Source organism: Gymnoscopelus microlampas (assembly GCF_963454915.1).
Source record: "Gymnoscopelus microlampas genome assembly, chromosome: 10".
Taxonomy (NCBI): Eukaryota; Metazoa; Chordata; class Actinopteri; order Myctophiformes; family Myctophidae; genus Gymnoscopelus; species Gymnoscopelus microlampas.
In genome coordinates this window covers 19,473,656-19,530,518 of record NC_139947.1, presented here as the reverse complement: position 1 = coordinate 19,530,518, position 56,863 = coordinate 19,473,656, and the positions used below count along the sequence as shown (strand labels likewise).

General features: G+C 40.5%; 1 protein-coding gene across 2 annotated transcripts; it reads left to right on the top strand.

The window, feature by feature from the left end:
• The first annotated feature begins 36,397 nt into the window (after positions 1-36,397).
• Positions 36,398-50,766, top strand: LOC311053052 (SRSF protein kinase 3). Of its 2 annotated transcripts, XM_084068428.1 has the most exons (14): positions 36,428-36,518; positions 36,667-36,793; positions 37,789-37,880; positions 40,723-40,829; positions 43,643-43,751; positions 44,147-44,234; positions 44,884-44,971; positions 45,536-45,642; positions 46,132-46,288; positions 47,150-47,226; positions 47,736-47,843; positions 48,444-48,513; positions 48,700-48,792; positions 49,424-50,766. In XM_084068428.1, the coding sequence occupies exons 3-14, from the start codon at positions 37,822-37,824 to the stop codon at positions 49,606-49,608; spliced, it is 1,248 nt and encodes a 415-aa protein (XP_083924554.1). In that variant the 5' UTR covers positions 36,428-36,518; positions 36,667-36,793; positions 37,789-37,821; the 3' UTR covers positions 49,609-50,766. The 2 variants fall into 2 exon arrangements, with proteins under 2 accessions (XP_083924553.1, XP_083924554.1); XM_084068427.1 differs by having other exon boundaries at positions 36,398-36,793.
• The last annotated feature ends 6,097 nt before the right edge of the window (positions 50,767-56,863 follow it).

Here is a 56,863-nt window from a genome sequence, read left to right as displayed (position 1 = left end):
TATCTGTAATATAGTGTGTGTCCGATGATGAATTTGTTGATGAGAAAGAAAATAAATCAATCAATCAAAAAAAATGTTTTTTTTTTTTTTTTTTTAATGAAAATAAAATAAAATTACAAAAATGTTAAAGTTATAATTAAAATATTTAAAATTAAAATATAACAATGAAAAATAAGGAATTAACATCTTTGTTCTGAAGAGTAAATTAGAGTTAGATAAAGTATACCAAAATAAATCGAAATTAAAAATTTCGAAAAAGTAGCAGATCTACAAGCTCAAAAACATCTTACGTTAAAATGATAAAATATTTTCAAAACTTTTAAAAGAAATCAAAATGACTTTATAATATTCTTAATATTATAGTTAATGTTTTCCAATATTGATATTAGAACATATTGAATCTTATTAGGGTTAATTTAACCGATCTATGTTTTAAATGGAATTCACTTGAGACTCAGTAGCTAACACTTCCTGCTGAAGGAATTATGGGTCTAAGAGACCAGATAAGAGGTAATTTTGGAATGAGTGGCTATAGCAACGTGGCTGTTACAGAAACTGAAATCTCCACAAGGGATTGTGGACATTGAAGTTTGCCCAACAGTTAAAGTTACTAAATTAGACGGAGTGGTCAAAATAAAACTATGATAAATTAGAACAAACAACATTTGGACCAATATGTGTCCGATATTAATAATCAAATATGGTATCTAAATAGGGTAATATCTAACCTCTGTCCTTTGTGACCCATGACCTGCAGCTCATGAGTCAGAAACAGAGTTTGGCTAGTATTAGTGACTTTGGATTGATGTAAAAAAAAAAAAAATTGAATGAAAGTCTTAAGATGACAGTTGATGAAGTCACCTAGAAAAGTGTACAGCACATGTTTCTCTAACCATTTTTTTGTTAGGACTGACAGTAATAAAGCTGTATTATATATATATGTAGATAGATAGATAGATAGATAGAGATATACATATTATTATAAGGAACTCACACTGTTATAATTGGAAGGAATGGGTTAAAGTTATTTTGAGCAACTGAACGGGCCATTTTCCTACAGTAGCTAGTTTGATAGTGAGTGTTCTACTATGGAATGTAAGCAGATAAGGGGAAGGCTGCATCTGGGAGAGAGAGACTACTCTGAGAACCTAGCAAAATATTTTAAGACAGTTAAATACCGATTATAAAAATAAAATGAAATGAATTTCCTTTTTAGGTAAATGGATATGAATTATTCAAAAAGAATGAGAAAATTGTACCAGGATTCATATTAATGTGTAAATCTTTTCTTTGGAATTTCAGAGGCGCACAGGAGGCGTAAGATGTTAAAATGTACACCTTACCTCTGTTGTGACCCCTCTGAAATCCACTGACCTCTGATCCCATAGGTCTTGGGTCAGCAAAAAATCTTTACATCAGTAATTTGGATCTGAATGGATCTCGGCTGCCTTCTTTCGGGGTACAGTGATGCTTTTGTCTGTCAATGGTGAAACTTTTCAAAAATATCAGATCTACATGGTCAAAAAAAAAAATATAGTAATATTTTCCACAACTGTAACACTGCATGGTCTATAATCTCGACGTGGAGCTTGACTTGTATTTTGTGAGCCCTGTGTAGAGAGACCAGGGGTGCTCTGGGTGTGGTGTGTTGTATTACCTTGATTTGGTTCTGAATGGCTCTGCTGTCGGCGTGCCCCGGCTCCCCAGGTGTGATGTAGATTCTTGTTATGTTGTGCAGTAAGTGATTGTGTATGGTGGGTTTTAGTGTAAACCCGACGTTCAGGTAAAGATTTTGATTTCTTACTAGTGCTTGTGTCAGATGGAGGAACGTCGGGCCGGGGTGAAAGTCCTGGAGGCTCGCCGATAACAGGTCCAAGCAGGCCCGCATCTTGAGAACGTGGAGAAAGAGTACATTTTGTTAGGTCCAACAACACCTCCTCATCATCCTTACTTTCAAGAATGTATGTATCAAATGAAGTTTGTATGCCAGGGTGAGTGGTGTGCTGTGTTTGGGTGTGTGGTGTTTTTTTTTACCACTGGTGGGTCCCTGTCTGAACCTGGGCTGTCCAGGTTCCTGTGACGGGGAGAGGATATTTCCCATAACGGCAAAAAATAATTATTCAGACTAAAACTTAAGAGACTGTGTAAGGGGTAGAAAGTGAACAGAAATGAGAAATACAATAAATCAGAACCAATGGGACAGATATCAGATAATTTCAAAGAGGGTACTCATAAATACTACACAGTATGTTGACCTCTATTTTGAATTTCAAGAAGTGAGTGGGCTTGTGTAGGCAATTGACCTGTTTTACTATAATTATTATTACCCCTCTATTTGACACACACTGAATGTATCTGTGTGTCAAGGATTAAATGACTTGTAGGGAGAGAGAGAGTGAGAGAAATGTCAGCCCTACCCAAGGTTAAATATTTCTGTCTGTGGCAAAGTAGAAGGGGGAAATGGTGTGTACCTGGGTGTGTTTAAATGGAAAAAAAATCAAAAATGAAATGAAAATAACTAAATGAAATGATATGAAAATCAAATGAAATCAAACAAATCAGAGTGTACTTCACAGCAGGTATGTCTAAGTGGATCTTTAAAAAATAGTATTTCTATTCAGCACCAAAAATGAAAAGTAGTGATGGGGAATTAACACCAGAGGAGTAGAGATGAGAAGTGAGTCTGGCTGTGGGGGTGTTTCAAGTAGGGCTAGTGGAAGTTTTCCAAGGTCAGCTACACTACAGTGATGAGGCCAGAAGGAATGTGGGGGAGACAGAGAGAGAGAGAGAGAGAGAGAGTGAGAGAGAGATGATTACAGATTAAAATAAAATGAAATTCCACTACATGTTCTAAGTTGGCATACTGTGACAATGTGAATGACAAAAAAACTAAAAACAAAACAATAACAACCAACAAAATGAATAGTAATACAAAGTGATAAACTATGAAGAGTTGCGAGACGTCTCAATATATATTTCCTTGGGCAGAACCACAGGCAATATATACATTTATTTCGAGAACTGCACACGGGCAGAACACAGTCGACTTAGTCTGATTATCAGACAAATGAGGCTCTAGTGATTGATCCTGGTCAATAGTCTACGAGAACATAGTTTAAAAAATTACCCTGAGCATGTCAGTCAACAACTTGTCAACACATTAACAGCACAAAAGCAACCAGTGAAAATGACAGATTGATCGACCTACGTTCACATAGCTAGACTCTTTGTGAGTAATAGCATATACATGGGAACGCAGCACAAAAGCAACTATTTAGCATCTATACATACCCATACATGGCGAAACATCACATGGGTATATATACAAACAACAGTTAACCTGTTCATTAGCCTATGTAATCATAGCACTAGATTAGCTGCCGGGCAGCATGAATTGAACCGCGGAGAAGGAAGATAAAAAGAGAGAGTATACTGATAAGCAGTGAAATATGGTACCATGGGAATGCACTTTAGAATTCAGTGATGGCAATTAAACATGTGTCCTGACAGACTATAGCCAGCTAGAGTCAGCAGGGCACATCCAAACTACCAATAAATTCTAGTTCCACCTTGCTGTGCAAATAATGTAAGAAAAAAAATGCGTACTAACCCAAGCTGGTTTCTGGAAACGTCTCGAATCCGGGTTCCGGGGAGGAGGACAGGTTTGCGCGGACCGATATCCTCTCCCGAGGCGGAACCGGACCGATTGTTTCTTAGGCTCGTGGGACCACTGATAACTTAGGAAAACCAGGTTTGGTACGCTTTCAAAAAGGATTACCGTAAAAAGAAGTAACACGGAGTCAGTCTCAAATAATAATCAGGTTTACTTATTATTTGCACAGGAGAGACAAGGTGGTACAGTGACAAAAATATTCTCTACTGGTAATACAAAATGTTCAGCATTATAACAGACAGTTTATCTCTTATTAAGCCCACCCCACAATATAATATCAACATGAACAGGGGCAAAGGCTCATTTTGGGGGCAAGGTAACCTGTTCTAAGGCATCATAGATAAACTGTAGCCACATCTTTCATGGGTAAGAAAGAGTAGGACAGGGAGCAAGGACATCTTATCTTAGCAGTTACAGTACTGTCCCTTCTGAGCAAATACATCATACTTTATGCAATTATCCAAAGTGATACAATACAATAATCATACAATAATTATAATCTAATAAACTATTGATTAGAAATTATCTATCAGCAGTGTTATCAGGAAGTGCACGACGGAGTGTTCCAGCAGAGGCGCTACATAAAAACCCCCAGGATCCCTGCTCAGTCGGTCGAGGTGTGTGTTTGTTGTTCTCTCCACTCAGCACCTAAACAGCTGGAGGCTTGTAATTCTAATACACAAGTGGACTAAATGACTTACATAGTTATAAAGAACAACAACAAAGTGACATAAATCCCCATATCCAAGTTATTAATATGCATATCTATCATGTGGTGTTCACAATCAACAAATAAAAATACATTTTGAAGACGAATATAAGTTTTTATACTGTGAGCATATCTAAACGCATAGGCCATATATATATATATATTTTTTTTAACCTAATCTCTTCTATGCAGCGACTCCAAATATAACTAGAAAAAGTGCTCCTCGGAGCACAACTCTCCGCTGTTGGGAATGTTGGGAATGTTCTATCTGTATAAGTGTCCTATCCGTCCTGTCTGTATAAGTGTCCTATCCCTCCTGTCTGTATAAGTGTCCTATCCGTCCTGTCTATGTAAGTGTCCTATCCGTCCTGTCTGTGTAAGTGTCCTATCCAATTGTTACAGTATCCGCCATTTCTCAACCATTTCGTGATTGTTCCTGTCTTACCTCACTCTTACCAGACTTGTGTTGGGAATGTTGGGAATGTTCTAATTCTTATGTTCTAACTGTCCTATCCATCCTGTCTGTATAAGTGTCCGATCCGTCCTGTCTGTATAAGTGTCCTATCCGTCTGTATAAGTGTCCTATCCGTCTTGTCTGTATAAGTGTCCTATCCGTCCTGTCTATGTAAGTGTCAAGAATAAATATCCCTCCTGTCTGTGTAAGTGTCCTATCCCTCCTGTCTGTATAAGTGTCCTATCCGTCCTGTCTGTATACTGTAAGTGTCCTATCCGTCCTGTCTGTATACTGTAAGTGTCCTATCCGTCCTGTCTGTGTAAGTGTCATATCCCTCCTGTCTATGTAAGTGTCCTATCCGTCCTGTCTGTGTAAGTGTCCTATCCGTCCTGTCTGTGTAAGTGTTCTATCCGTCCTGTCTGTATAAGTGTCCTATCCGTCCTGTCTGTATAAGTGTCCTATCCGTCCTGTCTGTGTACTGTAAGTGTCCTATCCGTCTGTGTAAGTGTCATATCCCTCCTGTCTATATAAGTGTCCTATCTGTCCTATCTGCCAATTATGTATCAGCCATGCAGCCATTTCGTGATGGTTCATGTCTTACCTCACTGACAGTGACAAAGGCACTGTCAAAGTGATGCCATGTATTTATACAGTATTTCACCGTATTTTTTTTTTTTTTTTTTTTTTTTTGTTCTTTATTTACCCAGGGTAGTAGCTGAGCACAAGTGCTCATTTTCAGCAACGCCCTGCACATACTGTAGAAACACACAGACAGACAGACACATTAAAACCTGGGAGCTGACTAGTACAACCACAGTCTTATACTGTTGGCCACTACGCAGCTCCACTGGAGCAGTTGGGGTTCAGTGCCTTGCTCAAGGGCACTTCAGTGGTGTTGGGGAAGTGGTGAACATTCACTTCCCCAGCCAGATTTTTTCCTGCCGGTCCGGGGATTCGAACCGGCAACCTTCCGGCAACGAGGGCGCTCCTCTAACCTTCAGGCCAAGGGCAGTGGTGTATTGTCACGTGTCACGTGAGGCTTGACCAATCGGTGTGTCATATTTAGAAAGTGAAAACAATACTCTCCTGCGGAGAGTAATAATATGTGTCTTAATATGTGGGCTACAAATCCAATAAAGTAGCCTACACTAGTTGCCATACTCTGTATGTAGTTCCAAATGCAATTTTGGAGCAATAACATTTTCCTATTTAAAAGTATTTCTATTTATGTGTATGGTCATGGTTATTGTGTAATTAAAAACAATGCTGTTTATTACCACACTACAGCACATCTGAATCTCGAGCACTTCAATTTGCACAAAATACCTGACAGTAAAGCATCAGTAGATGAGAATTTTAATGATTTCTATAACTTTGGGCTAATATTCATTCAGTGATATGCCACACAATTGTGCCTATTATGGCACTAAATAGGCCTACTTGTTTTGGCCATATTAACATTTAATTTCAGCAAATAAAGATCTTCAGCAGGTCTCCGTGGCTACTGAAGTGACACAAAACAAACACTACCGTTTAAGGGTCACACGCTGCCATCTACTGAGCCTTTTTGTATGTTCAGGCAGGATTTTACTGCGCATGTGCAATACCCTACTACGCTGGGACACGCCCCTGTAATCCATCCTTCTTTTTTATTCTAGACACTCCCTAGGAAGCAGGGGGGGGGGAGGGGCGGGGCTATATAAACCACAAATTATCGGACCCGCCCCCTCTCTCACAAATACACCGACCGACAAACACACTCATAGACACTCAGCTCTGCAATGTTTCGAAGTAAAAAGAGTGAACTAAACAACTCATAATGTTTACCAGGGTGGTAAAAAAAAGCTGCTAAAACCAGACCGTGGAAACACAATGAATTATCTCCAACCGACAAAAAATGAGGTGAGTTTCTACAGTAGCCCTGAAACATGACTCGAGTCATACCATGACAGTCATGGAACCACTTGTTCCTGGTTTGCGATTTTTTTTTTTTACATTTACAACAATCACATCTACATTAACGTTCCGATTTAAAATATAAAGTGCTGACCCTCAAGCTACTGATGTAACAAGTTGGGGCGCACTGTACTCGTATCTTCCGTATTGTTCAATAAAACGCATTTTTAATCCGATCGGCGGCCATTTTATTTTTTATTTGTAATATATCAGAGTGCAATACACCTCCCAGCCGATAGGGGCGCGTAGTTGAAAGCATTGGAGAAAATGGCTGGTGATCGGATTAAAAAGCTTTTTATTGAACAATACGGACGATACGGATACTTAGACCAGTGCACTTTAACTGGTTACATCCATGGCTTGGGGGTCAGCACTTTATATTTGAAATGTGAACGTTTATGTAGATGTACGGCTTGTAAATGTCAAAAATTCGCAAACCAGGAACAAGTTGTTCCATGACGCTTGTGACAGACGAGCGTCATGTGAAACATGGCCATTCTACAGGTGTGATAGCTTAGCTAATTAGCTGTTCAGCATTAAGGAATTGATGGAATTGTGTGTAATTTCACTTTGATGTTCCTTTGGAAAAGCAACAACTAGTAAGGATGAAGAGCTATGTTGTGTGATGTTTGTGAAGGGAATATGTTGTATTATTGAGCTGTGTTTGTTTGTGATGCTGAGACACTGAGTGCCGCGCTATGAGCTTGTAGATCTGCTATTTTTGAAAATTTGTGAAAACCTCTGAATATATGTATTTTTTCATATCTCATATGAAAAAATATACTCATATACTCATATCTTTGCTTCTGGAGGTACAAAACATTTTCATATCGGGGTCCGTGGCCAAATATATATCAAATTTGGGGTCCTTGACATGAAAAAGTTTGAGAACTACTGGTGTAGTTTGTAATGTTTAGAGGTAGTATGTTTGTAGGTTAGTGGTGTAGTTTGTAGGTTAGTGTTGTAGTTTGTAATGTTTAGAGGTAGTGAGTTTGTAGGTTAGTGGTGTAGTTTGTAGGTTAGTGGTGTAGTTTGTAGTGTTTAGAGGTAGTGAGGAAGACGTGTGCTGGCAGTGATGATGAGATACATTATGGATGTTTCAATGGGCTCTATGAACAGAAGCCATACTGGAAATAAATTGGGCCTCTTCCTTACTTCCTTTTACAGGTGTTACCAATGATACTAATTAAGGCTCTTTTCCATTCTGGTCAAACAGAGTCAGGGTGCTGATAGTGTGTTTGATGGCTCACTGGAGACACTCTGCTACACCATTGGGTCTCAAAGTGTTCTTGAGGGGGGTTCCAGATGGCCCCTTATATATCTGTAACTCTGAGAGTGTACACATACAACCAAATGGACCCTCACTGGTTCATTTGAACACTCAGAGTTAGGGGTGTGCCGATATATCGTCCCGCGATATATCGCGATACGTTTTCGCGATTTTTTTTACACCAATCAAAATAATCAGGCATGCAAACAGCCCCGAGGTGAAAAGGGTGACAACATGTTGTTTTTTTTCGGGTCAGGCGTCACACTATTGCCCTATTTGGATTAAAAACGGCTGAAAAGCTACAAGTTTGCATGTCTGAATAATGCAAAAACAGAATTATTTGTTTGCATTTCCTTTTTTTCTCCCCCATTTATTTTCATAATAAAAAAAGTGCGTATCGAAGTTGTGAGCCAAATATCGTATCGTTTCGTGAAATTAGTGTATCGGCACACCCCTACTCAGAGTTATGGGAGTCCTTGAAATTAAAAGAACCACTGTGCTACACTGAATGAAACAGAGCCTTCATTAGAATCATTGGTAACACCTGTGAAGAAAGTCAGGGGCCCAATTAATGTGGATACTATGCCGTGGTGGAAAAAGTACTCAATGTGTTTACTTAAGTAAAAGTCTCTATACTGAAATGTAGAACTACTCTTGTTACAAGTAAAAGTCTGGAATTCAAAATGTATTTGAGTAAATGCACTTAGTTACTTTACACCACTGCTACTGTGCATAGAGCCTATTTGTATCCAGGTGGACTGTTCAGCGTTGTTTTGTTGATGCCGCCAGTATGTCATGTTTCTAATGTAATGTAGTTGTGTATTTGGTAGTGCAAGACTGCCAAGGTTCTTTGATCTCTAAGAATGCTTTACATCATTGGTTCTCAAAGTGGGGTCCGGGGACCCCCAGGGGTACTTGAGGGGATACCAGGGGGTCCCCAGCTAAATAATTTATAGGAACCAAATGGACCCTTATGGGTCTGTAACTCTGAGACCCTAACGGGTCCATTTGGTTCCATTTGTACACTCTCAGAGTTACATTAACATTGATTTTACAATATAAATTGGGGTCCCAGAGATAGAAATACCATTAATTGGGGGTCCGTAGCCTAATGCATGTCAAACGGGGGGGTCCTTAAATTACAATGATTGAGAATCACTGCTAGAGCCGTAAAAATCTTCTCTTATGGGGGTCCCTGGCTTATCTTTTCAAATGTGGGTCCGTGGGCTAATAAGTGTCAATTTGGGGGTCCTTGACAGGAAAAAGTTTGAGAACCACTGCTTTACATAACCGTGGGGACTTTTATTTTGTTCCAAATAAAATAAGTAATAAATTGATCTAGCATATTGAAATAGGATTTTGGTATGCAAACTGGAATAGACTGGAATAAGTGAATGCATTTTGTGTGTATGTGTATATATATATATATATATATATATATATATATATATATATATATATATATATATATATATATATATATATAAATAAATAAATTGTGTCGCAGATTAAAGGTAGGGTAAGTGATATTTTTTGGTTAAAAGAAAAAGTATTTTGTTAAAAGGTTAAAGCACTATATTCTGATAGTAATCATTGCTATAGAGTGTTTGTTCAGTAACAGGAGTCTCCCCGTCTCTCCAGCTCTTTAATAAACAGAAAATACATTTTCCGGTAGTAGTCCTTGGGCCAGACGAGATATCGCTACCACTAAGTTGGCAAAACCTTACCTATACTAAATTGTTTTTTGGGCCAATATAAGTAAATCAAAATATGATAGACTTTCCATAGGAGCAGCTTTTTATATTTTTTGACATGATGTTATTTTTCTCTATAGGCGGATTTTCATTCATAGCCAACAACATATTAAAAGTTATATAACACACTTTTTGGACATCACACTGCTCCTTTTTTTTAATAAATTAAACAAACCTGTGTCCAATTAAAGTAGTTGATGAAGTGGGTGTGGCCTATTTGGTGGTGGAGCAGTTTTTTCAGGAATCAAAGTAGTAGAGGCCCTACTAGAAGGGGTCCACGCGCGACTGCTTTTTTTTTTTTCTAGTTTTGATTTTTGGCATCCATAGGACCTCTAATATTGGGATTTTGATGATCCCAAGAAAAAAAGTGGTCCCAAGTGTGTTTTTTTTCAATGTTTTATTAACCCTATGAGACCTGCGGGATGGCTGGCTGGAACGCCGGCGAGACTGTCTTTCGGAGACTGTGGAACACTCAAATTTAGACATAGCCCAAAGATAGAGATACCATTTGATTCCAGACAACCTCAGGTTTCCAATGGGACCAACCTTGTCATGCTACCTTGTCGGGAAGGGGGCTAAATACCTAATGATTCAAAGTTAAGACAACATTTTGGCGAGGGAAAAACGACCATCACCATTTTCCAAATGGTCCCTTGAGCTGTCACCTCAATATATGTGAATGAAAATGGGTTAAATAGATACCTACAAGCCTCTCCTGTACAGACATGCCAAATGTATGCCTATCTCATGCAGTTCTGGGCAAGAACCATGCAGTGTTTTAAATGCAGTACAAATATGTAATTTCTGCCTATTGTAAAAAGGAGACCACTTCTAGGAGAGGAGACTGCATCTATAGCTGTTAGAAACCACTGTACTGTATCTAGACCACCACACTGTATCTATTGCTATATGAGACCACTTTAATGTATCTAGAGACCACTGTATTGTATATATACCACCGCACTGTATCTATTGCTATATGAGACCACTTTACTGTATCTAGAGACCACTGTATTGCATCTAGACCACTGTGCTGCATCTATATCCCACTGTACTGAATCTATAAACCACTGTGCTGCATCCAATCCCACTGTACTGAATCTATAAACTACTCAGGGATTAAAGTTCTCAGTCCTGGGGACTGATTTCAGTCTTGAGGATTCCATGTGCCATGTTTAAAAATCAAAAATCACATATTGGGACATGGTCTGAAAATAATTTTCAGTCTTGGGATTCTTTTTTGCTTTAACCCCTGACTACTGTACTGCATGTATAGACCATTGTACTGCATCTATAGACCACATACATTGACCACTGTACTGTATAGACCACTATACTGCATCTCAACTCAACACAGCTTTAAACATGTATATATAAAGCACATTTAACATGACTATGTCGCCACCAAGGCTCGGTAGATGCAGTACAGTGATCTACAGATGCAGTAGAGTGGTCTACAGATGCACTAGAGTGGTCTACAGATGCACTAGAGTGATCTACAGATGCAGTAGAGTGGTCTACAGATGCAGTAGAGTGGTCTACAGATGCAGTAGAGTGGTCTACAGATGCAGTAGAGGGGTCTACAGATGCACTAGAGTGGTCTACAGATGCAGTAGAGTGGTCTACAGATGCAGTAGAGTGGTCTACAGATGCAGTAGAGTGGTCTACAGATGCACTAGAGTGGTCTACAGATGCACTAGAGTGGTCTACAGATGCAGTAGAGTGGTCTACAGATGCAGTAGAGTGGTCTACAGATGCAGTATAGGGGTCTACAGATGCACTAGAGTGATCTACAGATGCAGTAGAGTGGTCTACAGATGCAGTAGAGTGGTCTACAGATGCACTAGAGTGATCTACAGATGCAGTAGAGGGGTCTACAGATGCACTAGAGTGGTCTACAGATGCAGTAGAGTGGTCTACAGATGCAGTAGAGAGGTCTACAGATGCACTAGAGTGGTCTACAGATGCACTAGAGTGGTCTACAGATGCAGTAGAGGGGTCTACAGATGCACTAGAGTGGTCTACAGATGCACTAGAGTGGTCTACAGATGCAGTAGAGTGGTCTACAGATGCAGTAGAGTGGTCTACAGATGCACTAGAGTGGTCTACAGATGCACTAGAGGGGTCTACAGATGCAGTAGAGGGGTCTACAGATGCACTAGAGTGGTCTACAGATGCAGTAGAGTGGTCTACAGATGCACTAGAGTGGTCTACAGATGCAGTAGAGGGGTCTACAGATGCAGTAGAGGGGTCTACAGATGCACTAGAGTGGTCTACAGATGCACTAGAGTGGTCTACAGATGCACTAGAGTGGTCTACAGATGCACTAGAGTGGTCTACAGATGCAGTAGAGGGGTCTACAGATGCAGTAGAGGGGTCTACAGATGCACTAGAGTGGTCTACAGATCACGACAGTAGTCTACAGACATACTAGAGGGGTCTACAGACACACTAGAGGGGTCTACAGATCACGACAGGGGTCTACAGATGCACTACATGGTCTACAGATGCACTACAGTGGTCTATCGATACAGTACAGCAGTCTATAGATACAGTAGCTAGTCTATAGATGCAGTACAGTGGTCTTTAGATGCAGTACAATGGTCTATATATGCAGTACAGTGGTTTATAGATTCAGTACAGTGGGATATAGATGCAGCACAGTGGTCTAGATGCAATACAGTGGTCTCATATAGCTATAGATGCAGTACAGTGGTCTCATATAGCAATAGATGCAGTACAGTGGTATATATACACAATACAGTGGTCTCTAGATACAGTAAAGTGGTCTCAGATAGCAATAGATACAGTGTGGTGGTCTAGATACAGTACAGTGGTTTCTAGATACAGTACAGTGGTCTCATACAGCTACAGATGCAGTCTCCTCTCCTAGAAGTGGTCTCCTTTTTACAATAGGCAGAAATTACATATTTGTACTGCATGCAAAACACTGCATGGTTCTTGCCCAGAACTGCATGACCATCTTGGATGGCATCTTGAAAATTATGCCTTTCTGCTAAGTATATTTTCCTGGATATTTGGGATGTTCTCAAGCATGCCTAAAGGTACCAGAATCAATTGAAAACCCTTTTGTATCAATGTTTAGGGAGGTTTAGTGGTACTCTTTCTTATATGCCTATTGACCGGTCTATTTCTCATAAAAAGTGCTTGTTTAAGATAAGGCTGAAAATGACCACCCCAGAATGAAATACTATGGGTAAATTATACATTTCCTGAATCCTTAGGGTCATGTCAGTATTCCAGTTGTTGTGTTTTGTGTCTCTGATGTTTCTTGATGCCACAGAACTAAAAGAAAATATATGGTTTAGGCGGAAATTGTGAGAAAAAAAAGGTTATTAAAGGTTTGAAGAGCTCCAGTGACCACTGTACTTATCATACATAGTCACCAAAGGGCTCGAATGAAAGCTCAAAGTGTCCCCTTAAAAATGATACCAAACATAAAATATAAAACATTGTAATATGCCCTGAACGTGAGCCAATACCAAGATATGCACATGTGTCTAAAATGCCATTTTTCAATGGGGGGTGGTAACTTTAGCAGCTGATAACCCCAATTTAGCTGGGCCTCAGGAAGGTCTATCATACAAAAATAATATCTAGGGATGTATAGGAATAAAAAAATCCCAACTAGAATTTGCCATCCCAGGTGGTAGCGATATGTGAGATTTTGGGGTTTGGCCCAAGGACTATAGGTGTCATAATCTCAGCCAATCAGGAGAAAGTGCCCATTTTTAAGATTCATTTTTATAGTGTTCGGGTTCCAATTTTGCCTGCTCATTTCCTAGTGTCATCACTTCCAATTTCACTTGTTTAATCTATATCCTATTCCTGATTGAGTTCTCCATCCTGATTGGATAAAATTGGAACTGAAACTGAAACAAAAATGCATTTTCTGTTTTATAAAGAGCTGGAGAGACAAGGAGACTCCTTTTACTGAACAAACACTCTTTAGCAATGAGTACTATCAGAATATAGAGCTATTTAACACTTATTTTAACCAAAGAAAATCACTTACCCTACCTTTAAAGTTTTTCCATGGGTTTCATCGATAGATTCATTGACTATCAGTGTTGTGTGAATGAATGGTAGACATTTAACCACTTAAACCGTCAACACTTTGTAAACTTGACCTTTGGCTCTGTACTTGATTTGCTCCTTTTTCCCAAAACCACTTTGCCATCTGCTATTTTCGACTAATGTTCCCCTCAGCATTGGGATGCTATATAAGTTTGATTAGATAAACTATGCTGTGTACAGGATACAGTATATGTATATATCTGGTATTTATCTGGCTCTCGGTCACTTGAATTAATGTTTGTTTGTTTGTTTGTTTGTTTCTCAGAGTGGAGACGGACTGTGCCGAGGTTGCGCCATAAATGCCCAGAAGACTGAGGTTCTCACCTGCAGTATAACACCCTCCCAGAACATCCACCTCTAATGACGACGCAGAGGTGATCTGGTGAAGCTAGCCAGATGTACGTAGTCCTGTCACAATTCTTACATAATCGTCTGATTGCAATTATTTGAGATAATCGCAATTATTTTGCATAATCGTTGAAGTATTATTATTTGTATGACAATTAATCGTCAACTTAAATTTGTAATCATGACAGCCCTGGACGGACGGACGGAGGATGGAGATGATGGGATACGCCGCTGGAAGGCTCAACCCGAGGATGCCCTAGAGATCGAGAGCTTGGAGATCTCTCTCTATCCACGGATTTGTCTGCATGGGGCGGGGGGATTCCTCTGCGGCGCTGGCCCTGGTCTGCCTGCGGTGGTCTCCATCCGGTGTATCGATCGCTGATTTATCACATAATTCCACTTCAGTGTGTTTTGTGCACACGACAGTGTGTCACGACAGTGTGTATGTGTCTTCGTTGATGCATAAATCCACGACAGTGCGTTCTGTGCTTTTGTATCCACCTCGATGTTAAACACCGGTTGGTTTCCGCCGCCGAAAGACCCAGGTCGGCCGGGGGTTTCCTCTGAAGACGGCTCAAAGTAAGGAACCTCTTTAGGGCTGTCACCATTATGACGTTGAACTTGGCGATAAATTGTCGCTCAAATAATTGCGATTTAACTATTTAATTGCGTCTTACTGACATTTTGAGTAAAACTTTGTCTGGCTTTTTTTAGGCTTCGTAAACAAAAGGCGAGCTACACGCTCAAAACGCATCACGTCGTGATGCGTTTTGAGCGTGTAGTTCGGCTATTTCCACAATTTTTTGAAAATGTTTAAAAAATATATGAACATTTTTCAACATGGAAACGATTATGACTATGATCCCCAAAAAAGTATTGCGGTTATCTCAAATACTTGCGATTATGTAATAATAATTGTGACAGTCCTACCTGGTCATTTTTCCTTTTCCTTTGCTGGATGCTGCAGTTGCTTTATGCTGCAGTTTGTTGGATGATGCTTGTGATGAATACAGCTATGCTGTTCGTGTTGGATGCCGTTTGGGTCGTACGTGTGATGATGTGGTTAAAGATTTTTGCTCTTTTTTTCAGGTTTGAAGGCCGACGTTGAATCTATGACTATGTTGGTAGTGTAGTTTTTGTTTTCATCTGCCTCTGCAAATCCAGGCTGTACCTGGTCATTTTGAAAAGGTCCATAAGACCTTGTTCATTTGTAAGGTCACTGTTTGGTAGGTACCAAAAGGACACTGTTTGGTAGGTCCCAAAAGTCACTTTTTGGTAGGTACCAAAGGTCACTTTTTTCTGGCTGGGTTGGGGGGAACTGTGTAAATCCAGGCCTGGACCTGGTCATCTTAAAGGTGTGTGTGGGGGGGGGGGTCACACGATCATCAATTTCAAACCAATGGAGCAACTATTTTTTGTTTCTCGCCCACCTGAGTTACATCACGGCAAGGTAACTATACAATGCAAACATCTAGCAAAGTTATTTCATGATATTTTATGAACAATCTAATAATGAGCATTTTTCTTTTTTTTGTTTGGTAGCTTTATTTTTTTCAGAAGGAGAAGCCATTCCGGTACACTTTGGTGAAAAAGAGAAGGCACGTCCCCCGATGTATTCGCTATGGGGTCGGGTGAAGGCCAACAGGAAGCCCGACCCCAGATGACCCCGATCTTCAACGCGGAGCAGCTCTGTTGTGCACAGCGGCCACTCGATCCTGTAGGTTTGCACTCTATAACACTCGAAGGATCAGACCCTTCCTCACCCAGGAGTCAGCCCAGCTCCTTATCCAGCCATCAGTCATATCAAAACTTGACTATTGTAACTCTCTCCTTGCTGGCCTCCTGGCATGTGCACTTAAGCCTATCCAAATGATCCAGAATGGAACTTTTGGTCTTCAACCAGCCAAAAAGGGTCACATGTCTTCATCTTCTCCGCTCCCTCTATTGGCTCCCAGTTACTGCCTCGCACAGAGTACAAAACACTGACATTGGCCTACAAAGCAACCAAAGGTATGGCACCCCATATCTTCAAAGCCTGATCCAACAACCCTACACCCCCCCCCCCCCCCCCGCTCTCTCAGATCAGCTAACACAGGGAAGCGGTCAGAACCTTCGCTAAAACATCCAGGACAACGCTCCACACGTCCCATACTCTTCTCCCTTCTGGCTCCCAAACTATGGAATGAACTCCCCATTGCAATTAGAACTGCAGACTCACTCTCAACCTTCTGCCATAATCTGAAGACTCACCTCTTCAGACTCCACCTAAGCCTGTAGCACTTGCCCTAGCCTTGACGACCTTGCAGGCTTATGCAAAGGCTAAAATGTAACTTCGATAGGATGTTATGTAATCAGATGGTAATTGTTGACCTGGCATCCTATAGAGTGTATAGTTTCAATGTACATGCTGATGATAGGTCCTTGGTTTACGTATGTATTAATTACGTTTATGTATTAATCGCTCTGGATTAAGCATCTGCAAAATGCCTACATTTTAAAGCTCCTTCCTCCACCACCACCACCTTTTACCACCCTCCTTCCACCACCTCCTTCCACCACCTTCTACCACAATTTACAATCTAGACATTTAGCAGACGCTCTTAATCCAGAGTGATTTACAGTAAGCAAGGACAACACAAGATAATGCATCAAATGCATCGAAATGGTAATCTAATAATAAAGTAATAAATAAGTAAACTAATAATAAAGTAATACAGAAGTAAACCAAGAACCTATCATCAGCCTGTACATTGAACCTATACACACTATAGGATGCCAGGTCAACAATGACCTGGCATCAGTCTACATAACATGCTATCTAACATTTTAGCCTTTGCATAATCCTGCAAGGTTGTCAAGGCTAGGGCAAGTGCTACGGGCTGAGGTGGAGTCTGAAGATGTGAGTCTTCAGATTAGGGCAGAAGATTGGGAGTGAGTCTTCAGTTCTAACTGCAATGGGGATTTCATTCCATAGGTTGGGAGCCAGAAGGGAGAAGAGTCTGGGACGTGTGGAGTGTTGTCCTGGATGTTTTAGAGAAGGTTCTGACAGCTTCCCTGTGTTAGCTGATCTGACAGAGTGGGAGGGGTTGTAGGGTTGGATCAGGCTTTGAAGATATGGGGGTGCCATACCTTTGGTTGCTTTGTAGGCCAGTGTTTTGTACTCTGTGCGGGCAGTAACTGGGAGCCAATGCAGGGAGCAGAGAAGGGGGAGACATGTGCTAAGTTTGGCTGGTTGAAGACCAAGCGTGCTGTGGCATTCTGGATCATTTGGAGAGACTAAAGTGCACATGCCAGGAGGCCGGTAAGGACAGAGTTACCGTAGTCCAGTTTTTTTGTAATTCATGTTTGTTTGTAATACATGTTTCATGTTTGTTGTTTGTAATGCATGTTTCATGTTTGTTTGTAATGCATGTTTCATGTTTGTTTGTAATACATGTTTCATATCTGTTTGTAAGTCATGTTTGTTTGTAATACATGTTTCATGTTTGTTTGTAATACATGTTTCTTGTTTGTAATGCATGTTTCATGTTTGTTTGTAATGCATGTTTCATGTTTGTTTGTAATACATGTTTCATATCTGTTTGTAATTCATGTTTGTTTGTAATATATGTTTCATGTTTGTTTGTTTGTAATGTATGTTTCATGTTGTCTCGTCAGAGTTAGTCTTGTCCTGTCCCCACTCTCGGCCTGCACCTTGTCGTGGTGAGTGGGCTTTGAACCAAGACAGGCCATTTAACCCATTAAAACCTAGTGGTGTAAAGTAAGTACAAATCTGAGGAATTCTTACTTTACCGGAGTATTTTCAATACTTCTACTCCACTACATCTCAGAGGCAAATATTATACTTTTACTCCATTACATTTATTTGAAGACTCGAGTTACTAGTTGTAGCCCTATGTATACATTTCGGCCATTTGAAAATCGATTTACGAGCTACGAGCTTGTAGATTTGCTATTTTCAAGTTATTTTTTTACATTTGAAAAATTGTGAAATGGAACATTCTACATAATGAGTACTTGGTACTTTAGGTAAATGTGTATACCAATACTTTTGTACTTTTACTCAAGTAAATTCTGAATTTCTGACTTTTACTTAACAGAGTATATCTACATTGCAGTATTGGTACTTTTACTTAAAGGGATATTTCACTTTCAAAAAAACTTTTGGTCATTTTATCGTCTACTCAGGCCTTTGTGAGTCCCCCAGACAGTTTTTAAGTTGCTCGATTCAGTATTTAGATATTTGATATTCATTTTATCAGACATGCCCCCCTTCCTATACAAACCCATTGTAACTTCAAACTCCATTTTAACCATGTTAGATTCATCGAAAACACCCGTCCTTGGTTCTGGGGTCTCACCCTGCCCTCCTAATGCATGAGGGGGCCGTGTTTTTACAATTACTTTTTTCATTTATTTAAAAAAAAAAAAATTGGAAAATGAAAAAAATAAAATAAAAAAATTATAAAATAAATGAAAAAAATTATCGGAAAAACACGGCCCCCTCATGCATTAGGAGGGCAGGGTGAGACCCCAGAACCAAGGACGGGTGTTTTCGAGGAAGGGGGCATGTCTGATAAAATTTATATCAAATATCTAAATACTGAATAGAGCAACGTAAAAACTGTCTGGGGGGTTCACAAAGGCCTGAGTAGACGATAAAATGACCAAAGGTTTTTTTGAAAGTGAAATAGCCCTTTAAGTAAAAAAGAGTACTTTGTCCACATTTTAGATTTTAGCTATATACTGAATGTATATAAAGGCCCAAATTTTTCAGAAACTATTAGGATTTAGAACAGTGGTTTAGAAACATATAGTCCAGGGGCCAACACTGATATTCAATACAAATTGGTACCACCTAAGGTGACCGTAAAGTTTTTGTATTTTTGTCTTCCTACATGTCTCTAGTTCATATTTTGGTATGATAACCCTTCCAATCTTGTAGCTTAATGGCAGTTATCACTACCTACCGGCTAATGTATCCGGTAGGAGACACAAAGTAGAATCTTTGTGTCTCCTACCCCGGGCATCAAATTATTGCGACAAAAAACAAATATATCCATGTATTCAAGGCTTCATGGGGTGTGCAATTGATAGAAAATAAATATTTTTTTGGGTGAACTCCTCCTTTAAGTTTTTCAGGGGGACTCTCTACCCATTCAGCTATGACCACCCCAGACCGAAGGAGGGTCAACTTTTACAAGCTTATGGAAAGCAGTCTTTTTGCAAACACCAAAAATCTGAGAAGTTATCAATTGCACACCCCATGAAGTCTTGAATACATGGATATATTTTGTTTTTTGTCGCAATAATTTGATGCCCGGGGTAGGAGACACAAAGATTCTACTTTGTGTCTCCTACCGGATACATTAGCCGGTAGGTAGTGATAACTGCCATTAAGCTACAAGATTGGAAGGGTTATCATACCAAAATATAAACTAGAGACATGTAGGAAGACAAAAATACAAAAACTTTACGGTCACCTTAGGTGGTACCAAAATATGTCTTGGCCCCTGGACTAATACATGTATGCATGCATGCATACACACACACTAGGGCTTTCACCAACTAGTCGACTAGTATAACCACTAGTCAACCTTGTTGGTACTAGTCGAATAGTTGATCAAATAAATTGCCATTGTTTTAATGCCATTACTACTATTATTATTATTATTATTATTATCCTACTGCCTTTATTTTTTATCAAAAGGGGGTCAAAAGTATGCCCAATAATAGGCTATTATTGGGCAATAACCCCCTTTTGAGGATCCTTGGAGACACTGCTGTGCTGCTGTGCCAGAAGCGCTTCCCTTGAAATGGCATAGAAATAAAGGAAGGAGGATAATAACAATAGTAATGGCATTAAAACAATGGCAAAAAAAACTACCACTGGGTCAAATTAGTCGACCAGTAAAAATCTCTAGTCGTGAGCCCTATGTGTGGATAGCCTAAGGTTTGGTCTTGATGAGCTGGACCCATCTGTGACCTTCAAGCTAAAGTTCAAATGAAACAAACAGCGACCGCTCATCACAATGTGTACTCAAATAGTTTAGACTAATTTCCAGACGTCACACTGATAAGAACCAGTATGCGCGCTTACACGCAGGCCCGAGCACTCATTAGACGTAATGTAAAAGTGGTCACAGCACTCATGCAAATCGTGCCCATCGTAACTACATTTTAGAGGATACCTAGTATGGGTGTATTTATTTATTCTCTATTTTGCGTTTACAGGAATTAATTAAAAATCTAATTTTAGGGACATTTGATATAAAAAAAATACACAAAAGTAGATCTCATTATGACCACAGGTATACTCTAACATTCACACTCTCAGAGAGAGTGAACGTTAATATGTGGTTTCTTCAACCTGTAAATGAGTCAAAGAGGTAAAAGACACTGGTATGGCACTTCTGGTTCACTAGGATGGGGTTCAACTCCCTGCGGTGTCCTGCTGATTGCATTTCGTCGGTGTCCAGCCAGGACCAGCTAACTCCATGCTATTGAACACCCTTTAGGTCTGTGTAAAATATCAAAACATTTGAACCAATGAAAAGTATTAAAAAGCACCTCTGACGAAAACTCCCAACTCCATTGGATCCTCAAACTGTCCGTCAAAAACAAACAACTCCCCCCTCTCCTCTACAGCGCTGCTTTTCAACAGCATGAGTAGAGCGCGTTGCGCAGTGAACGAGGAGGAGGACCACGTAAACAAGCTCCCCGTAGTCTGTTAAAACTATGCAGTGTACCTGTTTATCAAACTTAGCACTGATGCTAATGTTATGAAAACAAGTAATTCTATTTCTAAAATCTATTAAGTGTTTAATGAGGAGAGCAATGTGACAAGAAGAAAGGCGTTCATAGCATTTCTGTCGCGCTATTCTACTACCTCTTTGCAGAAGTTATTGTAATATTTAAAGTCCTGTTTATTATTGTAGGCCTATATAATAAGTGGCATGAAGCATCAGGGCATTAATTCACACGTTGTTGTGATGCATTGTGAGCTTGGAGATCCATTGTTAGCTTTTGAGAATTTGTACCCTTTTGAAACCTCTCCCTCAGCAGCGAGTGGAGCTACTGTTGTTTGGACACCTAACTCCACTTCAGCTTGATTTCTGCTCTTCTGAAACTGCTAACTCCACTTGCGCTGGGTAAAGTGTTGATTTACCCGCGATTTGGTTAAAGTGTTGATAATATAATGACACATGCAAGTATCTGACAATATATAAAGTCACTATACCAACTTTGATGAGGCAGTATTGCTTTGTTTTAAAAATATAAGGTTTTCTTCATTTCCTGAAAAACGTATATTTTGTTTTTGCGTTTCCTGAACAATGAGCGTTTTGGAGTTAGCAGTTTCTGGCTGGACAGCAGAGATTTACAGGTTAAAGGTGTATTTATATGAACCAGTATAATCATCACACAAGTCAAGCCATAAACCTCGTGTCAGGCTTTCCACCACGTAATGAAATGCACAGCCATTCATGTCGCTGCTAACTAACCTGATCCTAGGTCAGCCTAAAACATCGCACAAGTTAAAGGGCAAGACCGCTTTGGTAGAGGTTTGGGTTGTGTAGTTTTTGGTCATGTACTATGGTCGGAGTTGTTCATGTACTATCTGATTTTTTACTTGGTTACTTGGTTGGTTATGCAGGACTGAAGTTACTGTACTGTATTCATTTGCTGTGATGTGTTTCACTGTGAAGCCCATGTTCATGTGAGATCAGACAGCCTGTGCATTAGCATAACCTGTTTTGGCTTGGTACATTTGATCAATTCACTTCAAGATCCCCTCCCCCCTTACCTCCCCCCTTACCTCAAATGTCTGGAAGTGTGGGGCAACACATATGAGAGTAACACCATTCCTTTGGTTATTTACAAAGAGGATTTCAGAGCACATACTAACAGACTTTTTATTTTATCAGGTTTGTTGAAAATAATGGATTTAATTGAGCTACGAACATTATTAGTCGTGTACAAAGCGAAATACAGAGGGTTGCCAAAACAGTTACAGAAGTTATTTAATTTGAACTCGCAGGAAGAGGCCAACAGAAGAGATGATTTTAAACATCTGTTTGCTCGAACAACATTAAAACAAATGTGTATCTCTGTTACAGGTATACAATTATGGAATTCGCAAAGCAAGGAGTTGAAGAGTTGTACAACAGTGTTTCAGTTTAAGAGAGTGTTCAAAAGGGGGAAAATGATCAGGTATGAATTGGATGGTTAATCTTCATTTTTTGGTCATTGTTGTTGTTGTTGTTTTTAAGTTTTTTTGTTTGTTTTTTAGTTCTGGTTAAATTTTGTGTGATTTTCTCATGCTCTCGTTCTTTGTTCTCTTCTTTTCCGTTTAGTTTTCTCCTTTTAGTTTTAGTTTTTGATGAATCATGATGTACTGGTTGGTAGGATATTTGATGATTTTAATGGTAGAAAGGGGCAGGTATAAATAAGATTTATCTTCTAACTGCTCCTTTTCAGTTATGGAATATGTAAAAAAAAATATGAATGTGATCATGTAAACCATAATTGAAATAAATAAAATGAAATTAAAATCTCCCTCTCTCTCTTACCGTCTACATTAGCTTTTGGTACTTTAAGTATATTTTGATGCCAATACCTTTGTACTTTTACTCAAGTAACATAGCACTGGTTCAGCTGGAAGTGAGATGCCCCATTCTGTGTGTAGTGTGTAGTGATCACATACAGCCATTTTGTCAACTGAACCGGTAGTCTAGTGGTTATTGAGATGTTTCTCAAAGGTGAGAGGACCGGGTACGAATCCCGCTTGGGTTCCATAGAACCTTGGGGAAAATGTGAAGTGTTTTCTTTTTACTGTACTGGAGTATTAGTGCACTTTTACTTCTACTCCATTACACCTGCAAAGGCAAATAGTGTATGCTCTGAGGGGGAGGCATGCGTTAATCCGACAGACCTTTTCTCCGACTATGTGGCATCCGCGTGCGGTTAGGGTGCGGGTTTGGTTCGGGTTTAGTATTGGAAACGTCGGAGCGCTGCGCTGTCGGAGGAATGCGCTGTCGGACTAACGTACTGCACCCCTCTGAGGAAGGCTCATAGCCGAAACGTGTAAGCGTTCACTTTATTGGTATGCCAATAAAAAAGTGGAAATGTGACTAATTTGTCCTCCATTTAATTGACATTTTTGGATGTGCTACCTTTTTGGAATTTTTTAAAATAACTTTTTTGATATGTATACTGACTTTGGGTCTAGCACTCCACTGTGAAAACCCATTGTTGATGCGCAACCTCTTTTTCTTATTTAGTGTACTTGTACTCCACTACTACAATTATTTGAAAACTTTAGTTGCTTTGCAGATATAAATTGTTATATAATAAAACATACATATTAACCACTTTAGCCCTATTTTATACCCCATTTGAAAATAGCCGATCTACAAGCTAGATCGGCTACTTTCAAACATTGTAGTACTTTAGCTTTTGGTACTTTACGTATATTTTGATGCCAATACCTTTGTACTTTTACTCAAGTAACATAGCACTGGTTCAGCTGGAAGTGAGATGCCCCATTCTGTGTGTAGTGTCTTGGGATCACATACAGCCATCATGTCAACTGAACTGATAGTCTAGTGGTTAGTGAGATGTTTCTCAAAGGTGAGAGGACTGGGTACGAATCCCGCTTGGGTTCCATAGAACCTTGGGGAAAATGATGAAGTGTTTTCTTTTTACTGTACTGGAGTATTGGTGCACTTTTATTTCTACTCCACTACACCTGCAAAGGCAAATAGTGTACTTTTACTCCACTACTACAATTATTTGAAAACTTTAGTTACTTTGCAGATATAAATTGTTATATAATAAAACATACATATTAACCACTTTAGCCCTATTTTATACCACAGCCATTTGAAAATAGCCGATCTACAAGCTAGATCGGCTACTTTCAAACATTGTAGAACTTTAGCTTTTGGTAAGTATATTTAAAAATAAGTAAATATAAAAATAGAGTATTTTTATATTGTGGTATTGCTACTTTTACTTAAGTAAAAGGTCTGTGCACTTCTTCCACCATGAAACACAGTTGTGTTTAAAGAAATAATTGCTTTTCAATTCATCCTAAGGACTCATTCCCTTATTTTCTATGTTTACAAAAAATAAAAATAACATTCACTTTTAAATGCATTCACCCTTCCCCTTAGGCCGTGTGGTGACCCACCAAAAAGTGCCTAGAAAATGAATTTCGTTCCCACGTCTTGGATCTACTTTTTCAATGCATTTTTGCATAGACAATACCCTTGTGGACTTTGGGTTAAAATGTCTCCGCACAAAATCCTGCAGTATATTTTTACAAGCCAGAAATGTATATAACAGTGAATAACCAAAAAACGAAAATCTTATGCTGCTGTTTTTGCTTGTAAAATGTGTTATATTGTTTTTGGCAACACAAAATCTTTCTCAAATGTCATAAATACATGTACCTAACACCTGAAACAAGTATTGGTGCCTTAGTATACTCATATTTGAAATATAGAAAGAAAACGCTTCTACTGAAGTGATTGGCGCCCAGCACAATGAAACATACACATAGTACATTTAGCTAAAAGCTTATATTTCATACATAGAAAATGTCACAACTTACTGTGTACTGAAAGGTAGGAAAAAAAGCAGCACTCCTTGGCCCAAAATGGCTGAGAATCAGCCCCCTAGATTGGAATAATGCCAAAAATGGACTAGACTAAAATAAATACACTAAAGCTCCAAATTATTACAACACATGGTATCAAATATTTATTAAAATACCACAGTGTGTCACAGCATGTGTCATTTGTACATCAACCCTCCCACCCACCCACAAGATCAGGCCTTCTGTGTCACTCACAGAGAAATGTTGGTTGACACTGCAACGGCAGCAAAATAGTATACAAATTATAATATGACAAAATATGAAAGTGCAGACTGCATCTCCTCTGGATGACCACTGATCACACCATTCATGGATTTGGGGCACCAACTTGACTCATTGAGTATGTCTTGCAGCCTTGCATCACCAAACCTTTTTCCTAAAATACCTAGGAAGGACATGTATGTATGTTCAGAGATGTTGCACTTGGTAGGGCAGTGAAAAACCAGCTGGGGGAAATCAGGGGTCAACCTCCGCTTCAATTTATCCTGCCTGCAACATAAAATGTTAGGGAAAGATGAGCACAAGTGTATAGATAAAGATGTATTCACAATGATAGCCAATTTAGTTTAAATATACTCTCATAGACTTGTTTGTGATGGAATACATCTATAATATACTTTTCAGCATAAATGTTTTTGTTTTGTTTCCCAGAACTGTCAAAGACACACATGGTATTTGAGTTACCTGTAGTTTGAAGCATCAAGGTCCTCATGCTTCTCCACTGTGTTTACGAACATCCTTCGTAGATGGTTTATTTTCAGCACCTCTTGGTCAACTATAAGCCATGGCGGATGACTCTCTCACAGAAGATCTTGTAGCGGTCAGCGAAGGGTGGTTCATTTCCACACACACACACACACACACACACACACACACACACACACACACACACACACACACACACACACACACACACACACACACACACACACACACACACACAGATTTTAACCATTTATTTATGTCCACATAAAGGAGAAACATACAGGGACACAAATATTATACTGTAGGTGCAGTAAGGTTACATTCACATAATCCTGGCATATGTCTTCACAAAACAATAAACATGTCACTCAGTACTCTATATGGGTATAAGTAACACCGTCTCCGCCATATATGGCGGCTGCCAATTACAGACAGCACAATACTTTGCCAACCTTTTTGCCTCCTTTTTGGGCATCCCAAGTTGTTGAAACCCTCTAACAGCCAGTATGTGGGTATGTCCTATAGACCAATTATTTGTTTACTAACATTGAGCCTGGACGCACAGGTGATGGTTTCACGCAATCAATTCCCAACCTGTTTCGGGGTGCACTGGTTTCAGCACACCCCAACCCCCTCTTGTGTGTGTTGGCTAGTGAGACGCGTCCTAACGAGACCTGATATAATGGGTTTCGTTGCGCGCATACTGGCTGCGTCGTCGTCTGTTAAGGGGTCTATAGGCTGCCAAATATAAAAACAAATAGGCTGCACCTAATAGCCCAGCTCTGAGATGGTATGTAGGAGTGGTTGGTATTTAATGATCTTGGTTATAAAGGCTTCCTCTAGGCTAGAGTCAAAGGTGCAGGCTATCTAATACAGACACTTCCCTGGACTCTTTATCAATCACAACATCTGGTGTATTAGCTGTTAACGATGTAAAGATGTCTGAGTTAAAACAGAGATGGAACATGGATGAAATGACACGGGAATGTTTAAAATACAGTAATAGTACCCATACAATCATAAAATGACAAATGAATATTTGACAGTCCAATATTGACACGCATGTTTTGTTTACAATCTCTTACTTGGCCATATTGCCAATTAGCTTATGGACTTTATCAGCACTGGTGAGATGCAGTGGTGGACATTCACTTGAGTACTGTACGTTTTTTTAGTACCTGTACTTTCAGTGGTGTAAAGTAACTAAGTACATTTACTCAAGTAGGCTACTGTACTCAAGTAGAATTTTGAGTTAGTTTTACTTTCACAACGTGACGTGTTGTGAGCTTGTAGATATGCTATTTTCAATAGATTTTTTTCATGTGATAACATAAAAAATGATTTCAGTCTCATGTTAAAATGTGTCTCCCCCCAAATAAATCTATTGAAAATAGCAGATCTACAAGCTCACAACGCGTTGTGATGCGTTGTGAGCTTGTAGATCTGCTATTTTCAATAGATGTTTTTATCTGATAACACAATAAATTATTTCAGTCTCTCATGTTAAAATGCTTACCCATGGCCATGGATGTTACAATTATGTACGGGCCCAGAGAAGTACCTGTATCTTCCGTATTATTCAATAAAAAGCCTGTTAATCCGATCGGTGGCCATTTTCACCATATCCTTTAACCACGCGACCCTATCGGATGGGAGGTGTATTGCACTCTGATACATTATAAATCTATGAGAAAATGGCCACCGATCGGTTAAGAATACTCTTTATTGAACAATACAGAATATACGGGTACTTCTGCGGGACCATACAGAATTGTAACATCAATGGCCATGCGGTAAGCACTTTATATTTGAAATCTGAACGTTTATGTAGATGTACGGGCTGTAAATGGAAAAGTGCAAACACCTGGTTGAAGTTCGGTCGGGACAGACGACCGTCGTGTATCCATGGCTTGTTGTACATGTATCCCATCTTGTCCGTGTAAATTCCTGAACCTCTTCTTTCTGGACAGACATGAGATTCATATAGCATCGTTTCGAGTCCTTTTGACGTGCTTTTGAAGGATATTTTCTTTGTTTTGATTTATTTTCTTCGGACGTTACCGTTGCTATGGCAGATTGGCAGTTGTTGCAGGAAATGGTGAGGCGGAAGAGGCGACCCCATTGGTTGTAACGGGAATCACGTGCCAAAAACCGCACCACCCCTTTGAAAGTATTACTGCGCTGCTAAGAAAATAGTACCGACTTTTAAACTCTGATTATAAAAACTAGAAGCTCGGCCGCCCGAAGGGTGGCCGAGGGTCTAGTCGGGGACCGGCCTACACAGGAACGATGTAAATAGGGAATGAATGCTCCACCCTTTAAATCAAACCCCATTATACCTGTTGTCATAGGACCCGTTTTGGCCATCTGTTTGCCTGTGTCCATTTATGCCCATCTGTGTGTGCATTTATGCCCATATATGGAGCTATCTGTGTCTGTGATATATGGACATCTCTGTATGTGTCTGGGTGTGTCCCTTTTATGCCCGTATATGGAGATCTCTGTGTCTGTCTGTGTCCATTTATGGCCATTATCCTCCAGCTTTTATGAAGTGATGTCACAATGAGTCAGCGCTTGCTCCGAAACAGCCCGATGTCAGTCATCTCCATCATATCGGGTCGGGTCGAAGCCTAGCTAGGAACGTAGGCAAAGGTCTGAGCTATCTGCGTGCGAAATTGTGTTTCATACACAGTGCCGGTTCCCCCTTTGATGCAAACCCCATTATACCTGTTGTCATAGTTTTATGCCCATATATGGAGATCTCTGTATCTGGTTGTCTGTGTCCCTTTATGCCCATAATGGAGATCTCTGTATCTGTCTGTGCCTTCGACTGTGTTGCAGACACAGTGCCGGTTCCCCCTTTAATGCAAACCCCATTATACCTGTTGTCATTGGACCCGTTTTGACTTTATTATGGAGATCTCTGGATCTGTCTGTCTGTTTCCCTTTCATGCCCATATATGGGGATCTATGTATCTGTTTGTATGTGTCCTTTTATGCCCATATATGGCATATATCTCTGTCGCTTTTTGTTTGTTTCTTCTTTAAGCAGAATATGCAGCCTGCATAAATCTGCATCATTCAAGTCATCATCCCAGTCCCACGCTTTGTTGCTCTTTTCTTTTTTGTAGCGGGAGAGTTCAGCTTGAGTTTTTTTGGAGAACTTGTTTTTTGTTGGTCTTGTGCTGTTGATTTAGCTTGTCTTATGTTTGTCTCCCCCGTTTGCACCTCATCCAACTCAGATCTTGACTGATCCTTGTTTTCTTCAGTAAAAGCAGCACAGTTAATTAATTCTTCATCACCGATCTCATCAAAAAAACTGTCTCCTCCTCTGTCTGCTCCTCCTGTCTTCCCACCAGATGTTGACTGTTCCATCTGCTCCCCAGGAACACTGTCTCCTCCTCCGTCTGCTCCTCCTGTCTGGCCAGCAGATGTTGACTGTCCCATCTGATCCCCAGCAACAGCCTTATTAGCTTTCCATTTCGCATCCCAATCGAGTTTTGTAATTCTTTGGTTCATTTTTCTTTTTTCCTGCTCCAGTTTTTGTATATAAAGAAGGACTTGAGTCGATGTCTTGAAGGCCTGCTCCTGCAATTCCTTCCGGCTTTCCATGAACTTGCACTGATAATTTAGAAGTACCAAGTTGTTACGAATTATTTCTCCTTCACCGGGGTTTACCTTTGGTAGCTTTTCTGGAGTACTCATTTTTTTGAGAGCTGCTTATAGACTATATGCAGAGGTCTGTCAAGAGTGCTGGACTTAGCTTAGAAGCCGGCTTATATACTTTCATCTGTCACCTCGGAGTGAGAGGAAGAAAGACTATAGTTTATGCCACACTCAGAGATTTTTTGTTGACTCATCTAGTGTATGTGATGCCTTTTATGAAGTGATGTCACAATGTGTCAGCGCTTGCTCCGGAACAGCCCGATGTCAGTCATCTCCGCATACGGAGATTCCAAACCTTTCGTGCCGGATCCGAAAAACTGTGTATCGGGTCGGGTCGAGGCCTAGCTAAGATCGTAGGCAAAGGTCTGAGCTATCTGTGTGCGAAATTTGGAGTCTGTAGCACCAACCATGTGCTTTCAGGGCTCATCCATGCGATTCGGGCCAATTTGGATTCGGCGTCCATTGGCTTCAATTAGTAGTCAGGACTCCGCATATGGAGATTCCGAACCTTTCGCGTTGGTTCCGGAAAACCGCATATCGGGTCGGGTCGAGGCCTAGCTAAGATCGTAGGCAAAGGTCTGAGCTATCTGTGTGCGAAATTTGGAGTCTGTAGCACCAACCATGTGCTGTCAGGGCTCATCCATGCGATTTGGCCCAATTCGGCCTCGGCTTCAATTAGTAGTCACGACTGCGCCAAATTAGATGTCGGTAATTTTTTTTCTTACTTACTACCAATAGATCTTTTTTAAGAAGCAGAGATTATTTATATCCACTTGATGGGAACGAAACTGAAGGAAAAGGGGCTAGACAATACGGCCTACCTGTTGCTAATAATGTACTGTAGGGTTCATGGACTCACATGCGCCACATGGTGGCCGATCAGCCACACTACACCTTAAAAAAAGGTGTCAAATGTGGCACCACCTAGTAGTAGTGGCGCCTCTGTGGTACCACAGAGGCACTCAGATGGTATTACTGCCATTATCAAGTGCTAACCACTGTAAGTCCATGACCCAAATGAAGCTATGTTGTTATTAGACCACGTCTTGTTTGCACACATTTACTCTTTACTTCTGGTCAGACGAAGGAGGAGCCAGGCCCGGAGGCAACCCACAGTGCCTAGAGCCTCCTAGTGTCGCCAACACCAGCTGCAACCTCTCAACTAACCTGGCCTGGCATTGGCCAGACTGATGGTGTGGATTCACTCACATATTTGCCACGTGTGTGAGTGGATCCGCGTTGTCGGCCTGGCTAGTGCCAGGCTAACCCTAACCCCTATTAGCACTGTCTCTAACCCCCAAGAGACAGTGGGGGCAGTAGCATGCCACTTGGACACAGGCTGGAGTCTGATCAGCCTCGGTCGGGTCGTCTGGAGGAGGGTGTCTGTTGCAAGACCCGAAACACCCAGTGACTCCTGGTAACAACACTGATGTGTCCACGTTTGTCCATCAGTTGATGTTTTATTAACAGTTGATCTGCAAGCTCACAACACCTCGCATTGTGACCGTTTTATGAGCTTGTAGATCTGTTACTGTCAGTGTTGTGCCTGAACGCGTTCAATGAACCATCGTTCATGAACTCGTTCATATTTTGGGCGAACGTGAACTGAACGTACTGTATATCCACTAGATGAACGTTATCGTGAACGCGTTCATTCTGGCGTTTGTGAACGGCGTTCTCTCACAGTTTAACTTCGTTCAAGAGTGTCCCAAATTTCCATGGTTACATCGGTTTGTCATGTTGTATTCCATCCTATTCTGTGTTTCTGAGGCGTCTTGAACGCACCATCAGCCAAAAAAGAGAAAAGCAAGGCGGCGTCTCACACTCATGTGCGCAGCGCGGAGTCCGAGTGAACAGTCTCATTGCAGCGACAGCTAGTGAGCAGCACAGACAGTTACGGCCACTCGGCCAGGGCGAAGAGCTGACACTTTATCCGCTCTGCGAAGCTCATTTCCCGGCCACAGGCATTTGGAAGTTGACTTGTGTCTCTTCCAAAGTATCGGTGTTGTTTCCTTGGCTTCACTGCCGACAAAATTAACTTGAAGCTGGGCTGAATTAATAAGTAAACACCGCGGAACGGCGAAATGAGTTTGGGATGTCACAACAACATGTCCGTGGCTGATGCGTCGTATGAACGTCATATTGTAGTCTGGACGTCCGACCCGACTTTATTTTGGCATTAAAAGTGGACTTCTGCACCTGGCTTTTGATGTTAACAGTGTCATACACTCACTTTGACAAGCCCCCAGCCCCCCCCAAGATGAATGAAAATCTTTAGAAAATAGCAGATCTACAAGCTCACTGTGTCGCACTGTGACCTGTTGTGAGCTTGTAGATCGGCTATTTTCCAATAGCCAAAACTTAAATAGGGCTGAAGTGATTCATGTATTTGTAAAATCTACAAAGTAACTAGTAACTCAAGTTTTCAAATAATTAAAAATAAGTACAATATTTGCCTCTGAGATGTAGAGTAGAAGTAAGTAAGTACTGAAAACTGCTAATACTTTAGTAAAGTAAAAGTACCTCAAAATTGTACTTAAGTACAGTACTTGAATAAATGTGCTTAGTTACTTTACACCACTGGAAATAATAAATATAGGGTGCTTTGTGTATGTACACCAGAGAGGATATAAAATTAAATAAATAACATTGGTTTTATAATGTATTGGATAAATAATAAAAGTATAGTAATAATAATAAATAATATATTGGATGCATCCTGCTCCATATACAATACAATGCACTGCTTTTCAGTTCATCATTCAAGTTTGAGCCAATAAAAAATATGTGATTAATATGCGATTAATCGCGCGATTAACTACACAAATCATGCGATTAATCGCGATTAAAAATTTTAATCGCCTGACAGCGCTAATATATATTGAAAAAAAAGAACGAAAAAGAACTGAACTAGTTCATTTTTTGAACCATGAACTTTAGTTCAAAATTTTGAATTATGAACTGAACTTTGAACTAGTTCATTTTAAAAGTTGTGAACTGAACTTTGAACTAGTTCATATTTTAAGTGAACTTTCCCAACACTGGTTACTGTATATACAGTATACATACAGTAGGCTATACAATACGACAAAGTATAGGGTATACTATACAAAGTATAGAGTAAAGTGGTTAAAGGCTTAATCAATACTTGATTGAATCAGATATTTACATAACAGTATTTGCTGTAAAATAAATAAATAGATAAAATAAAATAACCGTTGTCGCAAGAAAGAAATTAAATATTCAACCTTGTATAGCCTATTTCAGGCAGGCCTCAGCTGATCAGTAGCGTGTTTTCATTGTTGGGTAAAGTATGTTTATGTGATCTTGTGTGTGGCCTCAAACGTTTGGGATACAGTGGTACATTATCTGATGGCCACAATGCAGCTGTATTATCTTTATCACATTCCTAGCTGAGAGGCTGTGAGAGCTTTTCCTTTCCTGTGACTGTACTGGTCTGCACCACAGCCTTGTTTCACGTGAGGTTGAGAGATTCTTGTTATCTGGACAAGTTCAAGTGTTTTCACCTTTCAGCTAGTAGTCTCCTCTCTCTTTCACTTGGATAGTGTAAACTTGATCGCTCTCTTCTATTCAGCCTGATTTATGCTTCGTCGTACACCGATGTCACATGGTAAAAATAGGGGTGGTGGGGGGAGTGTTAACAGGCTGGTGTGGTCAACAGAGAGCAGCAACCCAGACCGCAACACACGTATGCGCGCACACACGCGCATGTGTGCAGTCTGTGCACACAAACACACATTTGAGGTTCATTGGTGTCAGGAAGGTGTAGACGTGAGTTGTAGCCTTTTCACACTATGCCACATGAAGTCAATGACTCACACAAGTGCACGTGTGTCTCATTTGAACAACTGCAAGGAAATAGAATGTTAAAGAGCTTTACGTTTTGTCATTTATTCTAGCAATCATCATCAGAATCTTTTAAATCACTTCTTGAAACCTAAATGTACATAGCCTACTTGCTTTAATATGATGCCTTTAAAGGTGTGAGATTTGAAGTGAAGTTATATAGCCATAGCCTATTTGCTAGGGTTTGTTATTAAAGTAACAAAACACGTGACATTTGACTAAACAGCTGATCGCATTTCCTAAACATCAACAGACAACTTTTGATGCATTCAATTACATCCGTGCAGCAGTTGAAAGCCAGTAGCCTAATTACACTTGAAGTAGATATCTGGACTCTTTTCACCAGTAGAATGATATGAAACCAGTCGGTATAGTGGGTCTTCAATAGAGGTTTATTTTGTGCAGTTACATGTAGGTTACAAGTAGTGTAGCATAAGCAAGCGATGGTCAAGATCTCAAGATTACAACACACATCAGTAATATTTATATCCCTTCTGTCAGTAGGCAGTAGGTCTCGCCCCCTCCCCATCTCATCTATTTCTTAAAATTAGGCAATATTCACCAGCTGGTTACTAGGCCATAGGTTATGTTCATTTTCTGCAAGTCATTGTTGTTTGACCCTCAGTAAGACCATGGTAACCTAATGCAAATAGCTCATCTGTCTCTTGTGTACGATTAGTCTCTTATGATAGACATCTCCGGCCGTCTTCCTAGAAGTGTTAGTCTTTCTTAATAATACTTGGAACTCTACTCTAAGTATGTAAGCAGAGTAAGAGTAAGCAAAATATCTTTACTCTAACTACTTTTCATTCAGTCTCAGAATGAGTCAACACTTTCTGTGGCTAAATACAGAGACATGGTTCCCCACTGATGGCCTCCAATATATTCTTCAATACATAGATGTGTTTTATCCACAACACACTCATTGAGGGAAACAAAGAAGAAATACAGTGAAATTCAGGCACAGATGGGGCCACCTCTTAATTGAGCAATACAGAATATTTCATAACCCAATCGTTCTGCTTTGACGGGTAACATCCGTGGCTTGAAGGTAAGCACATGAACACATTTTAAATGTGTTCATGTATGGAGAAATCAGACCATGACACACTCATTTTTATTGTTGGTGGTGGGTGACTGAGACTGACAGAGATAATAAGTGACAGAATTGATACATACATATAGAATACATTTTTTAGTAATGAGAACCCCACAAAGACCATTTACCAGCTTAAATATTATTGTGTTCCAGTTCTTCTTGTTCAACTTTGTTTGTTTTGTTTTATCACTTCCAATTCCACTGTATCCAGTATGAGTTATCTCCCGATTGGATACAAGTGGAAAAGAGACTGGAACAAACACTCTATAGCAATGATTACTATCTATGAATACTTAATTAAAAGTTTGCAAAAAGTATAGTGGTACAGTTATACAATAATGCTAAAAGAGCTTGGGAGCTTGTTTCCATTGTGGTCCTATAGATCAATTATGTGTTTACCAACATTGAGACTGGACGCACAGGTGATTGTTTCATGCAATCAATTCTCAACATATTGTTTCTGAAGACTTTTTCATTGGTCTTTAAAAGTATGTGGGGCCCGAGACCTCGAGTCCTTGAGACAGTTGCACCCCTGCTAAATGATTGATAGCTAGGAACCAAATGGACATTTATGGGTCTGTTAATGGAACTAAATTGTCTCATGTTTGGTTCCATTTGTACACTCTCTGGGGTAAAATGTACACTGAGGATTTTACAGTGTAGATTGGGGAGGGAGAGATGAAATTCCCATCAAACTGGTGGTCCTTGAAATTAAAAAGGTTGAGAATCTCTGTTTTAACCTTTATCCAAGAGGAGAGTTTTGCTGATTATGCATAGTGTCTTTTTTTCAGCACTACCCTGAACTTTTAATAACACGCTGGGAGCTGTCCAGCACAGAGTCCTATGGTGATTTTACTCTGAGAGTGTACAAATACAACCAGCTGGCAAAGTTTTACTTGAGTAAAAGTACAAAAGTATTGGCATCAACCAAAGAAAAACGTTTTTACTGTATCTACAAGCTCATAACGCGTTGCGGCGCATTTTTAGCTTATAGATTGGGCACTTTCAAATAGACAGAGTATAACATAGGTCTTACTTGTAATTGGTAAAGTATGTTTTGTAATAAATATCTAGATCTGCAAAACTAAACTAAAGTGTTCAAATAATTGTAGTGGAGTAAACAGTACAATATTTGCCTCTGAGATGTAGTGGAGTAGAAGTATAAAGTGACATTTTTTAAATTGAAATCAATGAAAGTAAAAGCATCTCAAAATTGTACCGGCACTTAAAGGTAAGTGATTTACTTTGGTTAAAATAAGAGTTAAATAGCCATATTCTGGTAGTACTCATTGCTATAGAGTGTTTGTTCAGTAAAAGGAGTCTCCCATTCATTTGCATATACATTTTTGTTACTACACCACATTGACTTTATAAGGCAACAATTTATTGTCACAAGGATGTAAAAGTACATGCACTAGTTGGGGTGCTCCATAATACATAATAAAATGCATTTTCAGTGCTCTCTCCTGATTGGCTAGTTTGTCACCTACCAGAAATTGTACTATATTCTGTTTACTAAAGAGCTGGAGAGACCCCTGTGACCGAACAAACACTCTGTAGCAATGATTACTATCAGAATATAGTACTTCACCTTTTTAACAAAAAAAAAGAAAAATTGCCAAAAAATATCACTTACCCTACCTTTAAGTATAGTACCACAATGGAAATAAGCCTTCGGACTTTATTGTGTTTTTATCCTCTGTGATATTGTGTTTGTTATTATGTCACGCCGCTGATGTGGTCAAATAAATGCATTCATTTCATTAATTCATTCAGTGCTTGAGTAAATGTACTTACTTTCCACCACTGTCAAATGAACCTGTTTACATTTGTACACTGTCATTTACAAATGGACAAATTAACACGGAGCAGTTGTAGTCTTATACTGCATGCCACTGAACAGCTGCACAGCTGAAGGTTCGAGTTTGAAGTGCCTTGCCAAAAATAGCAAATAGAACACTCTATGCTTAAGATGTTGATTGTGATACTGTATACCCTGTGTTGGTAAAAGGGGGTCCTACCTCACAGGACAGGAGTGGTCATAGAGAACCCAGCGCGTCAAGGTCCCGCCGGGCACTCACCCCTCCAACCTTCTCCATACCACCTGGCCCCATAACCCTCACTCAACAACACGCTGCCCAGCCTGCCCTCTCTCACCCCTGACTGACGTTTTTCCCACAGTAAAGAAGGAGAGACAGACAGACAGACAGACAGACAGACAAGAGGGGAGACAGACAAGACAAACAAAGAATGAGCGAGGTGTTTATCCAGATATAATTATTTGTGTACACATGTCGAGGCTGACAGGCGGCTCAGTGAGTTAGGAGTCTGTGTTTGGAGGTGTTTCCATGTTTAGACCTGGCTGACATTCTCTTACTGGAGCTAAACTCTCCCCTGCTGACTTTAGTCCAGGACCCACTGGATACCTGTTGCTGTGCCACTGTACCAGCCTTACTGGACACCTGCTACCACAGAACCAGCCTTACTGGACTGTTCTCTACAGACCACTCTCCTGCACACAAAATACATTTCAGGTATACAGTAACTATCTATTATTTTATTAGCAATTATTCTTTTGATTACCTTTTTGATGAATCAAATACGATAATAGAGAAGCAAGTTTTTTTTATAATTGTATATATTTTTTTATAGAATCAATGAATTGGCATGAAATTGTTTTTTTTGTATGATTAACCAACTTAATTTTATACTTAGCCGTACAACAGTTTTGCACAAAAAATGTGAAATTCTGCAAGCTCACAACACACCAAATTCCGACATGTTGTGAGCTTGTAGATCGGCTATTTTTGAAAATCTATTATTTTATCGATTATCTACATTTTCATCTACGATTATCTACATTTGATTAAATGAATTAGTTTGATTCACTGTTTCACCCCTAATTGCATGCTTGTTTCCCTCCATGGGTAGGGTAATATTGTGATGTCTTTCTGTGCCATTCTCTCTCTTTCTCCTAATGTTTCTCTCTTCCCCTCTTCTCTCTTCCTCAATTACTCTCTGTTTACATTGTGGCCTTGTGCTAACTCTCTCAAACGGCAGGATAGGCCACTTGCTCGCTAAATGACTTTTTCAACTGAAACATCTAATCATGCATCTCGGACATCATGTGGTCAGTCATCCATGACGTCAGTTTCCTATGACACGCTATGACGCATATGCATGAGAACACATTTTGGCCAAGGTTTCTGCCCGATCAGAGCCTCATTGACTTCCATTATCAAATTAATTAAAGTTATATATTTCAAAAAGTATAATGGACGTACCTCTGTGGCCTACTGGCCACGTGCACAATTAATCTGACGTTGATCGCCCCATCGTTTTCGAGATACACACACGCGCACACACACACACACACACACACACACACACACACACACACACACACACACACACACACACACACACACACACACACACACACACACACACACACACACACATAAACACTTGATGGTAATTTCCGTCAGTGTGTCTTCATGGTCTCTGTGTGATGTGTTCATCTCTTTAGCGGTGCTGTTCTGGCTACCTCTGCTCCTCCACCATGAGCTACCATCTACACTCAACTCACACCGCTGCCCAGGTGAAAGCACAGCATTACCCGTGAGTATGATGCCTTCTAATAAGAAACAATGAAACACTAGAAAGAAATTTCCTACGAAAATTTAAGTGTGCCTGCGTTGGCTGGGGGTTTTGTCGCCGTGGTACCGCGAAACGGTGTAAAAAGTAATGCGGTAAGTGGGCCGGTCGTCCCGCACGTTTTGATGTATACAGTGGCGGGGTCGTGTCAACCGTGTGGGAGGAGTAGCATTTTTATCCCCTCGGGCGGCCAAAAAAGTAAAGATAAAAACAGCAAAATATTTTTTCAAATCTTAATAAAAAATAAACGGAAAGTCAAAAAAGGAAAATTAAAAAACAGAAAAATTGAAAGTAAAAATGAGCATCTAAAACGACATTTGAAAAAAATGTAATAATTTTTAAAAATATATAAACAATTACTTAAATGAGTTTGAGTGCTTGTTTCACCCACTTCTGAAGGTCTGACGCAAAAGGTGGCCATTATACTATTGTTTGCAGTCCCCCATTTAGGGGGGGTAGGCAAAGTTTGGGAGCATTTCGGGAAATGCTCAGAAACCGGAAGTGAATACATGGTTTGAGTGCTTGTTTCGCCCACTTCTGAAGGTCTGACGCAAAAAGTGCCAATTATACAATTGTTCGCAGTCCCTCATGTAGGGGGGGTAGGCGAAGTTTGGGAGCATTTTGGGCACTTTTCAAAACCGGAAGTGATAAATCCACTTCCTGTTGTGACGGTTGTGTTCGCAGAACCCAATTTAGGGGGGGTAGGCGAAGTTTCAGAGCATTTTGGGCACTTTTCAAACCGGAAGTGAAGAGGTCCAAGTCCGGGTTGGACCATCGAGTTGCATACCCTTCAAAAAGTGTTTTGGTGTAAAAAAAAAAAAATCGAAAAAAAAAAAGTTCGGAAAAAAAAATTAAGAAAAAAAAAAAAATTGTCGAAAAAAAAAAAATTTGGAAAAAAAAAAAGTTTGTAAAAAAATAAAGTCCATGACAAAGTTTGGGGGCGGTACCATGCTGCAAACAGAAGTTACGGCCATTTAAAGCTCGGCCAATAGGAAGGCAGAGGGGGCGGAGCTTCAACACACAAAGCTCATTGGTGGTTACAGCTGCCACATGGATTATAGCAGGAGCCCTAGAGTCTCTGGGTGGTTTCCCCCCTCCCCGTAACCGTTAACATGGGAGTGAATGGGGGAGTGAGGATGATGATGGTTAACATGGGTGTGAATGGAGGATGATGATGAAGAGTAAGTCAAGTCAGAATGAGTCTGAATTTGGGACTGAAAGGGGGCGCGGCTACATGTTTTTGCTAATAACGTGGGCGTGGTAACGCGAAACGGCGAAAAAAGTAATGCGGTAAGTGGGGCGGTCGTCCCGCACGTTTTGATATATACATTGCGACTAACGAGTAAACCGTGTGGGAGGAGAAGCGTTTTGCGCGGTACGTGCGGCCAAAAGGGGCGGAGTTTCGAGGTTTTTTGCTAATAACGTCGCCATGGTAACGCGTGACGGAAAATCGTTTCCGAGCACACGATTCCCGACCAAGCCGCACGTTTTGATGTATATATTGTTGCGGTAGTGTAAACCGTGCGGCCTGTACGGACGGACGAACTTTTGCGGCGTGAAATATTATGGATTAATAAATCTGGCGGATCTCAACAAGTGTGCCCTTGCCATTAACATGGCAGGCACACTTAATAATTATTCCTTGAAAATGTTGCAGGCCCGGGTAATAACTCAACAGACTCTGTGCATCACTTTCCCGTAGCTTCGTTTGATTGGCCCAGCAGTGTGTGAACCCGGAAACAAATGTGACACATATGTGTTTCTGGTTCAAATCTGCTGGCGAGTACAAATTAATAGAAATAATAATAGGACAGTATAGGAAGATATTAGTAAGAGGAAGTAAGATTTCTACATTGTGGTATTGCTACTTCTACCTACTCAGTAAGATACCTGAGTACTTCTTACATCACTGTTTATTTTGAAGCCACTGTATATACCTCTAGCCACGACACTGGGCTTGTGTGAAACCAAAGTCCCTCCCAGTCAGCCCCACATAACCAGTTAAGCCCTACAGTATATACTTCATTGCATGATGAATACCGGAAATAGCCGAGCTACAAGCTCACATATATTATCTCACAATGCAGCAAGATGCAATGCACTGCATGAGTATTTTGGCCTGTAATGACAAGCCCATTTAGGGACACCGGGTTGAAAGTGGCAATGCCTTCAGAGCAGCTGGGATGTTGCTAGAGCAGACTGTAAAATGATTTACTAGGTGTGAGATCATGCTGGGACCACTTCCGTTTTCAGACGCGGAGCCATTCTTAGCTTGGCGGCCTGCGACAAGTTTCCACTGCGGGTCAAGTCCCGTGGGAATGTCTAAAAGTAGTTTAACTGCCCTGTGGCCCCAGTGACACCACACACACACACACACGCACACGCACACGCCCACGCACACACATACACATACACATACACATACACACACATTACATTACATTACATTACAGTCATTTAGCAGACGCTTTTATCCAAAGCGACTTACAATAAGTGTATTCAACATAGGTAGGGAACGAAAACTACTAATCACCAGAAGTTTTAAGTGCATTTCCTGCAAAAACAAGCAACCAAGAGTATACCTAGCGCTAAGGTAAAAGTGCAATATATCAGCTACCTACTTGGGGTGAGCCTCCATAATACACAATAAAAACAATACATAAATAACAGTACTAAAGTAATAACATCCCTAAAATAAGGTTAAAAACTGTTTAAACCCAGATTAGCATACAAGGCCATAATACAACAGGTGTGTGTGTGTGTGTGTGTGTGTGTGTGCGTGCGCGCGCATGCCTGTGCATTGCAGCGGTGAAGCTGGGTCATCATCTTCTGGTTTGGAGGACTTGGGACGTCACGAACAGCTGGACCCCAAGGACAGCCGGGAGTGTGAGGACGCTGGAGAATACTGCCCCGGTAACAAACACCTCATGTGACACCTCTTTGTCCTCTGTGTTAACCTCTGCTGTACAACACTGTTTCCCAAACAATGGTTGGGGAGTGGGGACCCATTTTTGGGTCGTGGGACCATTTGTATGGGTTTTGAATAAATATAATATATATTAGTAGAAAAAGAAAATCCAAACATTTTCATGAATGTATATTAAAATTGCCTAGAGGGTGGGTGGACAGTGGACGGAGGGCCGGGGGATGGTGGGACGTTGGACGTCACAAACTTAATATCCAGACGATCCACACCAAACTTGGCATAGACACTGTTCAGGACTCTGCCATGAGAATGGTCACACCAGGGGCTATGCGCGGGCCCCAGAGGCGCACCATTGCTCCGATCCACACCAACCTTGGCACAAACACTGTTTAGGGCTCGGCCAAGACAATATCACACACAAAGTCAAAGAAAATAAATAGCACACATAAGGGTACAGCAGTGTACAGCAGTGTTTGACACTTCAAATGGCCATAACTCGGTGACTGCTATGATCAGCGCAATAAAGGACTAGATTTGAAGGCCATGTAACGGCCTGAAAATAGTGCTAGAGTTAAAAAAGACAAAACATTTTTCAAAAGAATTTCTGAAATAAAATAAATTACTGGTAATCATTAAAAGAAGTTATATTTTAAACAGGGCCTAAGTGGTTAATTTATAATGCATTTTTGTAAGTGTGGGTCTCGGGGAGACACCAAATTTCTATTTTGGGTCTTGTGGTGAAAAAGTTTGGGAACCCCTGCACTGCGGTAGAAAACACTTACTCAAACTTTCCCAACTGTGAGCCCCCTGACGGATTATGCCCCCTGGGGGCTTCTGGGCAACAAAGCTTTTGAGCATCCAGTGAACATGGTTGTGGTTTGAAAATTTCCTGAGTGAGGCCCTATGGCACGTGCTCTGCATGCATGTCTGATCCATCATCTATTTCACACTGTTCTGATGTGTCTCTCACCCTCTCTCTCTCTCTCTCTCTCTCTCTCTCTCTCTCTCTCTCTCTCTCTCTCTCTCTCTCATATATATATATTATCGGTTCTCCTTTTCCTTTCCAACAGCACTGTAACCCTTGCCTATATCATATACCCATTCATTTTAAATAGTCCATTGTTTTGGTTGCTATCCGAGACAGAAAACTAATTCAATATGTAGCCCCTGCATTCCTCCATTTTGTGTGTGTGTGTGTGTGTGTGTGTGTGTGTGTGTGTACACTTGAGATTGTGTCGTTGTACTGTCTTATCAGCACGGCTGTGATTATCTTCAGCCTTGTGCCTATACTACCAAATCACGGCTGTGCATAGGCCTTCTGTAGCCTACAACATCACTTCCTCTTGTAGAGTCAGACCCATCTGTCTTTTGTTAACATCGGTATTGCAATTATGCAGTCGATGTGTCCACATTTTAACCACTTTCAGCATGCCATCTCTATTTTGGGCGTGTCATTATTATGAAAATTGTGTTGCATCAAGTTGTGAACTTGTGAAAATGTTTTTCAAACTAGGGCTATAGGTCTCTCCTAAATCGGGATCAACCTTGGATCGCAAAATCAAGCACCTGGCTCTACCCTTTTGTGTGATATAGAAATATGAGCTCTTATAAAGCAGTCCTACAAGCCAGCGCCATTTATTAGTATGAGAACTAGCAAGCGTCTGATATGTTCTCAGCCGATGGCTCAGAAAGAGTTTTTCCTCACAGCTGTCAGAGCCCTGAATGAGGACGAGGACAGAAACAAACAAAATAAAAGGACAAACAAAATAAAACAAAATTCTGTAAATAATCATGCTTGTTTGTAAATACCTTATATATAAACAAGTGCATTTAGCATTGATATAGACATACATGGCTTATATAAATCTGAAATTACGCCCCCTCCCTTTCATTTTTTTTGCACGTACCCCATTGCTTTGATTGATTGATTGAATACTTTATTTAGAAGGTTGCAGAGAAAAAGCACATGGAAGTAAAGTTTACAATCCACGGTCAACTAAAATAGATCGCTCATAAAAGCCGCAATGGCTTGTTTCAAATCTGCTAAGGTTTTTATTTGCAGACGGTGAGAATGTGTGTCCTGTGATGTGTAGAAGAGTAGCTCAGACTCAGAGCCTCTGCCTGAACTCCAAAAGCCTAATATCTCCCCTGGTTCGAGAGGGGATTCCCTCTTAGGCTGGTGGTTAAGATGTTTGGCTTTAGTGTCCCTTCCCAGGAGACCCGGGAAATCCCGGGCGTTACATTGGTGCCGTAACCCGGATCAGGTTTCCTAGTGGGGGTGTCAAAGGGAGGTGTAGCAGAACATGGCACACAAAACTGTCCTTCAGCAGCCTGAACTCCTGAACTCCTAACTGATCCTGCCAAGCAGGTCTGTGTCTTGCATTTCTGCCTCTGCCGTCTGTAGCTTGATTTATATTCCATTATACATAGATGTCGTGAACCGAAAATGGCCGATCCCCAAGCTCACAACACACAGCCATGTGACCCGTTGTGAGCTTGTAGATCATCTAATTTTGGTATAAATTAAGCATGAGGGAATGGGTAAATGTGAGGTATGCATTGTAAAGAGTTTTGAGTGGTTGGACAAACTTCATATAAATGTAGTCCAGTCACATAGATTCAATCAATCAAGAGGGCTTGCCCCTCACTCATGAGCCAGGATCGAACCGGTACCGCAAACTATACTGCTCTCTGATTCCCAGCCAACCACTCTACCTCCTGATCCAAATCAGATACAGTCCAGTGATTTTTATTGAGCTGTTTGGTAGAGTAAAAAGTGTGTTTGTTTTTCTTCTCTCAGGTGGGTACCACCCTGTCCAGATAGGAGACATCTTCAACAGGAGGTACCAGGTTGTCTCTAAGCTCGGCTGGGGTTTCTTCTCCACCGTCTGGCTCTGCATGGACCTCAGGTTGGTTTAATCATTTCAAGACCACAAACATGTCCATGCCACGGACCTCCATTTGAAAAAGATTAGGCGCTAGTAGAGAAATCTTCTCTCATGGGGATGGGAGAAGATTTGTGGTTTTGAACATTTTCAAATGTATACATTTTTTTGACAGTTCTTTTGAAAATAGCTGATCTACATCACAACGCGTTGTGAGTTTGTCTCTGCTATTTTCTAATAGACAAATTACAACATTGGGTTAAAGTGGTTAAACTTACACATTTTGCTGGGAACCCCCTCAAGGACTCTTTGGGGTCCCTAGACTATAGTAGTTTTCTTTGGTTGAATATTTACAAAAGCCACAGATAGACCACTTTCAACCTGGCGTTCCTATGTTGGGCATGTCACTATATGAGCAGATTGGGCAGGCGTGTTGCTGTGAAGGTGTTGAAGAGTGGTCCAGAGTTCACACTGGCTGGACAAGATGAACTAACATTGCTGCGATGTGTAAGTCCTTTTGCTCTCCTGCTGACTCTCTCTTTCTATCCAACTGAATAATATTTCCCACCTTCATCGTTCTGTATTGTTGTAATTCCACTACAGTTATTTGGGATTAAAGGAATTTGAATAAAACATAATTTTAAAGCTGCAATCTGTTAACTCTAATGTCCTACCCCGGATTAAAACCCAAGTCCATTTTATTCACTGTATGACAGAGTATTAATAACACAATATACAATATAATTACATCTGCAGTGAAGTGGTCTCCCTACAATTGAAATACCCTGTTTGGAATATAGGCAACACGTTTGGGGACATCTAAATTCAATATAGGGACTAAAACTGTGTTGCATCAATTCTGGTATTTAAAAAATAACTGCATTGCATAACCAGATGTAATACATATGTGGTTATGCAATGCAGTTATGTGTTGTTGATGTATTGGTACTGTATGTGGAGATCTCAGATCGACTACGGTTTGGATGCGCCTTGTTAGCAGCAAGATGGTAGCGACCCTAGCAACACGTCTCCCACTCTCTTGCGTTCTGTCCTGCATGCTGTCCCCAACTTTTGTCATATTCATCCATCTCCCCCTTTCTCATCCTATTATCCTCTCTGTCAACCCCCCCCCCCTCCTCCTCATCCTCCTCCTCAGGTCAGTGGTCCTGCAGCTCGTCATCCATCCAGCAGAAGGATTGTCCAGCTGTTAGATGAATTTAAGCTAGTTGGGGTCAACGGAGTCCGTATCCTTTTTAAAGACTGAACCTGGTTGACACCTACAGTTAGAGCTGTGTGTGTGTGTGTGTGTGTGTGTGTGTGTGTGTGTGTGTGTGTGTGTGTGTGTGTGTGTGTGTGTGTGTGTGTGTGTGTGTGTGTGTGTGTGTGTGTGTGTGTGTGTGTGTGTGTGTGTGTGTGCGTGCGTGTGTGGCAATTATAACAGTAATTCAGCAATTGCTTCAAAAAGGCATCAATCAAAAAAGGTAATGTGTCCATTCTTTTTTAAGCTTCCAAATAAAGGTTTAGGTTAATGAACTAACAGGTCCTTTCTCATTGGAAAGGCAGCTTGTAAGCATACACAATGCCACAAGCTCCCCTGGGGAGGAAATACTCATCTCATGACTATTTTAAATGTATTTTAGATGATATACATTGGGGCTGTTTTCCTCAAAACCAGTTTTGGGTATGAATTTGACAATTTGACCCATCTCTGAATATTTTAAGTCAAAACTACCCCGGCATGGTTCGAAGACTACTAATTAATTAATAATAATTAATCTAATCTAATAATATGACCTTAACTTCAGTAGATGTATGTCTGGTGTTGGAGCTGCTGGGTCCTGACCTAAGAAACTGCCGGCTGTGTTTTGTAAAGCCGGGGCTGTCGCGGCATTGGGTCAAACAAATACTCACTCAGGTAAAGTTTAAGAGGGACACTAAGAGAATATTTAACCATTTGAGAAGATCAAATCAAGCAGAGTTATAGAAGAATCAATGAAAACCCCAAAACCTTGGTCTCAACTTAAGCCGCATTAGATACAGTATGATCAATCAGCATAGTATGCATACTGTAGTTTCTTGCAGTCTGTATTAATAAGTTAACCATTTAAGCCTTATTTTATACTTTCTCATAATAAGGCATAGGACAAGAATAGTGAAACTAGTTGATCTAGAAGCTCACAATGTGTCGCAATGTAGATCTGCCTTTTTCACATTTTAAAAACGCTTTGAAATCTTTTGAAAAATATACTGTCATTAAAGAGATGGCATGCTCAAAATATGGACTCCATCTTGTCGTAACACGTTATTTAAATGTGTGTATTTTTTGCAGGTTTTTAAAAGTGTGCCACAATTTGCTTATGATGTGAAAACATGACTAAGTTCCTCCCATACATGCATGTTGTAGGTTTTGGAGGGACTGGATTACCTGCACTCCCAGTGTAAGATCATCCACACAGACATCAAACCAGAGAACATCCTGTTGTGCCAGGTGGAGCAGTCCCATACACAGCCAGTGGGGGGCAGTAGCTCCTTGTTGAACAGGAAGGATGCCAAGTTCACAGGTAGTGAGTGTACCTATGTGTGGCCAGGCTCTGGGGTGGCCCGGGTTTAGTTTAGAAGTTTTAACTTACAGACTTACCTTTAAATACTCAACTCAGCTAAAAGATCAGATCCTTAATACAAATGCATGTGACCATAAATAATGGACTGAGACAAGGATTTCTCTCCAAGATTACAATGTTTTATTAAACATCAAGGGAAAAAAATCACGATACGCAATAAATCACTTTATTGCATATCGTTTAAAACCATATAATACTCAATCAAAAACCTAATAAGAAAGGGAAAGAGTACGCTACTGTCTACAGGATGGGTGACTGCAACAATGAAGAGAGGGGGGCTACCAGCTTATCACACTTCGGTGCCCCACACACCATGAAAGAGGCAACAATAGGCTATATAAGACAAACAACAGCATGTAAAGGGTTGAGTGCAAAAATACCAATAATTAACATGCTTCATCATAATTAAACTTACTTCTACTTGAGTAATATTGAAGTCAAGTACTGTAACAGAACTTGAACTTGAGCAGGACAGTGTTAATCAAATGAGGTTGTGAGTACCCTTAGGATACTCTGAAACATTGACACACTTTGTGTGAACCTGCTGATCTGTAAAGTGTTAAGCAAAACCTTAAAAAAAACGTGGCTAGCACAACTGTTATTGAATAGAAAGCTATATATATTTGCCGTTGAAGTCATGAAGAAAAAAGTGAGAAACAACTAGCATGAAATGGAATGAATCTTAACTGCTGTGAGCTCCCAGTTCTCACATTATGTATGATATTGGAGGAAAGAACATGGTCCCCACAGACAGTAAGATGGTATTACAGTGAGTGAACAGTGGCTTGCTGTGTCTTTTAGAGAGGACCCAGGTGGATGCGCTCAGCTTGAAGCAGATTCCAGTGAAGATCGCTGACCTGGGCAGTTCCTGCTGGGTGGTCAGTGTTCACACATGTGTTGGTGCACATGTCCTCCTTATTACATGCTCCTCCCGCATGGCTGCAAAGCACTGCTTCTCACATGGGGTCCGCCGGGACCCCCCCCCCTCAGGGGTCCTTGAGGGGGTTCGAGGGGGTCCCCAGCTACAGTAGATGATTGATAGTATTGATCTCTGATTTAAATTAACACAGATTTTACTGTATAGATTGGGGTCCCAGAGATAAAACATTGTATCAAATGAGGGTCTAATGCACATGGCCTGATGTACAAACTTTTTAAGTCAAACCAAAAGTTGAACAATGATAAGACAAGAACACAATGATGAATGCAGTTATCATTATTCTCTGCTCTCTCTCTCTCTCTCTCTCTCTCTCTCTCTCTCTCTCTCTCTCTCTCTCTGTGTGTGTCTCTCTATATTTCCCTCTATATTTCCCTCTTGCCCTCTTTCCATCTGTCTTTGACTCTCTCCTTGTTTTCTCTCCCTTTCTCTGTCTCATGTCTTTCTCAGTACAAACATTTCAGTGAGGAGATCCAGACGCGCCAGTATCGCTCTCTAGAGGTTCTGCTGGGTTCAGAGTACGGGCCGCCCGCTGACATCTGGAGTGTAGCCTGCATGGTGAGTGAGGAGCACAACTGGAATCTGAACAAAACATGTCCTCATATTGTAACCGGATTCACAAAAAAACATATATTTTCATATTACTGTAGTGAAAAATGTTTGATGCCGATCAGTCCAGTGGTTTGCGAGATTCACTCATTCACATTGCCTTTGAATTTGTAAGTGTAGGTGTGTGACCATATTGTAGTATGTATTTGTCTTTGAAGTTTTCACTTCATTAAAGTTGTAATCCATAACTTGTTTTAGTGAATACAACTTTATTTCAACCAATCTGTTTGATAGAGTATGCTAATAACACAACTGTGGTGGTCTGTATTGAGAAATGTAGACCCTGGTGTCGGCTAGGACACCGTTGACACAAGATATTGAATGCTGCTCAAAATTGTATTTCTCCCCTGCTAAACAGAGCTTCTGTCTAAGCTCAGCAGCATACGTTTCAGTGCTCATGCTGAAGACCCTGGTTTGAGTCCCAGCTATGACATAAATGTTACGGATTGCATCTTTAAAAGAACAGTGAGCCGTTGCTCTGTCTGGGTTGAGGAGAGACTTTACACCATCTTACCCGGCCTTCATTTCTTCCCTTCTGCTCACCCTCAGGCATTTGAGCTGGTCACTGGAGACTCTCTGTTTGAACCCAAAGCCGGCAAGAACTTCTCCCTGGAGGAAGGTACTGGTTCTGTATAAGACAGTCTGCCGACGGCGTGACAAATATTGACACAGGATTAAATGAGATTACACTGCGGGTGTATTGAGACTCCATTGTACTTGCTGATGCTGTGCTATGGTAATGTGTGTGTGTGTGTGTGTGTGTGTGTGTGTGTGTGTGTGTGTGTTCTCATTCATCTGACCTCAGATCACATAGCCCGCATCATGGAACTTCTGGGTAAAATCCCACCAGCTGTTGCCTTGTCAGGGAAATATTCGGCAGAATATTTCAATCGCAGAGGTGGGTGTACAGCATTTGGACATTTTTATTTTCAAGGTGATTTTTATGCTTCCGCTGTCAGACAGCGCCGGTACGTGGCTCAGGGACCTCACAAAACATGTACAGTATATTAAATTCCTTCAGAGTCTTATATATGACTTTGAGACATAATATGTGCCTGGACAGACAAGGTTATAAACATGCAACTGGTAAGCAGAGGCATACAATCGTGTTGCTGTAGGCTATTTCTAGTTATTAAATGTTTTGCTTAATTTAGAAAGGGAAGTGTAGAGAGAAGCTGAGGGTTTAGAGTGGAAACGGCACAGGTCAGGTCAATAACACATGCAACACAGTTCATCAGCCGGAGTCGACCCGTAAGACCTGCAACAATAGGTGCTGTGCTTATTAATGTAACGCCCAAACCACACCATTGCATAATGTAATGGTATTTTAGAGACATTTATGACAAGTAGAATGTGTTAGTTATTCCAGATACATCTACTTGCTTCTTCAAACTGGCAGTGAAATGCTTGTACTTGTAAGAGTACACTTTTACACAGAGTTAAATAATTGAACAATTTTGCAGTGCAGTAGTGCTGACTGTAACGATAGCAGTAACTCTTTAAATCTCTGTCCCGTTGTTTCTATCCAGGTGACCTTCAACGTGTCGGCCCACTGCAGCCCTGGGGCCTTTATGACATCCTGGTGGAAAAATACCACTTCCTGTTGGAAGAGGCGTCTATGTTCTCAGACCTCCTGCAGCGCATGTTGAACTTCTATCCAGGGAGGAGACCCACGGCTGCACAGTGCCTCAAGCACCCCTGGCTGGCCTCTTGAGAACCTGACCCCAAACACATCTAGTGCCAGTACATGCCTCTAGTTCTACTTCATGTGATATTGTTTTTTCCAACGATGGCTGGGGAAGACTTCATTTGAAATGGCCTGTGTTTGACGGAGATAGGGGAAAGGAAGCACTCGTTTTGCTCACATGACAAACAATGTGCTATACTTTTATTTTGCACCTTTTTGAAAAATCTGGATATATTATTTCCTTTTTATTATTTTTTACATAAAAATGTTATCACTATCACCTTTAATTTATCTCTGAGAGTGTACAAATGTAACCAAATAATGGACCCGATAAGGGTCCTTTGTATGCTCTCAGAGTTACTAATGCATGAATGAACACTGAGGATTTCACTGTGTAAAATGATATCTTGCCATGCAGTCAAAGTTCTGGACGCAACCTGAAGCCTGATAATGTGATAACTAACCCTCCACTATGGCTCTATGAACCTCCAATGTAGACATTTTAGTCCCAGTCAGCAGATATTCCTGGATAGTGATTCCTGCAGATTTCCATATGAACCTATGACCCTGTTTATAAAAGATAAATGTGTATCATTTCATTCTTGAAATAACAGGAACTGGAAACAATTAACCAAACCTTTTGCAAGGCATGGCCATAATTACTTGACCCTTGCCTTTTATCCCAGGCTGTTTAATTCAAGGTTTCCCACGAGGGAGACCTGAGTTTAAAAATGGGGTGTTACATAAATTTCTTGAGGCAACGTTAGCGTAGTTTGTAAGATAATTCCTTGAGGCCCAATAGTTTCTATGAAAAATTAAATGAAAATGAATGCTCTATTTTGTTATTCATTACGATTATTAGGCCATAAGTAGTGTTGAACATTTTCTATCTTACTGTTCATGAATTGATGCAAGTAAATGGAATCATGGAAAATGGAATAGTGAAGAATGTTCATTATTATATAGGTGCTATTCCTTATTGTTAGTTCCATTTTGTGCACTTAAGCAAAATCAGGCAAGGTGCAGCATGCAAACTTTCGTCATTACCGAAGATGCTTTCTGTTAGAGATTTTGCCTGCTGTCAAGTCTCAGAAAGGACAAGTTGATGTAGACATAGACCTTTGCGGAAATTGCGGTTCATCAGTGTAATTTTTTATATATATATAAAATGTGTATTTTCCTGTGTCTTTGTGCCTCTTTGAGACTAGCTGGAACATTAACCCAGCCATAACTCATACAGTAAGTGGTGTTTCCCGTAAATCCAGCTCATGGGTTATAAAAAAAACACTTCCTTTAAAGTCAAATAGAAGCTTTTTCCTTCTTTGCTTGTTCTTGAAATTTTAATGCACCTATAGTATATAAAATATTCAGACTCCCTACAGATTTGAAAAGTTGTTCTACACGTTACCAAACACTTGCTGGATAAGTGTGTGACATTTTTATTCACTTCGCAAGGCCCTTTAGCGCTCGCATTTTAGATCACATAGGATGATGATTATCAGAATGAACTCATGTAAACTAAAGCTGGAGTAAGTAGCATGGAGGACTGCATGCGAATGTAAACCAACAAACTACTGTGTTCAGAAGAAGAGTAGCAGTGCTACATGATGCACTTTACTAGCAAAACCTTTGAATTATTCACAAATACACAGCTCACCAGACTCAGGATGCTCCATTGGGCGGAATAAGACAATATGTTGAGGGCTACTGTGTAATGCTTAATTTATACTCCATCCTATGACCGAAAATTGTAAGCACTGTTTGATTGTATACACAATGTAATCATGCATAATATCAAAATCTTCATATGTCTTAAGGCTATAGAAATGTGTGTAAAGAAATAGATAAAGAAAGACCATGTTTATAATAGTGTTATAATTTATGTATTGTGTATGATACATATTATTGTACATTAAATTTAAGTCAGGTTTTGTATACCACATTTCGTACACATGGAACCTCTACGTCCTTCTCAAGAAATACATATAAAACATAGAAAAATAAACCACATTTCCATCAAAAAAGAAATAATCCATTAAAGAATATATACAAAAATGTCTGGCCTGGGGTGGCCATCTTGTACAGATTATGAATATGGGACAAAATAATTCAACCTATAAAACTGAACCGTAATCAGAAACTGAACCGAACAATGAATTTGTAGCCGAGTTTTAGGTCAGAGTCCGTATCATTATTAGCTAACTTCCATATCAAATATTCCTACAGTACATGCAATCCAGAATTTATATCAATGGTCAATCTCTATAGTACAGTATGTTAATACAATATAACTGGTACTGTACTTCTGCAGTAGTTGGAGGTGGTCTCACTAATGGTTACCTAATGGTTGACAAGTATACTGCCTGAAGCTCATTAGCGCAATATCTCCCCTGGCCGAGCAGGGATTCTGTGTTGGAAGAGCGGGATCAAATCGCAGGTAATAATACACAGACCAAATGCCTATTTGAAATGTATAAGGGGAGCGTCATCCGATCCAGCTGTAGGCTCTACACTCCAGCAAAGGGTTGTCCTTGTACACCACCCTGTAACCACAATCTGTCCTCAGCCTGCGGCACTTCCTGGGCCATGAGGTGGGCTTCATTGGCCTGGAGAGGAGAGGAGAGGAGAGGAGAAACAGTTAATGAATGGATGCCGGTTACTATAGGATGGACTGCAACATAATAGAATACAATTAATGTGTACTCACGCTAAACAGAAGGAACCAAACTGGTGACAGAAGCACTTATCACAGTCTCTCCAGAAGGACTCTCCTGGCTTGTAGTACTTGTCTTTATGTGAACAGATACCTGTAAAGAAAAACAAAATGATACATTAATTTTGCACTTTTTAAATATTTTCTATTATTTATTCCTTTCCTTTCCTTTGCCTTGCCTTGCCTTGCCTTGCCTTGCCTTGCCTTGCCCTCTCCTCTCCTCTCCTCTACACAGTGGAAATCTGCTTCAAGTTACAGTAAGGAACTTACATCAAGTGTACCTCAACTTTTCACAGACACAGTGAAAATGTCTCTCCTTCTGCCAGAAAACATAAACTAAACCTTAGAGATGTCAGCATATTTAACAGCAAAATCTACTACAGTACAGTCACGTCTCTGTTCCACTCTCCACTCCAAGCGTAGAATTTTATTTTTAAAACTTTTCTCAGAGCTGGCTTCCTCTCGTCCCTGGGGGCAAGAGGAACTATAGCGTCACGGGGCCCATCACTGTGAGAGGGCTTCGTTGCACTACACAGATCTCTTCTGAAAAGCCCTCTGGCCTGGTCAGAGCACTCCACGAACAGGTCCCAGGTCGCTGGTCAGACAGGGTGAGTGGTTTTAACAGCTAGAGGCATTATAAGTCACCATACAAGCGTTGCTTTATCTGCCCCCGGGGCAGGAACTATGTGTCAGTGAATGGACCCATTTAGACACGCACAATTTATGCCTACCTGCCGCTCTTATATGGCTTGAAATGTGTGGAGGATTTAATTAATATGTTGCTGTGTGTTCACAGGTTTGTGTGTGTGTGTGTGTGTGTGTGTGTGTGTGTGTGTGTGTGTGTGTGTGTGTGTGTGTGTGTGTGTGTGTGTGTGTGTGTGTGTGTGTGTGTGTGTGTGTGTGTGTGTGTGTGTGTGTGTGTGTGTGTGTGTGTGTGTGTGTGTGTGTGTGTGTGTGTGTGCGTGCGTGCGTGCGTGTGTTGAAGGGGGTATTAGAGAAAGAAATGGTATCAGAGGGAGAAAGACAAGAAGTACTCAGATTGCTGCAATTTTTCAAGAAAAAGTAGCAAGTTACAAGAAGGCCTAAGTCCTGCATTCAAAAGTATTAGCATCAAAGTATAGGCTACATACAGTACCAAATGTGAAAGGGCTAATGTTCAGGCCTGCGTGCATACAGTATGTGTGATATAGACATTATGTTAAGGTGAGTGGGAAAAAAATCTCTTACCTCCAACCTGGTACACCGAGGCTTCTGTGCATCTGTCGTTTGACATTAAGACGACAGTCAAACATATCACGAATACCAACGACTTTGGCCACCACAGCTTCCTGGTTGGACACAACATTGCTTCGCACAATCCACCTGGCTCTGAAATGAACTAAAGTGTAAAAGAGGAACAAAAAATATCAGATGTTAAAAATAAAAATAAACTTTTTTTCCACACTTTGTGGTACGTGTCTTCAAATAATGTGGAAAAAGAGTTGTATCTTCAAAGTTTCTATATGAAGTTGTAAGCTAGCTCCAGCAGTGCTAGTGCCATCGTGAATGCCTAGTTAAAAGTCATTTGTGATGTCCCAGGACACTCTATTTATACTCACACATCTACTGGGCAGAGGACGACTCACCAGATTGCTAAAAAAAAAAATCACAAAAGTGGATTCGATCATAGCAGTAGTTTACGTTTGTCATTTAGGCCAAACCGAACCATCCTCCTTTTGTTTGGGAGAAACGGTGTGTTTGGAGTTTGGCTGTGTATCCACATGCGTCCGTTTAAATATTACACTTGGCTTCAGGCTGCCGCATGTGGGCGAGATGTTGAAAGTGCTAAAATTGCCGTCAGTTGGTTTTCCTGTGGGTTCTGTCATTCCGTATTGTGGTGTTTTTTTTTGGAGGGGGGGGGTAGCTATTACCGGTTTTCTCTTTTCTCCACCTCTGTCTATCTCAATGTCATATTCAACTGTCATCAGTTGCTTTCTTCTGTTTGCTCTCCTTCAGTCTCTCTCCCTGTCATTACACATTCAGTCCATCACAAGCGCAACAGCACACACGTACAGTAAAGAATATTTTCACAAATCTGTATGGTAGAGTATGTTAATGCAATACAATGCAATACAACTATCACAACTGTGGTTGTAGTCTGTAGGACCACTGCTGGTTGACAAGAGGGAGCATCAAAGTAAAAAATCCCTTTCCCTTATAGAGTAGCTCAGTTGTAGAAATGTTGGCGCTCGTGTGGGGGACTGAATCCTGGGTAGAACATGAAAGCAGTTTTAAAGCTGCAACCCATACGTTTTGTGTCATAAAAGGGATTTGAACCTGGGCACTGAACCAAGACCGAATCCCCACTTGGCCCTGGGACTTATCGACCAGTAGCCAAGGCATGCTCCCCCGGAAGTATACACTCTACTTCCGCATTTGGGCACCACATTTTGGTGCCTAACAGCACTCAGACCTAGAACATGCAAAACACAGAGCTACAGAACTAAACAAGTAAATGTAAATAAAGCAAACCAAGGGAAATAAATGTTGACAAATGTTGACAAATATGGTCGAAGTCCAAAGGTCGATGAGCGGGCCGTAGCGACCATGATACTGACATGATACTGACAATGATACTGACATGATACTGACCATGATACTGACCATGACACTGACCATGATACTGACAAGATACTGACCATGATACTGACCATGATACTGACCATGACACTGACATGATACTGACCATGATACTGACCATGACACTGACCATGACACTGACAAGATACTGACCATGATACTGACCATGATACTGACCATGATAGTGACTCTCTACTGCATAGAGTTACCTGCACACATGCATGTGCATACGGTACACACACATGTGCATAGCACATCATGTGCATACACATGTCCACCCACACACAGGTACATTCAAACTTACATACTGTGGACTGAGTATTAAAATCTAAACAGAGTTTTACATGAATCTATAACATAACTGATTGCTGACTTGTGGAGAAGTGCCTCCAAATGCCTGGAATGTTGTGGTTTGTAAAGTGTTATAGTACATAGTACCTTCTGTGTTTTTGTCATATGCTACAGTTCATATAGCGCAAAACAGCTATACTACCTCCTTATAACAACAACATTATGGTGTGGTGAAGATGTGGTACATATTTTATTGCTACGTTGTCCATATGTTTAGCCTGTCAGCCTGTAGAAATTTAGGAAAAAACACTGAAATATGTGGCCAAAACCTGACTTTAAAGTGTGACAAAACCTCAATAAACAAGCCAAGACACTGGCAATAGGACAGAACTGTGGTTGTACTGGACAGTACCCTGGACAGTACCCAATCTACTGTTTCCCAAACATTTTTATGGTTCACAACTCACGAGTCTTTTTGTCTTTCCTAACCCATTAAGACCGGGAAAGCATCTGTCATTTTAGATTTTAACCACTTAAACCATTATTTTATACTTTGGCTATTAAAAAATAGCAGATATACAAGCTCATAGCGCACTATGAGCCTGTAGATCTGCTATTTATTAAAAAAATCTTGAACATTTGTGCAAATATTTGATATATGTTTTATAAAGCGAACATTTTCAACTCAAATCTTTGCTTCTGGGAATTCTAAAAAAGTAGTCATAGTCACATGTTTGCTGTGCTGTGCAACAAAGTGACAGTGGCTCAGGAGGTAGAGCGACCACTTGGGAATAGGAAGGTTGGATTCCCAGCTCTTAATGAGTGAGGTTGCTTTTGCCGTTGGTATGTGAATGTGTTGATTTTGTTATTTCTCAGTAGATATGATTTATGGTTATAATAAGTTAAATAATTATCATGTCAAAATACCCAAGATGCAAGAGGTTTATGGCTTATTGCCTCTGAGATGAAGTGGATTGGTATAAAGTATCAAGAAATTGAAATACTCAAGTAAAGTAAAAGTACCTTGAAATTATACTTGAAAGTACAGTACTTGAGTAAATGTACTTAGTTACTTCACACCACTGCTACTGCATGGTACTGTCATCTAATTCTTCTTTGGTGCGGCTGCTAAACAAAGCTGACTAAGCGTGTGCTGCTGGTTTGACTGTGGTAGGTGTGGTTGTCAATAAATAAATGAAGGGACGCACGTGCCAAGTGTGGTAGGAGGTCTTCGGTTCAGTGAGGACCACACACACACACACACACACACACACACACACACACACACACACACACACACACACACACACACACACACACACACACACACACACACACACACACACACACACACACACACACTGTTTTGACAGGCTGAGGATGTGAAGGGCAGAGGCTCTTCTCTCGCTGCTGCTGATGAATAAATGATGGCCTACAGCAGTGTGATATTAAAGCTGCAATCCGGTACTTATTTTGATGAATAAAACATTTGAACCAATCTGTGTAAAGTATGTTAATACAATATATATGCTTAGATGTACATTTCCTTACCCCTTCCTGTATCTGTCCTGTGCTTCATGTTGCAGTGCTGAATTTCCCTCGGGAGATCAGGGTAACCGTCACTGCCATGTTTTTCACCGGCCCAGGTAGAAATTCCAT

What these genes read in the sequence shown, in the direction of transcription:
- LOC311053052 (XM_084068427.1), top strand. Translation starts at nt 37,822, where the DNA reads ATGAGCTACCATCTACACTCAACTCACACCGCTGCCCAGGTGAAAGCA. An exon ending in GAAGGATGCCAAGTTCACAG is followed by an intron (nt 46,289 to 47,149) that starts GTAGTGAGTGTA and finishes TGTGTCTTTTAG; the next exon opens with AGAGGACCCAGGTGGATGCG. An exon ending in AGAATATTTCAATCGCAGAG is followed by an intron (nt 48,793 to 49,423) that starts GTGGGTGTACAG and finishes GTTTCTATCCAG; the next exon opens with GTGACCTTCAACGTGTCGGC.